Raw genomic sequence first — 72,089 nt, 5'->3', positions numbered from 1 at the left:
TCAGTAGCAAACAAGTTCCCCATCAATGTTTTGCAATTGCTATTTTTTGGGTTTTGTTGGGTAGTAATGGAACTTGGCAATCCCTTTTTTTTGCAATGATGACAAGCAAAGTTTGCATGTTTATTTTGAACATTAAGATTTGCAATTTGAGGCTTTACTTTGTGGTTTGGATTGTTATTTGGACATCTTTGCATATTGCCAGTTCTTGGTTGGAAATTAGAAGACCTGCTAGATGGAAAAGAGTTAGGGGGATAAGGCACAAAACGTCTTTTCAGGTGTGGTTGTTGAAAGAACAGGGTGGAAGAGATTATTGACTACCACAAACCATCTAGAAAATAGATTGAAATTCTTATATGGCATCATGGGCATAAGAAATATCTTTGTGAATAGAAATCGGTTTAAGAGATATCAATTTAGCTTGGATGTCAAATTGTGGACCATCTTTGTATTTTTGTTCCAACGTGCTCTTAGGAACTTCCTCAAGCATGTGTAATGGCAAAAGCCTTTGTCTAAATCTTTCGATGTAGATGGAAACATTATCATCTTCTTGCCAAGAAAAAGTAAACCAATTATGCCTTGCTTGAATATGAAATTAGGGTGGAAGAAAAGATTCTTGGACTTTTTCTTGAAAGTAGGTCCGTGTCTTTGGTCATGTCAATGCTATGGCATAGCACATTCCACCAAAGCAAAGCTTTATCCATCAAATAATTGGTTGTGCACTTGATTTTATCCTTCAAGAGAAAAGCTTCTTTATCAAAGTAATCATCAAACTGGCTGAACCAAGACAAAACAAATTTTCCATCCTTTTGTCTATCAAATTTAGAAAACTAGAAAGACTTACGACTTGTTTTCTAGTCTTTCTTCACTTGTTGAGCATCGAAATCTTTAGGATCCGAGCAATTTGGTCATCTTTGTCTTGAGTTGTAGAATTTTTTTTCCATTCACCCTCATGAAGCTCTTGTGTGATAGCATTCAAATTATGTTCAAGAAGATCAATTTGTTGTTGCAAAGAAATTTTCGAAAGAAGTGATTCTATATTCTCCATATTAGTTTTGTCAATGTTGCAAGAACCTAACATCGTAGAAGAGATTTGGTATGCAAGAAACGCCCTTTAATAAATTCTGTTGCATGTGAAAGATCCCTTAAAGAGCTCCTGAAATTAAATTCCATGTGTATGAATAAGCAATAAGTGTAAATTAAGCAATGCCCTTTTTTTCATCTAAATAAAAAATACTCCAAAGCTCTCCCACACAAGAGCAAAGGCTTGCAATAATGGTAGGCTATTATTAGAATTATATGTGCATGAACAAGACTTGTGAGAAAGAAGACTAGTGGGAAAAGGGCTCTTTAGAGTGGCCCCCCTCCCCTCCTTTTGTTGAGGAAAATTAGGCAACCCCCCTCCCCTCCTTTTGTTGAGAAGAATTAGGCAACCCCCCTGTGTGTATGTTTTAAAAAATTTAATAAGAGCTTCTTAAAACTTTATAAGAAAGATTAAAGGCTTTTCAAAGGGACCTGAAATGGCATCGAATAGTGGTGGCCATTCCTCAATTTGGTAGGGCAAAACTAATAGTTTTAGTGGCAATGAAGAGCACAGTTATCATACTCTAAACGGCGTAAGCTAATATGTATGTCTCCCCCACTTGAAGAAAACCACTTACTAGTACAAAACAAATTATCACATATCATGGTTTTGTGGAGAAAGAGAGAGATTAAATAGCCTTTGAAAAATCACTTTCAATCAAAGTTTGAGAGAAAGGGCCATCCCCTATTAATTCCAAGCCTTGTAGTCAAAACGACTATATAAAGCCATCAAATAGTGGTTATTCTAGTGATGCTTAATATAGATGATGGATCGACCTTCAAGATGGATGTATGTCTCTTCTTTTGATGTTGGCACATAGACCAATCACCTTGCTCTGATACTAATCTTACTTGTCTTCACTATGCAACAACTAATAATAAGAGAAAATAAGAAGAGAACAAATAGCACAAGAGAAGAAAGCTCCAAAATTTACATGACACGATATTGGGTGCAATGTCCCCCCATGCATGGGTGAGGACAATCCCATGCAATTAAGCTTTTGTGCTCAAAATACATTGAAAGAATCCTTTTGTTCTTGCTTTTCCTCACCTTGCACGACTTGTTTTTGTACAAATAAATCAAGCACGCTATATTATAATATCTTTACAACTAAAAATAATGTTTTGTCTCTCCTAATAAATACATCAAAATACAAGTATTGTGTATATGCACATACAAAGTCCTTGCACTAATAGACGCATATAAAATATAATGTTTCTAATAATATTTTTCCATGCTATGAAGCGCATAAGTTCCATTCATTAATACACACTCCAAATTAATAATTTTGCTCAGCTTCATCTAATTATCTGCTCACCACGACACAAACACATAAGTATCCTTTTGTCCCTCTACCACGCATAATGGGACTAATACCGCACACACATGTACACACAATAAGTCATGAACTATGTGACAAACATGAAAAATTATCACAAATTAAAATTATCTAAAAGTAAATAATATTCTATAACAAAAACACACACTCTCTCTCTCTCTCTCTCTCTCTCTCTCTCTCTCTCTCTCTCTCTCTCTCTCTCTCTCTCTCTCTCATATGTAAAAAACAAACAAGTAAAAGAGGAATGCTTATGCATGATAGTGTGCTCTTGTTCACAATTAATTGTTTCTAAACATATCTAACAACAGGAAAATTCAATTAGTGTAAAAGAGCAAAACCTATCATGAACGACAAGTGGTATACTCCATTTCTTGAAACTCCACCTCATTATATTGTCCATCACCTTCATATACTAGCTCACTCATTTCAAACTCTATCTAAAAAGTCCATATCCAAGGCCCAATTGTTATGCCCACTCAATGAGATATTTGAACCACCCATTGTAGACATTTTGCACATGGTGGATTATCATGTCATTTGCATGGCTAGTGAAGTATGAGTACATCCATATGATGAGTTGTTTCTTTGTCCGTATATCAAAGGCCAAGGTTATTGGTCAATCATACTTGCAAATTCCTCTTTCAACTTGCAATTAAGTGTATTGCCAAGCAACACAAAGTATCAAAGCTGATATAAGTATATGCATAATTAAAAGGGATTTGAAGAACATGCAAGGGCTCATATCACAAGGTCCTATTATGCTTATCCTAGACTATTGTGGCACCTCCATTTATTTTGAATCATTAGTATTTGCTTTTCTTTAAAAGGAATGAACATTAAAAAACTTTAAACATCATTTAAGTAATCTCTCTCTTTTCTTCTTCGTGAAGAAGAGTTAATTGATGTATGGAAAACTTTACATCGAGCCTTCGAGTCAACCATACAAAATGGCAACAATTGTCATGAAGCCAAAAGGCTAATAGGATAACACACTACATGAACAAAACTCTCTAAAAAGCTATCAGACACCAATCCATGGGAGCTGAGGAAGGGGATCATCAAGATGGTACAACAAGGGTGGGGTGAGAAATATCCATGCATTGAGCAACCACTTCTCCCATAATGAGGCCAATTGAAATCATTAACAAAATCTACCATAAAAGCAAGCCTTGCACTCATCCCACATTGCTGCAAATACCTAAGGCCGAATCAAATATAAAAGAATTTCTAGCCTACCAGATGTGCCAAAGACCAATCCATCACATGAAGTGAAAGAAGCAAGGATGACGAAGCAATCTCTCTCTCAAATTCAACCTAGCATGACCAAGGAGCTCACCTGCATCAAAGAGGAAGTACAATAGCTCCAAAAAAAGGAGGAGGAGATGATGGAGAAGGTTGTTTCTTGGGCAAAGATGCTCAAGAAAACCCAACAACATCAGACAGAGGAGGCAGAGCAATGGATTCAAATTGCAAAGAACATGAAGCACCTAGCACACGCACCTACAACAACCATAATCAATGACCCATTGGAGGAGGAACAACAAAAAAGGAAAATGAGAGCACTCCATGTTCGGATGATGAGGTTGAAGATGGACGAAAAAGTGAATAAGGACACCAAGGAGCTATACACATTAATGAATATTAAGAAAGACACTCATGAGAGTGGGCAAGAAAAGCACAAAAGGGGAGAGCTCAAAAGAGCATGCACTCATTCTCCTCTTCCCCGCCATGGCGGCTACTAGAAACTTCCTAGCTCAATGCCGCACATTGAAGGGGACCAATGTGTTCTTGGGTAATGACCTCACATCAACCCAACTAGCCCAAATGAGAGAGTGCATGGAAAAATTTAAGGCAACCAAGGAGGAGGGCAAACTCACCTTCTATAGAGGATGGAGAGTGGTAGTCATGGAGAGGCACCCCAATCGATGGTGTGAGACCTATGGGACCAGCCTTGCAGTGGCAGTTTGGAATTGTAACAAAGCCCTCCGACTATATGTGGGAGCTTTTGAGGAGACATCCAAAGGGAGAGATATAGTGTTCTACTCAGAGACACATCATGGATCACATACTACACTTCCACAAGTGACATGCTATAGGTGGGAGTCAGCTTGCAGGAAGGAGACATGCACATACCACAGTAATCGTGGGTGAGGAGGAGTGGTAGTGTTATTCAAGGAGGAGCTATAGGAGATGATCGAGGTAGTCCATAGAGATGAGCAAGCTAGGTACATGTGGGTGAGAATGCATGGTGAGGAATGCACTTTGTATATTGTCATATGCTATTTCCCCCCTATGACATCGTGTTACACCCCACCCAAGGGGCGTTAGGTGAGGATATTTGGGAGTTCTCGAAGGAGGGAGATGTTATCTTGCTAAGAGACTTTAATGCCAAGACAACCTCCCATCAGGTTTCTTTCTTTGATGCATTTGAGGAGATGCTACATGAGCAAGATGTGTTAGAGCTACAGCTGGGGAGGACATCTCAAGATATGGAGGAAGTCACTGAATATGGGAGATACCTTGTGGAGATGGGCACAACACACAGGTTGGCCAATCTCAATGGCCTGGCTAGATACCCCCTATTCAACACCTTCACATGCTATCCTCATCAATACAATGCCAACACAATAGACTATATACTTACTCCATTGATGCCGATATCTCACATCTAGGACATCTTAGTATCACCACGCCTTGTCAAAGTTGCAATGGATCATGCCTACCTATCATTTACCATCAACCTCCAATTCACTGATACACAAACCCATCATACAGCTCACCGACACTTGAGATACCTCTTTTCTAGAGAGACAGAGGATATCTATGAGGCTGAGATCCTTAGATTGTTACATGATATAGACCCCAATGTTCCATTACAAGAGCTGACTCAACAGTTGAGTGAGGCCCTACACATTGCTGCAAGTCTAGCCTTCTTGTACTCATGACCCACATATATAGAACCTCCACTACGGTGACACCTCAGAACTGCTAGTATGATGATGAGTGCTATGAGACTAGAGCACGACTACTACAAAGAGATAGAACTGGGGTTCACTACCCATAGACATGCACATATACTCTTTAGAAATCTCACACGACATAAGAAAAGAACATTCTTGGTCCAGTTGGAATGATATTTATATCAGCTATCCTTGAGCCAATATTTTAGAGAGGCTTGGAGGCTTTTCAAAGAGCATTTCCTGACCGCACCTATTACATCCACCGCTACATGGGAGGAGTATACATGTAGTCTTTATATTGTGGAGAGTCAACCACCTCTTCTTGACCCACTTGAGCCTTGTCCAAAGACCACCACTTTCTTTACAGAAAGTAGGATCCAAGAGACCATTGACAGACTTAGCAGGAAAAGGCACAAGATCATGATGGATTTGTAGTCGAGCACCTAATCCATGCTAGAGATTTGGTGGCAAGATTTCTAGCTTACATGTTTAATATAGCCATGTGTGAAGGCCTACTAGAGAGATGGAGCACAAACACTATTGTGCCTATCCTCAAGTCAAGGGACCCTACTTTACCTAGTAGGACACCGAGGGCTTTTTGGCACCTGTTTACTCCACCATTGTATTGCGCATCCGTCACTGTCACTTTATTCTTTATTCTTTTAGTGACAATTTGAATAAAGGAAGGCCCAGTCACACATTGTGATTGTTGGAGTTCCCATTTGGTCTCTTTCTCTTTCTTGCTCTTGCTCTCCCGCCATAGCTCTTCCAACAAGCAAGCTTTGATCCTTCTCACCTTTCAACTAGTATCAGAGCATGGTTTCATGACTACTTGAGCTTGGTCCGTACCATCCTCAGCTTCGTATTGAATCCCTACATTCATTGGGTCTCCTTCCCCGGCAGCCATAGCTGACTCTCTCGAGCTCCCGTCATTCCCCAACTTCCCGCCACCTTCTTGGCCCCCTTGGGCATCCTCAGGGCATTCCAAAAAAGGTATTCATTCACTTGCTTCAAGGTTTCATTGAAGTTCATAGGTACAACAGTGTTTGCAAGATCAGGGCAGACATAGCTCACCATTGGAGCTTGTTCACACCATATCTTGCATGAAGCCTTTGTAGGCTATCTTACGCTTGCACTAGGCCTTCATTGGCTCATGATTGAGTCCCCCTTCACCTTGTTCACACCATATCTTACTTGAAGCCTTCATAGGCTATCTTGAGCTTGCACTAGGCCTTCATTGGCTCATCATTCAGTCCCCCCTTCACCTTGTATAGCCTCAGCAGGAGCAGCAGAAGCCATCAGCAACTCAGTGTGAATTTGGGCCTATTCCTGGCAGCCCCTAGACAGCTCCTCTTCAACTTGCTGATGATCATGGCATACCTCTAATCGTTGTGGCACCCTTGGCAACGATACTTGACATGCTTTGAAGCATCCCGAGCCTTGGCATTGAGCATTGATGTGATTTACTTCAAATTTGGGACTATTATACATAGTTTATAGGTAGCCCACATCAGTGCTACATTAGCATTTTATGTTTGGACCACTTTGGCATTGACATTTGTTGCCCACAAAATGCTCCTCGAATGCTAGGGAAATGTATACCTATGATGTGAGATGCTTTTGGGGCTGAATTTTCTCAGCCACTGACTATTTTGCACAATCCACAAACAATCCAAAATAGAGCAACCCCTTGTCATTACATTTTATACTTATGCTACATGGTCATTTGATGCTCGATTATGCCCAGTTGGTGCCTATACATATGGGAAAGTATGCCTATGGTTTGCCTATGGTTTTGAGCTTGGATTGAGCCACTATTTGCTTAGTTTTGGACATTTATTTGCTCCTCGAATATTCAAGGTTGAAGCTCATTTGCTTATGTTTGGATATGCCTATTGGATTCGGGCTATATCTTGGTTGTATACATTGATGTAGTGACTCTCGGGAATCGACATAGAGCTTGCATTTTCTCTCGGATCATTGGTTGAGCTTGAGCTCACTTCGCATAGCATTTGGATCTCCATCTTTGATGTACTTATGGCATGTACTTTGCTTATGTCTAACCGGTCTTGACATGCAATATGGCATCTTCTTCCACTGACAATGCTATCTTCAACACCACTAAGCTTGATGGTACGAATTATGCCTATTGAAAGAGCTAAGTTTGGTAGGTATTGGTACAAAAATCGTAGATAAAACCACTAAGGTTGCATGGAGAGCAGCCTGAAACTATGATTGATGACGAATGCATGGAGCTTGATGAGTTATGCAAGTCCACCCTCATCTTGTCTCTCACTGAACATGTGCAGTACAATGTGGTTGAGGAAGCACAGAGTGCTTGGCAGCTTTGGGATAAGATCAAGAATCTCTATGACAAGAAAAGTTCATCAAGTCAAATGTATCGGCTGAAGCAACTTATGGACCTGCGCATGAAGGAGAATATGACAATGTCTACTCATTTGAGCCAGTTCCATGCTATCCTCAAGAACTTGACTTTGCAAGGCATTACCTTCAATGATGAGGTTACTTCATTGTTTTTGCTTGGGACTCTAAGTGAGTCATGGGATGTATTCCGCATTGCCTTATGTGCTCCTGCTACTATTTTGAACTTGCATGATATAGAGAGTACTCTTCTATAGGAAAAGATCAATCGTAAGAACTTCGATGCCTCTCGTGTGTTGCATGCTTTGACTGTTAGAGACAGAAATGGTAATGGAGAGAATGATCGTGGGAATAACTGTGGCAGAGACTCGTAGAAGTCTAGGTCTAAGTCGCGTGGTAACTCGCGTAGCAAGTCTCGTGGGAGAAATGCTAATGTGACATGTCATCATTGCGAAAAAGGTCATATAGGCCCACAGTGTTGCGCAATGAGAAGCGCAAAGAGAAGGAGAAAGACAAAGTACAAGAAAAGTCCTCTCATCTAGCATGGCACCTGCAAAATCCATTGTGAAAATCAAGGAGAGAAATGTCATGCAGACTAATGGCTCTGATGGGGAGTACATACTTGCAGCTAGTTCCTGTGATGCTACACCGTTCACCGAGGTTCACTCTATGTATGCACAGTGCTGGCTTTTGGATTCTAATGCTTCATTTCATGTTACATCATGTTGTGAGTGGTTCCACTCCTACCGTCGCATCATCTCTGGTTCAATTCGCTTGGGTGATGACAAATCACTTTTGCTATTGTTAGCATGGGGATGTATGGTTACAGTTCTCTACTAGTAGTACTTTTCTGTTACGGGATGTACGTCCTATACCTGCACTTACACACAGTCTTATGTGTGTAGGGCAGCTTGATGATTCTAGGTTTCATCTTTTTTGGGGATTCTACCTAGAAGATCACCCGTAGAGCATACTTGTGCTTGCTAGAGGTGCCAAGGCTAGTAGCCTCTATCCTCTTGTAGTTGATGGGTCCACTGTTGACCATGTTTTGTTAGTGGGTTTCATCCCACATGTATCTCTTTGGCGTATGCCCGTTTGGGCCATATGTCCTTGAAGGGAATGAATATGCTTTCTGGTTTGCAGTACTTATCACCCCTTGACTATGCATGTTTTGATTCATGTGAGCATTATCTTTATCGCAAACAGACTAGAAATATGCATAAGAAGTTTGGTAGGACATGCATAAGTGAGCCCTTGGCATTGGTACATTCAAATGTCTATGGGCCCATGCCCTTTCAATCTATGAATGGTGCAAAGTATTTTGTGATGTTTATTGACGATTTTTCACGTAAAGTGTGGGCTTATCCCATTAAGCTAAAGTTAGATGTCTTCACTGTGTTTCAGAGATGGCTTGCATTGGTTGAGAACCAGACTAGAGATAGGCTGAAATGCCTTAGGACTGACAATGGGGGAGAATATGTGTCACGTGCCTTTGAGCAATTATGTGACTAGAGGGGTATTAAGCATCAGTTGACCGCCCCCTATACCCCACCCCAGAATGGTTTGGTTGAGCAGATGAATAGAACCATCCAGGAGCGTGTATGCAATATGCTTAGCCATGCAAACCTACCACAAATCTTTTGGGATGAGGCAGTCCAGTACAGTTGTGTATATCATAAATAGATCACCTTCCAATGGTTTGGATTTCCAAGTTACAGAGGAGGTATGGACTAGGAAACCTCCCTCTTATGCGCATCTGCGTGTCTTTGGATGTGAGGCATTCTGCCATCATGTGCCCAAGGACAAGCATAGTAAGCTAGATCCTAAGAGTGTCAAATGCATTTTCCTTGGCTATGGAGATGTAAGCGAGATCGGCTCTACTACCTCTAAGATTCGCAGGCGTGGAAAGTCATCCGCAGCCATGATGTAGTCTTCCATCAAGACAAGATACATCGGCAGCCTGAGAAGGTGGTAGAGATACACAGGGTTATATTCCAAGAGGAGCCCTGCACAGCCAATTGGACAGCATGCAACAACAGTTGGTACACATGGCCAGGGTGTTGGACAGGATGTTGGACATGCAGTAGATTCTGTAGTGAGACGGTCTACTAGAGATAGACATCCACCTAATAGATTTATGCCCTCCATGCATTATGCCTTGGTTACAGATACAGGAGAGCCTCTCACTTATGATGAGGCTATGCGCAGGGGTGACAGCCACTCTTAGGAGAGGGCTATGCAATCTGAGATGGACTCCTTGCATAAGAATATGACTTGGGATTTGGTTTCCTTGCCTACTAGCAAGAAGGCTTTGACATGCAAGTGGGTGTACAAGCTGAAAAGTACCCCTAGACACCCCAAGTCGGCTTATAAGGCAAGTCTTGTTGCCAAGGGCTTTAAATAGGAGAATGGAGTTGACTTTGATGAAGTCTTTTCTCTTGTGGTCAAGATGACCACACTACGCTTGGTTTTGGCCTTACTCATGCAGCTTGACTTGGACATGTATCAAATGGATATCAAGACTCCATTCTTGCATGGGGATTTGCATAATGAGATTTACATGGAGCAGCCCAAGGGCTTTGCAAGACCTGGCAGGGAGCACCTAGTATGCAAGTTGAAGAAAAGTTTGTATGGCTTAAAGCAGGCACCCGGGAGTGGTATCATAAGTTTGATGCCTTTATGCAATCACAAGCCTACAACAGGAGTGCTATGGATCCGTGTCTTTACACGAAGAAAGCCCATGATGACTCATTGCTTATTTTGGTACTTTATGTGGATGATATATTGATAGCAGGGAAAGCTCATGATGAGCTGGGTGCTCTTAAATCTCAGCTAAAAAAGAGCTTTGAGATGAAGGATTTGGGACAAGCCTCTCACATTCTTGGTATGCGCATTAAGTGCGACAAGCATCATGGACTACTCTACCTCTCACAAAGGGAGTACATTCATAAAGTCATTGACCATTTTCGCATGCAGGACGTGAAGCCTATTGGCTGTCCATTACCTTCTTATGTGAAGGTCTCATAGGCTGATTGTCCACAAACAGATGAGCAGAGGGCCGAGATGACCAAGATCCCTTATGCATCAGCAGTGGGCAGTTTTATGTATACCATGATAGCTAATCGTCCAAATATTGCCTTTGCAGTTGTAGTGTTGTGGCACACTATATGGCTACACCTGGCAACAAGCATTGGGATGCTGTGAAGGGTATCATGAGATACCTAAAGGGCACAGCAGATATGTGTATTTGCTATGGCAGCCAGGATACATGAGTTGTGGGGTACACAGACTCCAATTATGAAGGACATTCAAATAGTAGGAAGTCCACTTCTGGCTATGTATTCACCTATGCTGGAGGTGTTGTCTCTTAGATGTTCATCGTTCAGGAGTGTACGGCTCTCTCTACCACTAAGGCTGAGTATATTGCAGCCATTGAGAGTTGCAAGGAGGCCATATAGTTGGGCTATTTGGTTCATGACCTTGGGATTGATGTTATACCTACACTGCATTTGGATTCTATGAGTGCTATTCAATTAGCCAAGAATCCGGTCTTCCATGCGAAGACAAAACACATTGAGATGAGGTATCACTTCATACGTGGGGTCGTAGAGGACAGGTCTATTGACCTTATCAAGATCTCCACTGACGAAAATCCTGTAGATCTGCTCATGAAAAGCCTCAGTACTAAGCGCTTTGCCTTCTTCAGGAGATTGATGGGTGTTGGATGAGATTACGTTTTTCCTCGTCCTGTTGTACATTGTACTGTCTTTTCTTCTTCTTCTTTTTCACTCCTCAATGGGAAAGATTCGCCTTTAAGTGGGAGGTCGTTGAGGGTAAAGGTACCTCTACCTAGCCGCCCGTATATTATTACACTGACAATACCCGCCATTGCACACTCCAAGTGGCGACTACCCATCACCGTCACTTTATTATTTATTCTTTTAGTGACAGTTTGAATAAAGGAAGGCCCGATCACACACATTGTGACTGTTGGAGTTCCCATTTGGTCTCTCTCTCTTTCTTGCTCTTGCTCTCCCGCCATAGCTCTTCCAAGCAAGCTTCGATCCTTCTCACCTTTCACACCATTGGGGTAAAGTAGGGATGATCCTCTCTCTGACATTATTTGGCCTATACATTAATGGGATTGATTATTATATTTCATAAGAGGGAGATTGAGGAGCTCCATTAGCTGGCACCTGGATACCTCTCCTATTGTATGCAAATGGCATTGTATTGATAGTTGATTCTCTAGAGAATCTATAAAGACACTTGGATGCATTACACTCCTATACTTTGGACAGTGGGCTTTGAGTGAACCTTGGTAAAACCAAGGGGATGGTATTTAATACTACACCATAGTGGGTTAGGAGATCAGCACCTAAATTCACATATGGACCTGAGAAGCTGGAGTATTTGGACTCTTATACATACATAGGAGTCTTATTCACAAGGCCCACCTTTTCTTTGCAAGAGGCAACAAATACTAGATTGACTCGTGGATACACAGCACTAGGTGATTTCAAGAGGATGTGATCACAAGTGCGGTTCCAAGAATCCCACACTAAGCTATGGCTCTTCAATACAGTAGTCACATCCACACTACTCTATGGAGTACAAATATGGGGGCCCAGTCTTGACCATCGTAGCAGTTCAAGGCGCACTTATGACAAATGGAGGTCGATGGAGAAACCCCTAATGTCTATCATATCCAAGATAATCAAATGTAAGGTCTCAATTCCACATGAGATCATCAGAGCTGAGCTAGCAGCTACATTGATTGTGGTAGAGGCCCTTAACCAAGATATGTGTCCTTGAGATCTTCAGAGAAAGTTGAACCCCCAAGGACAGAGAAAAGCCAACATAAGCAAGTCAATTGTCCCATCACTGCCTCTCACACTCTTCAAAGTCAAGATGATCCAGGATGAGAATACCATACCAACACCTATCAATGCCATCACAAGGATACAAAGCAAGGCATACATAGCCTATGGGACTTACCTAGACACAAATATGCACGATTGGCTCTTGAGTCGTCTAAGCAGCTTGCCAAAGAGGGTGATACTTCATATTGGTATGCACAGATGTTGGCTTGGTTTGAGTTGCATGGCTTTAGCATGAACAAGTTACCCCCTTCCAGTACTCCCTTGATGCACCATCTCTTGATCTAAGCAAGTTTGAGATCCACAACATCATCAAGATGGATCTTACCCAATTGGATATCAGGCGGACATGGTTGATGCTAGGGCAAGAGCTAGGAACAAAGATGGCTTTCTACCGTGTGCATTTACTTCGTACTACAGATGATGGATTTATTATTCCCTCGAGATACATAGTCACCCACCTTTCCTATGGGATCAAATGTATTATTGGCCAATTGCGCCCCTCCTCACATCAACTAGAGATTGAGATTGGCAAATATAAGTCCATCCCACCAGAGGAGCGCATATGCCAGATATGTTAGTTAGAGCCAGAGGCGGAGGAGCATTATATATATCGCTGCCTAGCGTACTATGAGATCCGTGGTTGTTTCCATTCTCTTTAGAGATGGATTTAGACCACTATCCAAAGTCATGGATTTTACTGATCAACGATGCCTTGGCCTCTTTCTCCTTGAGATATGATGGCTTCATGACATGCGCCTCAAGAGAACAGCTACTCCAAGACACTGAGGCCCTTTACAGAGACAACTCACAAACTTCTTTGCAATGGAGACTCACTAGACTTCAGTACAATTACAACCCCAATCCACAAGAGACTCACAGCTAGAGTCCACACAAACAAATATTGATTAATCAAGCCGTTCAACTTAGCCACTCTAGACATCCTAGGCCTTGACACAGACGCTGACGACACTATAGGCAAATACAAGGGTTTATTGCTCAAGCTAGAGCTGAGTCCTCCATACCCACATGAGATTGTACCATCTAGAGCTCATTCTTACTAGATAGAGCTCTATGTTCTGCACACAGTCATAGTTAGTTTCCTTTCTTATTTTGCTTTGTGCTACATATTTTATCCAAAAACTACTATCATACATATGATTGTAACTCATGGTCTCGTAGGTCAATTTGGCCTTTTGTAGCCATTAATATATCATTTCATCTCTCTCTCTCTCTCTCTCTCTCTCTCTCTCTCTCTCTCTCTCTCTCTCTGTGTGTGTTGCATTCTTAAAACACCAAAAATGCTTTGATTTAGGGCACACCTTAGATATTTGCTCTCCATAAACTGCGAAGTACTTGAATTGTATACACAAACTGCTGTAGTAAGTTGATCTCCCACTTGTTACATTCGTTGCTTATCAAATACGCAACAACAAAAACTATATGCTTTAACATGTCCTTTACTCACACATATATTTGTCTTTCTCTTGGTATTAGAGCAAATCAAACACTCAAGCTTATTTCAGGAAAAGGAACATCACACCCTTAACTACGTTTAATAATATTCTGCTTTATCACCCTTGATTCTCATCCTCTTGTTGCCTTAGGTTTTCTAGCTCTCAGCATGAATTTCACAAAGGCCATTTATACTCTTCCACTTTTATCACCCTTGATTCTAATCCATACTTCCTACTTCCTTGTGGGTTTGATTTTGCCTGAAATTGATCATTCATGCACTGCCTTAGGAGGGCCCATCAAAGTCAATCATGTAAAGTGGCTGCTGCAAGTGTGTACTTTAATGAAATTAAACTACACAGGAAGTAAAACCATAGCTCTGTGCGGCTCTGATTCACATTGAATTAAGCCATGAAGCACACCTCAAACTGAGCACAGCAGGCACTACAGCTCCAAGCACACAGCCCAATTTCAGCCCTCGGATTCAGTTAACATTTGCTAACATAAAGAACATGTTAACAATCAATCATATAAAAGTGATCAGCCCCATATTGATACTACAAGTGATCAACTCAAAACATCTAAGCATCTCGTACTACAGCACCAGGAGCACTGGAAGAGGGAACTTCAATTTACTCCAATATTAAACCGATAAGTACTTGCAATGAAGATAGAGGTATTTTCAATATCAGGGAAAACAATGTTGCAAAAGTTCATAAGCAGGATGCTTCGAGAGAACAAGGAATATTTAATTCAGGATACACTGTTGGGAGAAACAAGGGGATCACTGATTTTTACTCTAAGTGGGAGAGCAAACAGCATTTTTCCAGAATCTGGTGGTACCAGGCATGGTGCGCTACAGCACTGCTTGGAAAATTCGTTGGCTGCAGATCATTGATCTGCTTAAGGCTCTACTTGATTAGACACAAGCACCACCCCCGATTAAATTTTACTACCAGAGCTGCAATTTGCTACATCTCTCTAGGTAGAATATAAGCTGTACATTGAGGATTTATCATTGGAGCTCACAATGAGAGGGCCTTGATTTGGGATTGTGTTCCCATCTGTATATTGATACGAAGATACTCATCTCCTGCTTGAATTTCGTTTAGACGCTGGGGAATGCCTGCTAGAATCCAAGGCCGCACTTTTACCACCCTCAGAACTAGCATGCTTCTCATCTTTTGCAGAACTTGAGGCACCAACCTTCAACCTGCGTTGCACATCTTCCGTATATCTGCGCCACAAGGATTCTCTCTCTCTTCTTGGCATCTTACTGTACCGAGCATCTGACTTCAACACTCTTTTTGCCTCTGACCAGGAATTCAATATACTTTTCCCATCTTCATTCAGTTTAGCTGCAGCATCTAAAGTGATTACATCTGCTAGCAATGCCCTGTATTCTCGAACACAACGCTGGCAAAATACACATACTCAGTAAATAACCAGGAAAGATTAAAACAAACACTGTATTAGAATTGTTGCACTTTACCTCATAAAGAGCATTTACATGATCTCGGAAAAGCCTCTCACGATCAGCACTATCCAGCTCTGGGTTGTTTGCCCGACCCAAAGTATCCTTTTCTAGTTTGGGTTTGGCTTCAGTCCATGATGCCTGAAATGAAAACAATATAATTATGCAAATATCCAAGAAGACAAGATTACTACTATGCTTCAATATTGATCTACCTCAGGATCTTTAATCTTTTCGGTCAGAAGAGCTTGGTATGCAGTAACAGCATCTTTCCTGCGTGCTTTTACCCGCACTCTTTCCATTTCCTGTTCCTCTCTCTCTTTCCGTTTTCGCATCTCACGCTCCCTTTCTTTCAGCTTCTCCTGAAAATTGCATCCATGCTATTTTAATAGACTTGTGCAACCAAATCCAAAAAAAATTGCAAATTGGAAGTTCATAGACACAACAATGACCAAAACCAACCTCTATTAACAACCAAACACGAACAAAGATCAATAACTTGAGGTGATGCACCTCATTTATTACAAGTGGAAAACCCACATGCCCACCATGCAAATGTAATACCTCTTCTTCCCTTTTCGCCTTTGCAGCTCGTTCAGCCTCTTGTTCTGCAGCCCTGAGCTCAGCCACATAGGAATTAAAGAGATTCTCCCGATCTTCTCGTTTCACAGTCCTATATCTTGCATCATTGCGTAAACTGTCCTTGATCTACAGTCAAATTTTCAAAAAGAACAAGTTACAACCAAGTGAGAAATGATCAAGTTCATCTCTACCTATTTACTATGGTATGAATCTGTCTCAAAGGAACTGCAATTAAGCCTAACAGTTTCAGACAGAAGTTTCTCAAAGCAAGCCCTACCATCACAGCCCACTTAAGCTACATATTAAAGTGTCTCCTGCCACTCATATACCATTATTGATGCCACAGGATTGTACTAAATGGCATCATTGGCATAACACAAAAAAACATGATCTCACTAATGCCATGACCCAGCATCTGTAGGTGTGATTGCTTGAAATAAGTTGTCTAGAAAAATTCACAACACTCAGCAAAATGGCTGTTCAGCGTATAGTTCTCTGTTTTCAAGATGTAGGTTACTTTCTTATGCCACATAATTCTGGTATAACTCTAATATTTGTGATCTGGACTTCTTCAGATCCAAGATTCGAATGCAACCAAGGGTGAAGAAGAACCAGTATGATTACCAGAATCTCACATATAACAGTCATGTAGATAGTTTACAATACTCGACATCAGAGTCCTCTTTTGTCTAACCCAGTCAGTGGTCTGTTAACTTATAATCCAACCAGTAGGATAACCCAGATGTCTTACCACCTTTATGTGTTCTACAATATGTCCTAACACTGTATTACTTGTTTTTTATCCCTCAGTGACTTGAGAAAAATCATACCTCCAACCTGTAGATGTTTGCAGCAAGTCCAAAATATACGATAGAAAGACAGGAATCAAGCATGTGATGTTAAACCACCAGATGATTGACAACATTGCGCAGGGATCTCTCCCCTACACACTGAAGTATCAATCAAATCATTTACCAATACTAGTGTCAATGTTTAATGCCATGTACCAGTTACTACATAACCCAGTTAGGCCTAAATCCTAAGGCCTCCATGACCCCCAGTGCACTCTATCTTCTACCTTTTCCATATCAATCTTTAAAAAGTGCACTCCATATTGCACATACTCAGCATGGTCCACTCCCATAAAGATATTCCAGAAATGATACTAGATTCTGATGACATAAAACAACACCTTACTGACCCTGAAGTAGCCTTAAACAAAAAAAGACCAAGCCTTCTGACCACATCTTAGTGAATTGTAAAACACAACCAGTATCCAAGCCCCAACATTGTCTCCACTCCCTGGACTGAGAATCATATCTTAGGGGAATGATGTAAGTTGATTGAGCTACTTTGCAGGTCTTAGGCAAGACAAGCAGCTATGCTTATTTGAGTGGGGCTGCATTCTTGACTAGAATTAGAAGATACAGATGAAGCAATGGCAGAGATATGATGAAGCCAACCTTCCTCCTCAAAGAGGGTGGTAGTAACCCGATTTATCAATAATTACAGCAAATAAACAAATCACATAAACTGCAATGCACACTTTACCACTTTAATCTTGGACAATGGACAGCCTATTGGCCCAAAAACTAGCACCCCCCGTGGTATTTCTTTGTCTTCAATTGCAAATGGATAGAGTACAACTGAGATTCTCTAATCTTCTCTGCTAATCCAAGTGCCTCTTGCTGTCATAAATGATCGGCAAGCCTTCAAACCAATTTGCCCCTTGGTTTGCTCAAGGATTGGCTTTCAATCTACTCCTTGGATGACAAATTCTACCCCAAACTTACTGTTGGTTGGCTGGCCTCTTGAAATTCTTTGAAATCCCCATACTTCAGCTACTGAATTTCAAGTACTAGGCCCCTTGATTCTGAGCATGCTTCCCAATCTGGCTGTCAAACCCCGATTTCTGCTATTAGGTTTTACTGCAGAAATTGGCCACAATCTCCACCTCTAATGGCTCAAATGGCTGGAAATTGCTGAGAAGACTTGAGAAATGGAAAGAGGATGAAAGAGAATGCTGTAGAGAGAAATTTTGAGTTTCATCCTGACATGAAAATTCAAGCAAAACAGTTGCTGCCCTATTCAAGAAAGCGCTCTATGATGTCGCCTATAGTCACCCCTACTATCACCAGCTATAGGACAGGTCTGTAGTGGCTACAAATCACATCAATAACTTCTCGTCTCTCTCTCTCTTTCAACCTTCTCAAAGTTCAAAATGGCTGGAATAGTCTTCCTCCAACCTCCAACAACCTTTCCCTTACTTGCATGGGCAAGTTTTGCGAAGTGGCAATCTTCTAATTGCAAGTTTTAGTCATTTTCAGCCCAATTAAATTAGATATACTTTAAAACTATTAAATTTGAAAACTAACTTAATTATTAATTCTTGCTTTAAAAAATAACTATGCTAACCAATAATTAAATTACCTAGGCCAATTTGTTATCTAAGCATTTTTGAGCATTTATTAGCCCCTGAAATGGCATTAATTAATTAGTTAATGCCTGCTTCCTAATGTCACCGCTAATGTCAATGGCTAATAAAATCTTCTAGGCCAAAATCTAACACCATGTACCACCTGGTACCTACCAAGGATAACTTATTACAACTTTTGCCTTTAACACCCACTCACATCTTGTGGTCCTTGGGCCATCATTGTGAAATAACTAGCTTGCACATAACATGTGTAACTCATATTTACACATCTGATTAACAACTTAATCAAATGCTACTTATAAAATTTCCTAGATAGGAAATTAACATTGTGTTCATCCTATTCTGAAACCAAGCCAACCCATTGGATAGACTAAAAGGTAAAATCTTATAGTAGAAACAACCCCATGCCATAATGAAAGTCGTCTTCTTTTGGTCTTCAAGAGCTATAGGCAACTAAAAATACCCTAAAATATATCACACAAGCTATATCTCTCATACCTGGCCACCTTATCCAAAATTTGGTCAATAAAGGGAAAAGGGTAGTGATCCCTTTAAGTAGTACCATTCAACGGCTTGAACTACAAATAAATTCTCCAACCACCAGTCTTCTTAGCTTATATAACAATCCAACTCACCCATTCTAAGCATTCAATTAGATATATAAATCCTACCTTCAAGATTTTATCCACCTCTTCCTTCAAAACCATTGCTTGCGCATTTTGATAAGAGTCTCAATCCTTGATATAGACATTTAACTCCCTCCTCCAATTCTAGATGCCATTCTTCACACTTGTATCCTTGAATCTCCTTGTAAGAAGTGATGAACAAGTTCTGATACTTACAAAGCATACCATTGTAGACCTTCTTCTCCTCTTTCATCAAGTCTAGACCAAGCATTATCTCCATCAAAGCTTCCTTTCTAGTCAACGTGGCCTTGTTTCCAATAACTCTTCTCTCTCCTGCCATCTTTGTCCTCCTCTTTCGCATTATGGGTAAGAACAGGTCCTCGTTCCTCCAAAAGAATAGTAGAGACTCCACATTCAAAATCAACCTCCAATCCTGATATCTTTTCTTCCCTCTGTTTCCTCTAATATAATGACTCACTCTCCGCTTCCTCTTCTTCACTTTCGTCATGAGAGGCCATGTCAAACAGTCTCTTCACCCACAGATTTACCATTGATGCATGCATCTCTCTTCATAAATCTTGCCTTGATTTCTTGCACAATCACACATTTGAGCATGCCCAACTTGATGTATAGAAGCACAGGACCTCATTATAACAGGCCAAGGTTTGAGAGCTAATCAGGTCAATGCTGTACTGTTGCTTTTCTTTCTAATTTGTGAGGGATTAAGATTTTCAAACCCCTAATGAAACCAGAAAATTCACACGCACATCTCAATGCATTTAGAGACAAAACCACATTTAAGACACCCAATCACAAATAGCATCTCCTCTACAGGTCAGGAAGTCATCAATGCATGGCCTCCATTAAGATATCAGTTGACCTATTTCAGACCCAGAAAGGAATGTCACCTATTTCAGACCCAGAAAGGAATGTCACATACAATACCTCAAGTAATTTGGATGAGGACAGAGTTGCTAAATTACCCTGGACCAGCGACCGGATGTGGTTATTTCTCCTCTCTCTTTCAACATGGCCTTGAAACCTGCCACCGCAGCAGCATGAATTGCACGGACTCTCTCCTCTTCAGCTTTACGTAGTGGTAACACCCTACAAAAAAAGGAAGTAACACACCTTAGCAAAAAAGCATGACAGTTAACATTTTTGAAGGTGGGGGTTGGGATACACAGTTGGTCCTGGAGTGAGTAATGTGAAGCTGTAAGAATCAGAAAGAAACATCAAGAGGTATTTGAGCATATCACCAAATATTAATTAAATAAAATATGAGAAATTCGCTCCAAGCATGTCAAATGATAGGATATTAGCTTCAGATTGTCAAACCCAAAATCAAGTTATGCATAGAGCACTAACTTATATGAAAAGTTCCCACCTTTTATTGGAAATTATTTCATGATCTACCCTCCAATAACTATAACATAAGCTCTAATATCTAACTTGCTGGGTAGGAAATCTGGATAGAAGCACTCTGAATCAAAAAAGGAAATGCCCTTGTCTCAATTTGCAAATAAGATTGAAAGGTATTAAGACATAGCACTACAACTAATTAAACTAAAGATAAGAAATCCACTCTAAGCATATCAAATTGACAAGATTAGATGCTTGATAGCTTCACATTGTCAAATCCCAAACCAAACTATGCAAAGATGGAAGACCCATGCAGCAATCACTTGTAAAGAATAGGTCTCCACCTTTCATTCAAAAGTGTTTCACGATCTTTTCTTTCCAATGCCTGAAACCTAGGATCATCGCCCCAAGCCTTTGCAAAGGCTTCATAATCAGTCTTGTGATTGATCTCCTGTAAAGTAAGAGCAAATTGTCAATGAATTGGAAGAAAAGGATGTACTATAGGATGCAGTGGTCTTAAACTATTGACATTAGCGCCACCCACAGGAAATAATACTGGCCACTTATTTCCGTTCTGAGTATGATGAGGGTTACAAAACGCATTCTGGGAATCAAACGTACCACTTAATTGGTATCAAGCAGACAACTATGGTGACCCCATCAGCCAAAGGCCAGTGCTGAAAGATCAGAAGTACAAATAAACTTGCTTTAAAATCCTGATGAAATAGACTCCTAATACACTCTCCTGTGACCTCCTTTGAACAAATACGAGGGACTTGAGTGGTTTACAATATCCTTCCTGTGGGAATTCTTGAGCTTGCACATATTTCAGTTGACGAAGACAATTGTAGATGTAGAGTAATATGAGACCTTTGATGCTTCTTCCAGTAGTTGTTTGAAGCCTTCAACTGCAGCTTTCTGAGCAGCACGCTTCTCTTTCCTCTCTTCCTCTGCCCGGGTACGAACATAATGATCAAAAATGGAGCGTCTTTCAATGTGATTTGGAATAGCCTGCATTAGTGCAGCCACAAGTAAACCTTTGGTCATTAATTACGTGATTCACAAATCAGTATTACAAACATCCACTAGGGCATAATGCTTCAATTTTAAAAAAATTGTATGATAGAAAATGCAAATCAGTCGGCTAACTATAATCTAGGATAAAAGCAAGCATCCAATGTCAGACAGTCAACTACCATGGAGGTCCTGGTTTGATCACTCTAGCTGTATAGGATCTGAAAGGTGAGCATTTAAGTTTCAAAACTAATCTGCTTGTAGTGATTTATAAATAAGGACCAGAAATCTAAGCTACACGAGAAAGCTGACAATTGTCGTGGATTATTGGACCACGTTTTTAGAAGCACAGCTGGTATGCAAATTTCTCTGTGTTTCTCATTCATATTGATTATTCACTTAAGATAACTACCAGTCTCGTATGGAATCATGTCAGCTTGGACCATAGGGCCACATTTTACACAACTACCTGAATCACTTTACAAACAATCAAATATACTCCTGAACTCGTGTTCCACCAAGCATTGAATCTATGACTACAATACTAAATACTAGTGATCTTGGGCTGAATCATGCAAGGTGCATTGCAGATATAATACATCCAAATTAAGACAAAATGCACTCCGAAATATTCTTCCAAAAAGACAAACAAAAGAAACAACATAACCCTTTCTTTCCCCATAGCCCCGAATAAAGGATTTTTACCTTTGTATACTCAAATAGAATCCAATCCAAATCTGGACACACCTGGGCTATCATCCGAGCACATTTTTATGCTAAAAATTTGTAAGGCATAGCAGTCATTCTTGCAAGACTATGTTGTTCTATGTGAAACATGTAATAGCACAGGCAATTGTTGGCAAGCACATCTTTCCATACTTCATCAAAGGTGGGTCATTCTTTCAAAAGATATTCACAACGTAAGACATACAGGTATCAGTCTTCACCATCCAAGGCAAAAAAGTTCTATTTGTTTTTTATACTATCTAATGGTGGCCAAAAAATTGTATGCATGCCACCAAGATGGATTGTACTATCCCTAGCCTTGCATGAAATGGTGAGGTAGATGATTTCCAGCATTCCAATTTAGCCTTTTTAGAACATTTCAGCTCAAACGACATCCCAAGTATCTCAACATATCAGCCGCTGGACATCTATATGAAAGCAGTTTAACAAAATTCTGTGTTTTGAATAAGGGCCTGTATCCCAGACTTGCAACTGATACTAAAATTTGGTATTTTGTATGGTTTCCCATTAGACATGCAAGTCGAGCTGAAGCACTTCTATAAAAATTTTGCATTTTTTATAAGGGACCATATCCCGAACTCACGTTGGAATACACAATTTTGTGATTTGTATAATTCTCCACATCCCAAACTAACAGTTTGCACCAGTAAGAAACGGCTCCTGTCTTCAAGTTCTTATCTTGGTCAAAATAGGAAGACTCCAAACTTTGTGTTTCTCCTTCCTCTCACAAAGGGTTTCATCATCCATGGAGGCTTCCCATCATAGTTGAGGAAAACTTTGAAACAAAAATGGAATGAAAATGGAAACAGAAACAAAAACAACAATCTGTCAAAAAAGTGAAACAAAAATGCCATGTCATTAAGGGGTAGGATTTGGGAAGGAGAAGGGAAGAGGAACAAATGTGCAAAGAAAGAAAGGGAACAGACATTCTAAGGGAGGAAAAGGAAAAGAATATGGCTGGGTTAAATAGTCAGTAAGATATAGGCCTATCATGGACTTAAACTATGCACACTTCCACAAGTTTGCAACTAGGCATATTCCAAATCCATGCGAAAGAGGGAAATGTTAAGAAAAACTTTGGAATCCAGCGGCTGAGGTGTTTAATGCTGCGGGCAGAGTTGGTAGCATTGGCTCAAGACACTGAATAGTGCAAGGCCTAGCAAAATTCGGGGAGTTTTCCACCCTCATAGCATGCAAGGAGGATCTGTTCATGATAAGCACCAGTGCTCACCTAGATCCTACTCCTTCAGTTGTTTTACCTTCTTTCATCCTTTCTCCAACTTTCCCTTATCGAAGAGGACTCGAGCCACCTCAATTGTCCCTGTATTCCTTCTTAAAGTCATCCTGATCTTTCCTAGGACTGCCCAAGGTGGAGTACCTCTCAATCCATGTCAGGGGTGGACAAGTATCCTTGCCTCCATGTGTACCTCACAACCCATGCAGCGAGCACTTGGGGCAAGATATGACACAATGGGAATGTCCTAAGTGTAAAATGTCACCTTACAAAGTGCGAGTCATCCCTTCAATACAACCTTTATTTCAACCAAATCTAAGCTTTTTTGTCAATCTCTTCGATTGGATTTATAAAAAAAGAAGCACGAACTGGTAGGGATAAACATATTGGGGATGAACCTCAAGGTAGCAAGTGAAAAGATTCACCTCGCCTTGGGACTAGAAAAATGGAATGTCAATTTCCATGCCTCTACATGTTAACACCCAAAAGTAATCAATCATCCAGAACCACCAAAACATTAATTTCTCTATGGCTATGTTAAAGCCACCTCCTTTGCAAAAGGAAAAGCAAGAGCATAAGAAAGTATTAAGTGAGTCACAACTATGAATCTCACAGAGAGTTCGATCTTTGCTTAGAACTAACATTGGCAGCATGCCTAATACATGCAAGTTGGACATGGAACACTGACATGGATTTTCCATCGGCGAAAAGGTCAGGAACCCCTAAGAACCTGACCCTAGGAGGAGACAATAGCTAGAAACAACTACCAATACCCTGTAAGCTGAAGAGCAAAAGGGAGGAATCCATCAAGGATAAGCTTGTTTCTGATCAGTTAGTTGGTGCCATACTAGCTCAACAAGGCAGCAATAAATAGCTGGTCTCAAAGGATGATCAGCCACACTTGGACAGAGATATGGCTCAAACTCCTATATGAGGAAATAGTAAGGAATCTTTTGCAATGGCAAAAGCCTAACAAAACAATGCCACATGGAAGTAGAAGACCCATGGACTGCAAACTCCTTATCTCATAGAAGCAGCAATTTCAATCCAACAGACTATAAGTTGCAGCAAAGGAAACAGTACAAATCCTTTCAGCACAAAGGAGAGGAAGATGTGGATGTTCACTTCACTTCACTTCACCAAACTTTTTCTCAGGTATCCCTTCTTTCTCTCTCTGACAATAATGATATTTCCAAGTTTTTGGACAGCCTACATACCACTATCTTGGCTTATGTGGAGGCATAGTATCTGAATTATTTGGAGGCAGTCATGGAGTTGGCCACCATCTTTGAGAAGCAAGAAAGAAGGCTGGACAGCTTAATCAACTTGCTGCAACAAAGCCAAAGAGAAGGGCAAGTCCAAGGAGAGAGACTCCCAAGGACATAGCAAAGGGGAACAAATATTCAAGTGCAAGCAACAAGGTCACAACCATCAGAAGTGCCCTTAGCAAAGACGATAGGACACAAATTCAACGAATGGGTCAATTCACAAAAGTGCCCCTGACTCAAATTAGGTTCTAGTACCAACCACTACATTAACAAACACAAATCTAAATCCTTAAGTTGACAATCCATGCTTATGCATCATTATGGTTCAGGTTGGAACCAAGAGTCTCAATAGTTTGAGATCTTCAATCCGTGATACAACTTCTTTGCACAAGGGGACCAAGGGCATGCAGATGCCATGGGATTGAAGGTGTTGCACCATGGCTCATATTCAATAGAGGTTTCTTGTGAGATGGATTTCTTAAGTAGTAATCTAATTGTTCACAAGGAATATCATGTTTGTCAAAACATAGATGTGGAATTTGCATCTTACAAGTATACCGGTGGTTGATAATTTGTTCTTTACAAGGTATACTTAGCCATTCTAGAGGAGATGACTGGGATTTAGTTTTGCCATCAAGAGAGAGTGTGTCAATATGAGAACTATGTATGTATCTTAAAGGTAGGGATTCTCTAGTCCACAATTGTAGGTGTCTACTTAAAGCAAATCTCAAAGGTGGTTCACCAATTGCATTGTTTCTAATTGGTGATTCAGCAACTTCTTTGCCGCATTTGGTTGCTAATATCACATGAATGGAGTTCTCAAGTCTAATAATTTCTTGGATGAGTGCAACTGCAACTTGTGTGATTATGGCTGTGACTGGTGATTTGCTCATGGTGGATACTTATGGTGGCACTGACAAGACACTTTCTATGGGAAGGCAACAATGAAAGTTCAAGGGCCACTTTCCATGGACTAGAATAGAACCTTGTCCCAACCTTCAAGAGAATAGTCTCGCATTCATGAGTTTGATCTAGTGCCCCATATCTAACAACAACCATTGTTAAAGCAGCAAGCATGTAGTGCACCTAATGATGTGGCACTTGCCACAAACAAGCAGCAAGATGGGTGATCAATAAATTAGTTTCTCAGGTGATAGTCTAATCAATTAATAGGTGACATGGTAAAACAACGGAGTAATAAACCAAACAATAATCATGATCTTCATCTTTAGTTGTACTAAATGTGGTGTATCGTGGATTATGCATACTACATCAATTGTCAATGTCAGTTAACAGCAAAGACTTTAGACAAAGGGTAATCACAAGGATTGAAAAGCGATTTGGAGAGCTCGGGTAATCATCCCAACTAGTGAGCCACTTGTGCATATCACTAAGGATTACCCTAAGAAGCTTGATAAGGACTCCACTATAAAGAAACAGTAGGGTTTGTGAGGAACCCAATGTGTACAGCAAAAACTAAGACACTAAACTTGGAATCTCAAAAAATGAATGAAATAATGAATCATGCACTAATATAATGGAGTGGGCCTCAAGGTTTTGTGTCTCTTGGATCGATATTTTTGTTAGTAGAGTTGAGCTGATGACACCAATCAAAGCTAGGAGATAACTACATTGTCTTGGTTAATCAAGCAACAACACCTACGGATGAGAATGCTTTGTGGAGGTAGTGAAATAAAGTTCTTTAAGCAAAGGGATGTCGAAGAAAACACTAGATGATGATGGATAACAGTAGAGGGAGAAAAATGCAATCCCCTCAAGAGCTATAGGTGATGACAAAGTGATCTCCACAGATCGCGGTACCAAAACACAGATATAGATTGACCAAAGGGAATTGGGAGGTGGGTGATTGGAAGAATGGCAACAACTCTCCAAACTTCTACTCCTTTGCAACATTTTGGTAAAGATGATAAAGAAAATAGAGTTCAGTTTGTTGACCATGGAAAAGGTTCTCTAGAGGATCAATTATTGTATGACATAGAGGGGATTACAAGAAAAAGTCATGTGACTCTTCTTCCACTTTTTCTTCTTTGAATTTTGCTTCTTATTGTCAGAATGATTTTGGTGTTTCATCTTCATTGCATTCCACATCTACATTCATACCACAATTTCAAAAGTCACCTATCCCAACCACTTCTTCCATGCATCTCCCGTATACCATTCACACCATTTATTTTTCCCTTTTAAACACCGTATGTCACATCACACATCACTCCACGGTTTCTTCAAGCATGGGCACAATCTTTATAACCTCTACTCTCATGCTTCCGAGTGTGGCTCATGCACCTATGGGGGAGGTTCACCCTCCACCTTACAAACATTCAAGATACTCACATGGGCTACCTACCAAAGCTTTCCCAAGTATGCACCAATTGATTCCTTAGTTTACTAGCATGGCTATTTCTACTGGACGATTTGGTTATTCCATTGAGCCTCAACCAATAGTTGAACAAGGCTTTAGAGTCCACGTGCCTCCTCTACAAGCACCTATGGTTTCCTCTCACTCGATTTTTTCCCACCTACCCTATCCCTACTATCTACTTCACCCCTCTTTCCATACACCTCAAGGTTCTTCCTCCTCATCAACCAAGCACGCTTTCACTACAAGACTCGTTTTAACATGTCCAACTATACCACTTGGTCAAATTTGATGAGACATATTCTAGATTCTTAGAACGTGTGGGACCTTGTCCAAGAGCTAGAACCCCAACCAAAAAGACCCTCACCTCATTCCACCAAAGGTTATCCACTCATGGAAGATCAAAAATACCTCTGCTATAGTCAAGTTGATGCAAGGCCTACTCCTAGAATTTCACATCATAGCTATAGTATTTTGATCTAGCATCTAAGTAGTGGGAACACTCGATTGACCACTATGTGGCTCGAGATAAGTCCCACCATACAAACCTCGACTATGAGCTGCAAAACTTCAAAATGACTAATCGAAATAACCTTAAGGTCAACCTGGCTGACTATCGGCGACTTCCCGCCCAATTCTCCACCACGGGGCTCCTAAGTTCCCTAATGACCAAGTCACCTTCTTAATGAACAAGCTACCTAGAAAATACTTCCATTTTGTATAACAAGTACATCTTACAACCTGCCATATCTATGTTCCATGTATTTAAGTGTCAATTATTGTGTCGTGCTCGACTGTTCAATCAGTTTCACAATGCATCCTCCTTAGACTAGGGGCTTTCATCATTTCTTCTCAAAAGCGATAGCAAGGGAAAGACAAGAAAAATCAAAACCAAAACCAAAATCAAACTCCAACTCAAAATCAAGCTAGTAAGTCACAAGTAAACTCCCGTTCCTCCTTAAAACTCGGGTGGCAGAATGCCCTAAAGAAAAATAAGTATTGTCAACATTATCAAAAGGCTAGCCACTTTGACGACTACTATCAAGCAAAAGTAAAAGGCACTCAACCCAAACCTAAGACTCAAACCCCTATCCCTCCATCACATAACCCCCAACATAGGAGGCAAGGTCTCAAAATCAAGCTAGTAAGTCACAAGGAAACTCCCGTTCCTCCTTAAAACTCGGGTGGCAGAATGCCCTAAAGAAAAATAAGTATTGTCAACATTATCAAAAGGCTAGCCACTTTGACGACTAGTATCAAGCAAAAGTAAAAGGCACTCAACCCAAACCTAAGACTCAAACCCCTATCCCTCCATCAAATAACCCCCAACATAGGAGGCAAGGTGGTAGCAACCAAAATCAAGGGTAATGGAGAGGCCAAAAAGCCACACTACCACTAGTCAGCCATCCAGCTAGTTTCATTCTCAACTCAAGAGGGCACGTTTCACTGATTTGCTAAATCTCAGACCTATCTCATCTCCATAAAGACCTCAAAGGATACAAGCTCAATTGATATTCATAAGTTACCTCTTGACAAGGCAACCAAAGAGGCCCATTCTACCCGACCAAGCACATCTCCTCCTATTCGGATCATGGATAAAGGAGCCACCTGTCGTATGACCCCCATCCAAGACGTTTTTGTCTCCCAACCCTTGTAACCGAGAATATTCACTGTAGGAATAACTCCTCAATCAAGATCCATGGTCTAGGTTGCGTCAAGTTTGATTCCAATGAGAGCTGCGATCTCACTTTGTTGAACAATGTATATTATGTCCCCCAACTTGGGATAAACCTATTATCCATTCAATAGCTTTGCCAATTGGGACGAGCAATTTTCTTTATTGTAACCATAATCAAGTTCATAGACTCTAAAACCGGTTTAGTGATTGCTAACAGCAAGGTACAGACTAGTAGCCTCTATATGATAGCTCAATTTCTTTTCCAACCAACATTCAAGGGCTCAGAGTTTCATCCCTTCCAAGCTTTAGCCACCACACGAGACCCTACAAACAATAAGCATCTTTGGCATTATTGCTTCGGACATCTAAGGTATGGCTCTCTTTATGAGTTGTCACATTGTTAGATGGTTGAGGGCCTTCCTTGCCTAGCACCGAACTCGGTTCCTTCAGCAAATCACGCATAGAGCTAAGAAGCCTATGAGATTGATTCATGTTGATCTTTATGGGCCAACATCCATTGCGCTCTTAATAGCACATTATATTTATTTTTGATAGCGGAGGATTTTTCTAGATATATGTGGATGTATTTTCTAAAGAATAAGCCTAACACATTCACGTACTTCTCATCATGGGTGCTTCTAGTGCATAACCAAATGATTCATCACATAGATCGTATGAGGAGTGATACTGGTGGTGAGTTTATCTCCCACAACTTCACCGAGTTTCTACAAGAGCACAAAATTTCTCATCGACTAATCTCTACCAACTCCCCCTCTCAAAATAGAGTTGTAAAATGTAGAAACTGAATTGTGGCAAACATGGCATGCTCTATGCTATTTGCAACAAAGCTTCCAAGTGCCTTCGGGTCAAAGCTGTTAACACTTCAATGTACATCCTTAAACAGTGTCGGATTGCAACGGTCGCTCAAAAGACCCCTTTCAAAGCATTTTTTGGCACTCGACCTATGATTTCCCAATTCAGAGTCTTGGAGTGTCATGCTTATATATACACTCCTGATGGTGAGATATGTAAACTCACTCCACAAGCTAATCCCTTGATTTTTGTTGAATATTCCTCTGAGGCAAAAGCCTATCGCTTGTTCAATCCTTGAGTGAACAAAAGTATTGTTCGAAGAGATGTCCTTTTTTATGAGAGAGATGTTGTGCACCCCATTGCATGGCCTCTGAGCCAATTCCTCAATCTACTTTATCAAAGAGATTGTTGTCTGATCTGGATTTGCTACCACCTACAAAATCTTCAACACCCAAGACTGATCTATGAGACCCCTTACCTCGCTAGTACGAGGAAACCATACAAGGATTCTTTCACTGAATTCTACTCCGAAAGGTCCTCTAAGAACTACCCGAGCATGCACCTCATGCCACACTTGCATCTATCTTTACACGAGATTACATAGCACACTCTTAGCCACAAAGTTAACAAGAGGCTCTTCAACATTCTCAATCGCAAGAGGCCATGGAAAAGAAGCTTGAGAGCATTGACCAAAATGAGACTTGGAATTTGTTGGATCATTCGAGTCATAAGAAAGTTAACGAGACCAATTGGATTTTAAGGATCAAAAGCTAATAAAACATTGGATAAATAGAAGGCTCGCCTTGTTAGGCAAGAGTTTTGATAGAAGCAAGGAATTGACTATGAATAGACCTTCGCACCCACTGCATGGTTGACATCATTCCATCTACTAGTTACACTAGTTGCTCACCATGGTTGGTTGTTGCATTAGATGGATGTCAAAAGTACCTTCTTGAACAAGTACTTGGAGGAGAATTTTCTATATGGAGCAACCTCTCAGATCTCCTTCTACGAATCATAAAGATAAGATCTTTCGATTGCAAAGTACCCTTTATAGGTTGAAGCAAGCACTGGACTCTTGGTTCCAAAGGATGGATGAGTTCCTTAAAACTCATGGTTACCATTCTACCCCTTATGACCTAAACTTATATATCAAATCCACCTCAAAGGGGCTCACCTATATCCTTCTATATGTTGATGATTTATTTATCACACGCTCAAATTCTCCTACCATAGCACATATAAAGACCCAACTTTGTTCCACATTTAAGATAACTGACTTTGGTCAGTTATCCTATTTCTTAGGGATGGAGATGGTTGGGTCTAGGGATAAAAATTTTGTCTCATAATAGAAGTACACCTTTCAATTGGTTGAGCAATATTATACCGATTAGGCAAGGCCTATGGCCATGCCTCTTGATTCCATTGCCAAGCTTTCTAAGGACTTCCTAGATTAGCCCTTCAATGAGCATACTTATGGATTAGTTGTAGGAAAATTATTCTAGTCAATTCCTACTAGACCAGATTTTGCATACTCAATTTTTGTACTTAATCAATATCTCAATGCACCTAAAATGTCAGATTGAACCGTTTATTTACATGTATTGAGATATGTTCAATATACTTGTTCATTTAGATTGACTTATGGTCATGGTTTGCTTTTGCAAGGATACACCGATTCAAACTGAGCTAAAGATTCCAACACCTAACATTCCTAGGGTGGCTACATCTTCTCTTTGGGTACAACTTTAATTTCTTGGTCAAGCTATAAGCAAGAGATGGCGATTGCTTCCATGGAGCCAAGGCAAAATATCAAGCACTCTTTGACTACATCACATAGCTTGTGTACCTAAGAGGCTCACTGGTGGTGATTCACTTTCCATGTGCTTCACCAATTGTCCTCTATTTCCACAACTAGAGTGTTATTGCACTAGCTGGTAATCTAAAACCAACCTTCCTCCTCGAATAGGGTGGTATTAACCTGATTTAACACTAATTACAACAAGTTAATTCACATAAATTGAAATGAACACTTTATCACTCTAATCTTAGACAATGGACAACCTATTGGCACCAAAACTAGTGTCCCTTGCAGTATTTCTTTAGCTTTTATTATAAATGGATGGAAAGCAATTGAGATTCTCCGATCTCCTCCGCTAATCCAAGTGCCTCTTGCTATCAAGACTCACCAGAAAACCTTCAAACCAATTTGCCCCTTCGTTTACTTGGAGATTGACTTTCCTGCTTCTTCAAAGACAAATTCAACCCCAAATCTGATATTGACTGACTGGCCTCTTGAATCTCCTTGAAATTCATCAATTTCAACTACTGGAAGTCAAATCTCAAGCCCTCAATTGTAAGTATGCATCCCCAAGTGGCTGTCAAACCCTAATTTCAATTGTAAATTAGGGCTTATGAAAGAGATTTTCCAATATCTTCACCTCTAATGATTCATGGCTAGATTCTGCTGAGATAACTTGAGAGAGGGCTGGGAGATGAGAGAGAATGCTTTAAAGTCTCATTGCGAGAAAGGCCGAAAAACTACTATTGTCATGCTCAAACAGTCATTGAAGCTGTCAGCTATAAGCTACAGCTTAGGACCACAAGAAATACTGCTTCCCCCTCCTATATGTTGTCATCTGTACCAAAAGGACATTGGGATGCTATTACATGCTCCTTAAGGGCTCCAAATTGCTATCATCTACTATAGGAATGATCCCTGATGACTGTAAATCACATCACCAATATATCCTTGCTCTCTAGCAACCTCCTTCTCTTACAATGACTGGAATAGACTTTTACTAGCCCCTAAAAACGTATTTCCCATTTGCATGGATAAGCTTTGTCAAATAATAACCTTCTAATTCCATTTCTCAACATTATCAAGCTTAAATTTTTAATTTTCAAAAGACTATCTCTCATTTTTAATTTAATAATTATTTTAGCTTCCAAAAAAATAATTCCACTAGAGCCAATAATTAAATTGACTAAGCTAATTTGTCTTCCAAGTATCCCTAAGCAATTATTAACCCTTAGAATAGCATTAATTAATTAACTAAAGCCTAGTCTTTAATGTCATTGTTGATATTAGTGGACAATAAATTGATCTAAGCCCAAATCTAACACAAGGTACCACCTAGTACTTATCAAACATAACTTATTATAACTTTTGCCTTTGGCATCAACTGATATTTCAACATCCTAGTCCCCACACTATGAAATAATTAACTTGCTCCTCACATGTGCAAGTCACATTAGCACATTTGATCAACCTTTAATCAAATACTAAGCAAAGCAACAAAATTTCACTCCTGGTGATATAATCCATCATCAATCCATGAACGAGACACGGTGGTGTATACTACTGCTTTAGCAAAAAGCAAGTTAAGCTAGGCGCCATCCACCTAGAGTTTGTGCCCTAATTGGACCATTTTGCAGACATCTTGACCAAAATGGTCAGTCATCCAATTCTTCAATATCTTCTCCCCTACTACTTTAGATTGATGAGGAAAGGGTGATTTCATCCAACTTCCCTTTTCACTTTGAGATGGGGCTGTCTTATTCTCTTGGTGGTGATAGGTTTTTTATTACAAATTGCTTCATTGACATTATTATCATCATCCGCATCATCACGATAACCATGATTGTAAAAGGACACTTGGGCAACTGAATAATTCCCCTACAAGGATACTATCCAAGTGGCAACCTTGCATAGCATTTTGCTTGAGCATGACAATTTTCATTACCTTGTGCATGGGCATTCTAATCTTGCAAGTATACATCTATGCACATTTATCCCTTTTTTATCAAAGAATGCTTGACTCTAGATCCACCGTATTCGTGGCACCTCTTATGAAAATCTCCTAGGGCAATCTTTCTTTGGTTACTTCTATCTTTCTTTTTTATTTCTCCACATATATCCCATAGCTTCTTCACACATTTTTTCCTCGTCACTAACACAATGTTGGTTGGGATAGCTTGCTTGTTTTGTGAAAGCCTTGGATCTGATTATCCTTTTTATTCTCCCCTAGAAATACAAATTACTCAATAGGATGAGTACTAACGAAAGATCAAAAGCCTTCCAAAAACCAAAATAATAACAATAATGAGTCCAATGTGGTTCCATCCACCTTTGTAGATCTTGGTAGGCCACTAGGTAGCCGATGAGCACCTTTTGTCCGATGCCTTGGCCTCTTTGGGGTGATTGCTTGGCTTCCCTTTGTAAGATAACTATCCCCTTTGTAGCATCACTAGGCCACTGGGCAACCAACGTACACCCTTGCCCTAGCTTCTTTGGGATGGCACACCCTGGGGTAAAAGAAAAGAAACATATGGGCTTGGGCTAGTACAATCCCTTTCTAGTTCCAATTTTAGACCTAAGAGGGAATGTTGAGTAAAAATGCATCATAGGCTGATTAGCCACTTAATCCTAATTTGGGAGGACCCATCCATCTATAAATAGGTAGGCTGCCCACCACAGCCTTAATCTTGTTTTTTGCAAATTACTAGTGTTGAGACTTTGTTGTCCATAGCCCACACAGATAATATCTCAGTTCGAGTTGTTGCCAGACATTCCCAAACTGCTAGCAACTATTGTTTAGCCCTTCTCCACTACTGGTGACTACCGTTCAGCCCTTCTCCACTACTAACAACTATTGTCTTGACTTGTCCTACAGCTGGTAACCTATTTTCAGCCTGTTTGCACATGAGACAACTTGCATTTACTGCTGTCTACTATCACCCTGCTGCCACAAGGCACCTGCAACCTGCATTTATCGGTTCCAGCTCACATACAGCCTGCCACATCAGCAAACAGGCTGCGTTCTGCTGCTGCAACCTGTCATGCAAATGCCATGTCATCAGTCATTGCTGTGTTTGCTGATTGTCTGCCCAAACTGCTTCATCAAACACTGATCCAGCCTTCTTGAGCTGCATTCGCTGCTACCTGACATCTCCAAAGACTATCTACTGCATTTCAAGATCCGTGGAGTGCGACACACTCTTCAGCTCATACTCTCTGTCCCCATCCCTAAGACAAGAAGTTTGAGGTTCACCTACATAGTGTGCTTGCTACATTGAGAATTGTATTTATTCATTATTCGAATTCTTTCATCTTCTACGTTCATTGTCTCTATGTTACCCTAGCCCTCATTGTGTTTCTTTATCAGTCTATGTGTTTGTCATACAATTGTGTTTGTATTCTAAGTCCAGCATTTCTTTACATATGTGACAACTGAAGGAGTCTCAAGGGATGTTGGCAGACTTAATAAACTGCAAACATAGGAGCACAGATGTTGTTGATGGAGCAAATCAGCTGGGAGGCCAGATGAAAGATGAAATGCAGCAGAAAAGTGTGCTGAATCATTAATGCATGTGAGGATTTTGGTGCTCGACATCCACTTCTAAAGGGAAGTCAAGACCATGGAAGCAATCTCAACTTCTTCCATCATGGCTTCAATCCTTCTCAAAGGATGTGGATTCATCTTCCTTAAAACAACATGATCTTATGCTCATGCAGGCAATCGTCATCAGTCATCCTAGACTTTGCTTAATGGATATTAGAGCATCTTGATTCAAATCATTTCATTGAGAAGTACCATCTCCAGGCCATACTAACCAATGTAACACCATCAATTCTAGCCCTTTCGATGCTCCATTGTCAAACATGAGGGTCACGATTCAAAGCTTGCACCTATGTGTATACTACAAGGCCCTCAACAAGTTCACCATCAAAAACATGTGTATACTACAAGGCCCTCAACAAGTTCACCATCAAAAACATGTGTATACTACAAGGACACCCCCGAGACAATATTTCGGCTGTGGATCATCCAATGCACTACCTTACTTTTCCAAGTGCATGGCACAAGGGTTGAACCTCTTCTGGGGAAGTGTGGCATTGTTTTCTTGGATGATTGTATGGAGGACATGAAGCAAGCTTTCAAGGAGTTGGCCATCTACTATTTCAACCCTATGTTGAGATTATCCAATCTCGATGAACCTTTTGTGGTGACTTGTTTTGCCAACAGTCATGCAATAGGAACAATATTGCAACAATCCAGCCATCTAATGGCTTATAAGAGTGCAAAGCTCAAGGTGGCAAAGTTAAATTCATTCACCTATAAATTACTCCCTGGCCATTATGCATGCTTTGAAGAAGGGGGGCATTACTTGATTGGGTAAGATTTTCAAATCAAGTCAGACCAGCAAGCATTGCGCTATCTCCTCACTCACAGCAGGATATGACTCCATATGAATTGTGATGGTGGCAATGCCTTCCCCATTTCAACTTCGAGATCAAATATGTGCTCAGAAAAGAGAACAGACACATACTGCAATCAAGACCCAAATGTTATTAGTAAAAAACTGTTGCTTATTCCATAGAAATTGTGGCTTCACAAGGCATCACCCACCAAGCAGGTTTGTAGACTCTTCTCTTTGTGGAAAGGCCAAATGTTCAGCCACTTGGGCTACTTGATTACACACACACATGCACGAGTCCTTTTTTCCTAATATTGTTTCCATATGAGAAAGCCCAAACTGTGTTGTAAAACCTCCCATCAAAGCAAAGGAGAAAAGTTTACAAAGCCCTATGTCTAATTCACACACACACACTCACCCACCCACCCAACCACAAAACAGAGTTTGAATCCTCATGCACGAAGAGCCAGAAAAGAACTAGACAGACAATATATGCAAAGCAGCCTCCATATCAATTGATTTTCAGCTTTCAAACAGGAAGCCCCAACAGTCTGGACTAACTGCACTAATGTGCAGGACACCTTCCAGGTTTTCATGATTGTCTTTACCATTGAATTCATAGGTATGATAGAAACAATGCCTATTTCATACCCCTTCAAGACAAAGACATAAGAAATAAATGCTAAAAGATGGATTGGACCAAACTTTGGTGCAGGTTACCTTCCAGATTTTGAACATGAAATCTTTACACTTCATTTCACAGGCATGTTGAACTATCTCCAGATATACCAGTCTAGAAGCCAAATTAAAAGAAAGACTAACCTACAATGATACTAAATTTGGAAACGGACCTAGAGTCAAATTTCAAAGTGGAATCCATACGCCCATGTCAATCATTAAAAAGCAGGACCTTCTATAGCACTTTTTGGTACACTTAAGAAATCTAATTGCAAACCTTGAAGCGAGGATCAAATATAATTTTTGGTAACTCCTTCTCCCATTTAGAGAAGGGAACAATGCCTTTCTCTTTCAGCATTTCCTACAACATCAGGCAAAATTCTTCTATAAGAGCTAAGCAAAGAATGTACATAAAATGATGACAGCAAAAAGCAAGAAGGCAATTAAAACCTAACCTACTCACCTTGAATTGAGCCACGCGCTCATCTTTTGTTGGACCCTTATCTTCATCCTCACTGTCAGAGGATGAATCAGATGATGACTTCTCAGCAGTGCTCTCCTTGATCTTTTCCTTACTGCCTTCTAGTATTGGATTCTTGCTAGCAGCAGCATTATCTGTAAGGCTTGATCCATCTACGACTGTCGAAACACTCAAACTGCTAGCAAGTCCACCTGATCCTGGAGATGCAGAATCTTGCAGCTTTTTTTTAACTAAGTCCAGAGCAGAAGAGCTTGCAGTTGGTACAAGTGCTTTGTGTGCATCCCGCCCCAACATACCCACACCAGGCACATTCAAACTGAAAGAAATGGGACCTTTCTCACTATTTGTTTTTGCAGCCTGCAGTAAACCTGTAGCTGGTTTAGCTGAAGCCTCCTCACTTTGCTTTTTACGGAACTCCGCAACTTCCACCGGAACTTGCCAACTTGTGGCCTGCATTATAGAGCATTGAAGAGTAGAAATAATTATTTGCAAACCATTAGTCTGACAAAATCTTTTTGAGAATGGAACCCAATGGCTGAAGAAAGCAGGGTTAACTTTCTGATGTCGACTTGACATCTACACAATGAGATTCAGGACTCTTTCTAATACTTTATTGATGAAACCTTCTGCCATTATGTGAAAACAGATGCAGTCGATTTTTTTTCTTAATAGTTTTAGCAAGCCTTGAGGTGCTGGTTACCTGGGTTATGGTGTGGTAATAATATTTCTTTGCATCATTTGTTTTTACCAATGCCCATCCAGTCCCACCAATCAACTCCCTGTTTTTTTTTAAAACAAAACAAAACAAAACAAAACTTTCAACAGGCATTTATCTCTTGGAACATATCCACAGAAAACTAAGTTTGACACCATAAGCATGAGATGTCTTTGAGCGGATTTTATATTCTCAAGTGTAACTTAAGCCTATGGTAAGCAGTCCACATGTTATGATTCTCATACCAACAATATGTCAATCTCTTTCAACATTCAAAGCTTGAGACTAAGAGGCTTCCATTATACTTGGAAATTGGAGTGTAGCTTGATCAAGCATATTTACATGTTATACTGTGGGTTTTCCAGATGGTCAAGATGACTTCCCTGAATCTACCTGTTCAGAAATTTGTTTTACAAGACAGGGAATATTATAAGGGTGTAAATCAGTTGCCACACAAGGCCTCAATCTATGAGCAACAGGACAGACCCATCAGCACAACAAAACAAGGCAGCTTCAAGAAAAATGTTTGCAGAACATTTTTAACTGTATGAAACAGCCAAGGGGAAAAATAGAACAAGAAAGGAAAAAGTGAAGCTAATAGTTCTCAAAGCTGGCCATTGATATAGTGGTAGGTGTGAATTTATCACTGTGAGTTCATCTTGCAAGTTGAATAAGCATTAAACCTACAGTACAATCATCATGTGCGGGCACAGAAATGCCCAGCTCGATAAACTGATAAGCCTTTGTAATATTGCATAAATTATGGATCCTAAGTTTTCCTCTTCAACAAGAAAACCAATAAGGGAATAATATTCTTATCATGGGTAATCAGTGTAGCTCATATTCCAAAGATCCCCCAAATAAGTCTGCCTCTACAACCAATCTAGATTCTAGATTAATCAGAACTACTACAAGTGAAGTTCAAAGTTTGCAAGAGACTTTCCCCAATGTTTCGCCTTTAGCCTCTGTGCCATTGACCTATCATGTAATGTGATGAGCTTATGAGCAACTAGAAACTGGTGATGAGTTTACCAGTATTTTATTTGACTGATCGTTGAAAGGCTTAGGTTGCATTTACCATCCATACCCAAAACGTTTTTTAGACTTTAACAATGGATCACACTTCCTTACACATCAACTCTAGATATGTTTCACAAACCCACCTGTAATACGTTAATTTCAAAATTCCAACTCTAGATCTTTTCATTGCATGGACCGGTCCAACACTAAATATTATAATTTTGTCTCAAAGAAATATAACCCTAACTTCATCAGGCCTTTAATTGTTCTTTCGAGGAAGATCAATGTTTTCATTATCGTCTTCCACACCAAAAAATGATCCATCAGTGCTCAATAACACAGAAAAAGACGGATACTGGCAAGATAAATGGTGGAGTATGTAAGAAGAATTAACTAAAGCAAAAAGGTGAAACTTCATCATTAGTGCTCATGATTGTTTAGTTGTGGCAGCAGAGATAAGCGCTACATTTAACAAAGGTAACAATGAAATTACTCGACAATCAGAAGAAGTAATAGATAACTTGCAACACACTATTTAATGTAGGCTTCCAGACGCCAACATTACACAGAAGCTGTTACATTAAAAGGTGAATGGGCAAATATTTTAAATTTGTAAGTGCATACTCCTACTAGATGGTGCCAATTAAGCATTCCTTCTGGCCATTCTCAGGTTAGAAAGGACACCTCCTCTTGATGGCCATGCCTCAATGGAACTCTCAAATCAATAATATCAAGAGATCTGAATGAAAACAACTTGATACCATTCATGCATACCAAAACATACAAGCCCCATACATTGAGCTTGTATATTTATAATATTCTGGGACTGAAACCACAAAGCTGATGCTAGACTAATGCACAGCAGTGCAAGAGAACTCAGCACGGGCACACAGAGGACGTGTGTTGTATTTTGTGTGTGTGTGTGTGTGTGTTGGTGGTGTGGGTGTGTGGTGGTGGAGAGCAAGTACAAAGAAAGGAGGGAAGGAAAGAAACCACATTAGTGTCCACTGGATGCATCAAAGACATATGATTAGACAAGGATACATCAATTTCATTATGATCCACTTCAGGTGCACACATAAGCAGAGAAAGAGGGGATGATTTTTTTGGGGGGGAGAAGGCACACAGATAGAGATGAAAATGCAGAAGCTTACACACAATACTAAAAGATAAACACAATTTTGAGCAATAAGTGATTCTGATCACATGAATCTAGACTTACATTGCAGACTTGGAGCTACTTTCTATGCATATATATCGTCATGAACACAGTCCACTGTTTCCTTAGGAAAAGTGCCTACTCACGCAGTCACTGCAGTAGAGTCCCCAACTGCCAGAGACAGGTATGTTTCGCAGCGTTCCCAATCTGTTCCCCCAAATTGAATCTTTTCTTGAAAAAGTTGAGTGCTTTTCACACAATTAGCAAACAGACATTGTAACTTTGGATTCATTGAGTTGGCCATTAAAATGCTTCTTATCAATATAACACACACGAATGAAGAAGTAAACGACTAGATGTTTTGTCAATATCCAAAAAAAGTTGCTCTTACCAGGACACTGGAGTTGGTTGTGCAGTGACCTTGTCAACCTGAAACAAAATGGAAAAGGTTCAAAAACACTGCATGATGTTGCAGCTAAAAACATCCAAATTGTCTTCAACGAACACATACCTCCCCTATGAATCCAGGAGGTTTTTCATATGTTGACTGTCCAGTTATGGAGTTGTAATAATATATGGTCCCTTCTGAGGTTCGGTGAGCAGTCCAAGCTTCCACAACCTCATCTTTTGGAGAGGTTTCAAATTTTCCTCCAACCTCAAAGGCACTTTTGTCCACACCTCCACCACCAGTAAGGCCATTGACTGATGGAGTAGAGGATATTGAAGCCTCATTCCCACTCAAAGTTTTTGTTGGTGATTTGGAAACCAGTGGTGCTTGCTCTCCTGGAGGCACTAAGGCAGCTGCACTTGCCGTTGGGGGCCTAGTTGTAGCTGCAGCACCTACAAGTGGAGGATTTACAGGACGGATAGAAGGAGTGTATGGAGTTGGAAGAGGAAAAAATGGACGTGTTTGAACCATCTGCGGCCACATCTGCTGCGGGGGAGGAACAGGAGGAACACTAAGGTAAGTTCCATACTGTGGCTGTTGTACAACAGGAGTAACAGATCCAGCAGCTGCAGCTGCTGCAGTTGAGGCTGCAGTTGAGCTACTAACACTAGAAGTCAAAAGTGGCCTTGGACCTGAAACAGAGGAATCTGCAGAAGTTTGTGGTCCTAGAGACATTGAGTTTCCTGAGGTGGCAGGTGGAACTGAACCCACTGAACTGCCTATAGACCCTCCAGCAGATGACCCAAGCAAGCCAGTTGATGCAGGGAAACCAGATGATACAGGCAATCCAGATGGAGAAACTCCTGGGGGAGGAGGCACAGCTGAACCATTTTGACTAACAGGTTCAGAAATACCAGGGGGTACTAAAAGCCCAGATGTTATGGGCACTCCTGAACCTGTACTTCGAGAAGCTCCTGTGCTTATAGCTGGTGATATAGAAGGTGGAACAAGCCCTGGAGGGACAGGTGGCCCAGAAGATGACAACACAGGAGGTCCAGGCCTCCCAGAATGTCCAGGTGGCCCTGGCTGCCCTGGAACACCAGAAAGCCCAGAAGGTCCAAGTGACACCGGTGCTGCTGCAGAAGTTGATGCTGACACCACAGAAGCACCTCCAGCTGGAGCTGATACAGATGATGCAGACCCAGAAGAAGATGGTGCACCTGAAGAAACAGGGGTTGCACTGTTACCAGAGGATTCCTGAGAGGTAGAAATTCCAGGTGGATTTGGAAGTGTTGTTATTCCAGGAGGTGCAGATAGTACAGGGCGAACAGACATCCAAGGAGGCCCTGGAGGAACAGGAAGCCCAGGAGGACCTCCGGGCCCAGGTATGGAACATGGTCCCGGAGTGGAAGGTGTCTGCCATCTTGGCACAGGATACGGCGATGGAGGAGGTGGATATGCTGAAGGGGCAGGTGCAGAATTAGAGCTGGCTTGAACCAAGGCTCCTGCTGGAGGCTACACAAAGCAAAAAGGTTGGCAACCACATTCCAAACCATATAGCAAAAACCAAAAATGTATTTAATTCAAAAGATCATGAACCTCATGACTAGTAATGACTTACTGGAGTTGCTGGTTGAGGAGGCTGAGGATTTGCAGAATCAGAGCTGCTTTGACTAGATCCTCTAAAGGAAGGGCCGATTGAAGATGGGGATGGAGGAAAAGTTGATGGAACAGGGTAAGGAGGTTGTTGAGTCATTCCCGAACCCTGAACTGGAGCAGATCCCCAATGTCCTTGAGGCCCTGCCATTTGGGACTGGACGGGCGTGGAAGCCTGTGTAGATTGAGGCTGCTGCCATGCTTGAGCTGACATTGTGCTTTGATAACCCTTGCTCAAACAACTATAACCTCAGGCAGTAGACACTTCATTCCTGCCAGTACAAGCCTGAACCAAATAATTTATCCTCTCTCTCTCTCTCTCTCTCTCTCTCTCTCTCTCTCTCTCTCTATATATATATATATATATATATATATATGCACATGCACACGCTTGCACACAGAACACCCACTCACAGAGCATATAGACATAACACAGTTTATACAGGCATGCATGCCCCCCTCCCCCAACACACACACACCTACCTTGCATTCAGATATGTCAATGAGTTACCAATCACGCTCCCTCAAATTTCAAGACTTTAACTATCATGAATGTTTACATAGAATGTATGTCCTCTATTCCGATCTCGTTGACTACATGCTAGCATCTTTCCACATATAGACCTTCAGAGTATCAGGTAAGAACCCTTCTAAAGAGTCTGAATCATGATTACAGTAGTAGCTGGAGGTGATGAGGAACTAGTGGGCAGCAGCAAGAGGAGCTGGCCAAAACATGGACTGGGGATTGATTGGGATGACAAGGGATACAAGTGACCTAGTACACAATCTATTTATAGTTGAGCAACCAACCAAAAAATAGGGGAGTTCGCTTATGGGACACTGAAACACACTCAGTGAATTTGAATTTTGGGATGCTATGATCTGAACACTGAAACACATAGTGTATTTAGAATTTTTGGGGTTGCTTAATGAGCCAATGAAGGTTTAATGTATAATGTGCCATTTTAAGCTTAACATGGGCATGGTGATAGTATGCATGCAGAAGGGAATAATTTTCAGCATGCATAGCAAGCATATGCACATCCGGGTTATTTGAGAGGTGGTTCAATGTTCCAAGCCATGGATGGCAATGCATCAAGTGGTTCTGGTATGCTGAAAGTTATGGTGCTGGTTTACAGCCTGGTTTGCAACAATTACATAGTAATGTTTTTGATGGTGCCACAACTAGGAATGCAACATAGCATGTATGGAAATATTGGCATGTAGCCAAGGTTGCAATCAAGATTGTATGGACATGAGGGAGGCCCTATAAGACAATATGGAATGCAAAGTCTAGGGACTAGCCCAAATAACCCAAGCATCCATCTGTCTCCATAACAAGTAGTTATATTATATCAAATCACATGAGGAATACAAAAGTCACAAGAAAGGAGTAAAAGAAATTGCCATATGCCAAGGAACCAAGTTCTCCCTAGGGAGAGTATTAGCATGTTGAATGAGATTTAACTGCCAATGTAAAAGACCCTTTCACCTAGATATATGTCCCTATACACCAAAGGCTAAATCAAAAACGAACACGTTCCGAATGACCCAGTTATACCAACAGCCCCAAAATCTGAGAAAGTGGAACAAGATCTTCATATATGGCTGTGCGGGAGTGGGAAATTGTGCCTTAGCAAAGACCCAATCGGAGGGGTACAGAGACAGTCCAACTACAGCTCTCCACATATTGAATAGGAAGGACGAGATTTTTTTGGTCCCCTCTCTCTTCCCCCCCCCCCCCCTCTCTCTCTCTCTCTCAATATAGCCATCTTTTCTCTCTCATTATTTATACACATTCTAGTTTGAAAATCTCTTTTTTTTGCGTAATAGGTAATTGCATTAATTACGAAAATTACAAGTATAAGATTGCAAGGTTACAAGACACAAGATGGCTCTAGTCCATTGTGCATAAAAGATACAAAGTCATGGCAAAGGAACAGAGTCGTATGCTAAGGAACTAAATCATCTCTAACCAAGATATCAGCATTGCTATAGAAGGTCAAGCTGCCACTAGGGAGAAGCCCCTTAAGCTTTATAACATGACACTGAATGCCCGAGGTGGCATAAAAAATGAATGCATTGCAAGTAACCCAAATATACCAACAACCCCAAAATCTCAAAAAGTGAAAGAGGATCTTCATATGAGGCTGTTGTAGACCATTGTATTTAGCTTTACCAAAAAACCAATCAAGCAAACACCCGTGCCCACCACCACAAGCCAAATGTCCAAGAGAAGGGCCCAAATCTTCCCAACAAAAGGGCATGAAATGAATATGTGACGAGAAGACTCAACCACAATACTATAGAAAAAACAATTCCCATTAGAAATACCTCTATAGTGAAGGGCCAACGCAAGAGGGAGGCTCCCCACCAATGTTCTCCAAACGAATACATTGCATTTGAAAGGCATACCGCACCTTATTGATCCATCCCTCCATTGTTGCCAATTTCCACCATGCTTTAGATTTGTGCAATCCCCAAAGAGAATGGGCTTTGGAGGTAATCCATGCACGGACTCTGATCAAGAGATGATGGATCTGATTAACTGAAGAGGACCGAAGGGTCAAATGCCTTGTACGATCCTAGACCTGCTAAGGGCAATCGGAATCTAGAATAGGAAAGGATTGCCAGTCCTACAAGAGATCGAAGACACTACCCCAAAGATCACTATAGCCATGCGGTACCCAAAAACTCTCTCTCTCTCTCTCTCTCTCTCTCTCTCTCCCCCCCAAAAAAAAAACCTAAACGCTAAAACACACACACACTATGAAAATCTCTCCCTGTCCATCTCATTCATCCTTTCAAGGTTCTACTCGGGTTCCACTCTCTCTACTCCCTCAAGCACTCTAGCCATCACAAGCTCTCTACTTCCTCAAGCATATCAAACTTTGAATGTTTGAAGAATATTGTGTTTTAAGTCCAAACATTAAGTTAGACTTTAAATTATATGTTAAAAAGATGTTAATTAAACGTAGCATCAAACATAGGGCCAAGATTTATTGGCCCGAGAAGCATGGTACTAGTATAATCAAACACCATCGAACATGAGACTATGATTACAAGGAAGATCAATCTATAGTGAAATTTGAGTTGTTCAGTGGTATGCAAGAAAAGATAAAAGCATCCACTTGCTTGCAACATTCATGGGGCAACTTCACAAATTCTTCAAAAGTGCTGGAGATAACAACCTTTGTAAAGGGTAATGCACTACAATGGTGGAGCACTCTTCTCGTGCAAGGGAAGGCACTAAACACTTGAGTACATTTAAGTAAGTTTTCTCTTATGTATGGCTAACAAACAAGTTTGAGGCAAATGTGATGATAGCTTGGCATAAGTTAGATGTTGAACAATACAAGGACTCAAATGAGTATGACTCAAGGCTTTGGGCAGCATTGTTGTCAATTATTTCATTCTAAGATGTGCCTACGTCAAAACAAATTGAGAAGCATTGTCGTGGACTATTCAAGGAGATTTGAGGTTATTGTACAAAGACAAAAAGTGACCAGCACGGCTGGACTAATTGAGAATGCAACAGCAAATGCATTGCCAAAAGGTCACATTACAGGTTTCAAGGGCAAAAAGCCCATTTGTACAAAGAAAAATGAGAAAGTGTAGACTCCCTTCAAGGCTGATTTTCAGCAAGCCATGAAGTTTAAAAACACAACAATTATTGGTGATACAACCCAAGCTGAATGTAAAGCTGTATATGGTGTTCAAAAGTGCTTTAGTTGTGAAAAAGAAGGGCACATGACATGTGATTGTCCTCAGCATAAAGTGGATGAAACCACTAATGCAAAACAAAAAAAAGACAAGTCTAGGCCATCTGTAGGATTGGTACCAGATATAGTTGGTGAGCAGCCAAATGGAGATGCAACAGAGTTACATCATGCCTGGGGCAAGGTTAGAGATCAGCAAGCATTGATATTTTTTTATCTTGGTGTTGGCACGAATTTTATATCTCCAAGGTTCACGGCAAAGCTTGGCATCTATGAGGATGAGATGGGTCCTATGAGTGAGGCAAGTTTGGCCTACAGTCTAGCTCCTGTTTCCAGCCCTCCACACGCTGATTGCTGCTATTTCTGCCTGGCGACTGACTGCTGTTCATCTGCACTGCTGTCGTACAGCCTGCCACGCCAGCAAACTGCTGTGTTTGCAGGCTCCAGCTGCCACCCTGACAGTTTTCTCTCTCCTGTCTGCAGTCGCTGCAGTCTTTCTCTCTCCTGCAAGCTGTCCTGCTTGCATTTTCAGTCTCTCTCTCTCTCCTGCAAGCTGTCATGCCTATGTTTTCAGTCTTTCTCCTACAGGCTCCGTTTTTAGTCTTTCTCTCTCCTCACTGCTATTTGCATCAGATCCAGCTTCTCACTGCTACGTTTGCTGGTGTTCGACATCTGGAGGCTGCCTTGCTGCGATTCGGGATCCGTTCGAAGTATGACACACTCTCCAGCTCATTATCCCTGCGTTTTCAGTCTTTCTCCTACAGGCTCCGTTTTTAGTCTTTCTCTCTCCTCACTGCTATTTGCATCAGATCCAGCTTCTCACTGCTGCGTTTGCTGGTGTTCGACATCCGGAGGCTGCCTTGCTGCGATTCAGGATCCGTTCGGAGTATGACACACTCTCTAGCTCATTATCCCTACCTGATCCTAGAGATACAGGAGTTCGAGGTTCAATATTCATTCACTGCATAGTGTGTTTGCTGCATGAGCATCGTATTATTAGTAGTCATATCATTTCACTTATTCACTCTGTTCATTGTCTCTGAGTTACTCTAACCCTAACCCTAACTGTGTTCTTTTTATCAGTCTGTGCTTTGTCGTACGGTTTCTATTTATGTTTCTGTGTTAGGGTATTTTTCTTTACATGGTATCAAAGCTTGGTACTCTTTGAGAAACCTAGGCCTTTGATCTAAAAGCTCTTCGCAAGAAGCAAGAACAACAGTAGGTTCAAATGACTTCGAACACATCAACACCGATTCAGTCTCCAGATCAGCCTATGCTGAGAACCGAGCAAGAGTTGGCTGATCAGCTTGCTCCACAAAGTTCCGACATGGTGGGAGAAACATCCGAGTACATGGAAGAAAAGATAGGCAAGCTGACCTCTGAGGAATATAAACTGATCATAGCCTATCGACAAAAGAAGATTGAGGAGCTCGACCGAAGGATTGTCCTTCAAGAAAAGCTTCTAAATGAAGGTATGCATGGATTTCACTCTTCAGATGTTACGCGTAAGTCTGATGATGTTGCAAGGCTGTCGAGACCTCCATCAAGGATGGGCCCCCCCCTCTTGGAGAGTAAGATCCGGAGTATGTTCCATTTTTTCAGACTCTTTCATCCTCTCCGGTGCAAGATACTTTCGTCTTTTGTGCCTTCTTCTTTTACCTCTTCTGTTTTGCAATATACCGGTAGAGATCATGTGCAAGAAAGAGTCCAGTCTGTTGACTACAGAAAAGGTCCTCTAGAGAACCAATTCTTGTATGTTAGCACACGTCACGGGGATTATAAAAAAAAGCCATGCAACTCTTCTTCTGTCCTTCCTTCTTTTCCATCTACTTCACATAATCAGAATGAATTTGGTGTTCTTTTCACTTCATTATATGGTATATCATCATCTTCACAGTTTCATTTTCAGTCTTTAAATGATAAAAATAAACAAAAAGAATCTGCACCTCATACACCTCACTTTCAAAACCCACCCATCCCACCACATTCTTCCGTTGCTTCATCACTTCCATTTACACCATTTACATTGCCATTTCAGACACCTCATGTTGCACCGCACATTACTCCGGGGGGTTATGGAAACATAGGCACATCCTTTAGGACCTCATCCTTCCCTCACCCGCATGGTGTTCCACCTACCTCATACACACTTTCGAGATCATTGCAGCCTGGGCATCCCACTCAGTCTCTCCCGAGTGTGGATCAGTTGCCTCCACAGTTCGCCTCCGTGGCATTGCCTAGTGGACCTTCTGGTCAAGGCTACTGTGTCCCAGTGTCTCCACCTACACTGGCGCCTTATGGAAACATTCATGTTCTAGTGCCTCCGCATCAAACGGCACTCATTGGACACTTGCAGCCTACTTCTGCCTACCCACCTCTTCCCCCTGCCAAGAATGCATTTAATGACAAGACTCGTTTTAACGGATCAAACTTTACTACTTAGTCGAATTTGATGAGACATGTCCTTGATTCACAGAACCTATGGGATCTAGTGCAGGAGTTGGAACCCCAACCCGATCCCACATTTGTTCTATACGAGGTCGTCCGCTCATGGAAGGCTAGGAATGCCTCCGCTATTGTCAAGCTGATGCAAGGCTTATTGCCAGAGTTTCATTCTCAGCTTCAGCATTTCGACTTAGCGTCAGAGCGATGGGCACACTTGACTGACCGCTATGCGGCTCGAGATAGGACCCGTCGTATTAATCTTGACCATGAGCTTCAACTTTTCAAAATCACTGATCGGGATGACTTGAAAGTCAAGTTGGCTGAGTATCGGCGTCTCCTCCCTGAATTCTACACTACGGGGACTTCCAAGTCCTCTGACGATCAGGTCACATTATTCCTAAATAAACTCCCCAAGAAATACTTCAATTTTGTGGAAGGAATAGTTTCAAAGCCTACCATGCCTACATTCTATAAATTTGAGTGTCAACTGTTGCGTTACGCACGGTTGTTCGATCAGTTTAATATGAATTCCTTTTCAGAGGGGGCTCTTCTTGCTCATTCTCAGAAAGGGCAACAAGGGAAGGGTAAACCAAACCAAACCTCCACTTAAAATCAAAATCAAACTCAAAAGCTAAATCAATCTGGGGATTCTCAAGGAAACTCCCAGTCACAACTCAATAGGTATTATCAACATTGTCAAAAGGCTGGCCATTTTGACGACGAGTGTCAATCAAAGGCACAAGGCACAGCACCAAAACCTAAGTCTCAGACCCCCATCCCTCAGTCGGGTAACCCCCAGCAAGAGAGGCAGGGTGATGGCAAGGGGCAATTTAAGGTCAGACTCACACTATCTCCGCACAAGCATCTTAGTTGACAACATTCTCAACTCTAGAGGGCTTGTCTAAGTAGTCTGCAGAGGCCCATATCGTCTCCATAGAGACATCAGATGCGAGTCTCATCCACATCTGTGAGTTGCCTCCCAACGAGGATATTGCACAGGCCCACTCGTCACAGTCAAGCACTTCAGCTCCAGTTTGGATTGTGGACAGTGGAGCTACACATAACATGACTCCTATAGAGGACATTTTCCATACCCGAGCCCCTACAGCCGGGCGGGTCCATGTAGAAAACAACTCCTCGGTCAAGATTTAAGCTCAAGGTTGCGTCAATTTTGCCACTGACAAGGGTCCAAATCTGGCTTCGCTGGACAATGTATATCATGTCTCTCAACTTGGGATGAACTTGTTATCTGTTCAACAGCTTTGCCGATTGGGGCGAGCAATTTTCTTTACAGCGACCACAATCGAGGTCATTGACTCTCTGACTAGTTTAGTGATTGCTCGCGGTGAGACACAGCCTAATGGCCTAGACCACATGACACATTTTCTGACCGAGCCAACCACCGAAGGCTTTGTGTTCCATAGCTTCCAAGCCTTAGCCACATCTCAGGAGCCTACGCACAATGAGCATCTTTAGCATTTTTGCTAAGGGCATCTTGGTTATGACTCACTTTATGAGTTGTCACGCCGTGAGCTAGTTGAGGGCCTTCCATGCCTGAAGCTAGCTCAAATATCTGTACAGCATGTCAGCTCAGGAAGTAGCACCATATCCCATTTCCTCAGTAGTCTACACATAGAGCTGAGGAGCCTCTAAGAATCATTCATGTTAATCTTTGTGGGCCGACATCCACTGCCGCTTTGAACAACGCGCTGTACTTTTTTTTAATAGTGGATCATCATTCTCAATACATGTGGGTGTACTTCCTTAAACATAAGTCAGATGCTTTCACATAGTTTTCTGCTTGGGTGCTGCCGGTTCATAATCAGACTGGTCGTCATGTTGGGTGCATGAGGAGTGATAGCGGTGGTAAGTTTATCTCCCACAAGTTTTCCGAGTTTATATAGAGGCATGGCATTTCTCGCCAGCTCACCTCTACCAACTCCCCCTCTCAGAATGGAGTCGTAGAGCGTAGGAACTGCATAGTCATGGAAATGGCACGCTCTATGCTATTCGCAGCAGAGCTTCCTGAGCGCCGTTGGGTCGAGGTTGTTAACACTTCAGTGTATATCCTCATCCGGTGTCCAACTGCGGCTCTTCCTCAGAAGACCCCATATGAGGTATTTTTTGGCTCTAGGCCTCTTATTTCCCACTTTAAAATCTTCGGGTGTCGTGCGTACACACACACGCCTGATGACAAGATACGTAAGCTTACCACTTCGGATCAAACATGGTCAGTGGCCACGCCTATTGATCCTACTGTCCACTTGTCGAAGGATACCCTAGGATAGCCCTTCGATGCACACACCTATCATTCTGTTGTAGGAAAACTTCTTTGGTTAATTCACACTAGGCCAGATTTAGCTTGCTCAGTTAGCATACTCAGTCAGTATTTCACAGCACCTAGGATGTCACGTTGAATTGCATGTCTTCGTGTGTTGCGTTATTTGCGATGTACTTTTTCTTATGGCTTGACATATGGTTCTGGTTTATGTTTGCAAGGGTACACTGATTCTGATTGGGCAGGAGATCCTGACACCCGACATTCCCATGGCGGCTACCTCTTTACCTTGGGCACGGCTCCCATTTCTTGGTCCAGCCGTAAGCAAGAGACGGTGGCAGCTTCCACGGCTAAGGCTGAGTACCGGGCTCTCTTCAATGGCACCACCGAGGCCATCTATCTGAGGAGTTTACTGGCGACGCTTCATTTTCCATATGACTCTCCCACAATTGTCTACTGCAACAACAGAGTGCCATTGCCCTTGCGGGCAATCCGATCATCACACCACGGACACGGTATGTGGAAGTCCACTTCCACTTTTCCAGAGAGCAGGTTGAGCTAGGCACTATTCGCCTAGAGTTTGTGCCTTCATCAGATAATTTTGCAGATATCTTGACCAAAGCAGTCAATTGGCCCGTTCTTCAGTACCTGCTACCCAAGATCGGCTTGGGTAACCCTCCCCTACTTCTTCAGCTTAACGGGGAGAGGGTACTTCCCTCTTGCTTTCCTTCCAGTTTGAGAGGGGGCAACTCCTACTCTTGATCATGACAGTGATGATGCTTACAGTTTTTTAGACATTACATTCACTTATTCTTTTGAATTGTATTATGGGCATTTGTAACTTCATCCGCACTATCAAGATGACATGATTGTAAAAGGGCACTTGGACAAGCAAACACTTCCCCTGCGAGGGCATTGTCCCAGTGGCACCGTTACATAGCATATTGCATGAGCATGACATCTTGCATCTCCCTTTGCATTACCCTATGCATTGGCATTCTGTTCATGTCAATATGCATCTGTGCGCATTTATCCCTTTTCGATCTTTTGGAGTGGTCGACTCTAAGATCCACCATATTCGTAGCATAACACATGGCAGTTCTCCTAAAGGCAATTTCCCTACCCTTGCTTGCTTGCTTGCTTTGCTTGTCTTGCTAAGCCCACCGTTTTTTTTTTGTCTCTCACATATTCAACACATGATTGGCACATACACTCACTTTTATCATCCTTAGACACTTACCCTCGTCAACGCGAGGGATTGGCTTGCTAGTTTTGTGAATAACTTGGGTTTAAAACTCTCTTTATCTTTTCGTATATGTCACTTAATCGGCCGCTGCCCCTATATTACTTGTGTATTTTCAAAACACTTTTCCAAAAAAAAAAAAATCCATTGTTGATTCCATCCGCCTTTGTAGACCTTGGTAGGCCCTTGGGCAGCCGACGAGCACCCTTGGTTCGATGCCCTGACCTCTCTAGGGTGATTACTTGGGCTCCCTTGGTAAGATATCCATCGCCTCTGTAGTCTTGGTAGGCCACTGGGCAGCCAATGTGCACCTTTTGTCCGATGCCTTGGCTGCTTTGGGATGGGACGCCTTGGGGTAAATCAAAATTTAGACTGGCCTACTTTTCTAGCCCTATTTTGGGCTTGAGAGGGGGGGTTGTGCTAAAAAATGCACTTACCCACTTAAACAACCCCAAAACATGCTTAGTTTAGACTTATTTTAGCCAAAACCCTAAAACGGGGAGCGGATCGAGAAAGTTAAGTGGGAGAGGATCTAGAATCCTAATTTTCTATAAATTGGCGGCCAGCCCTCCACTCTTTCACAATCTCGTTTTTGCACGTTTCAGGTGTTACCAGCTTGCTGCCCATACCACGGTCATGGAGGACATCTCAGCCCTTGCTGTCCATCATTGTTCCCTACAATCTAGCACATGTTTCCAACCCTCCACACGCTGATTGCTGTCGTTTCTGCCTTGCAACTAACTGTTGTTCATCTGCACTGCTGTCGTATAGCCTGCCACGCCAGCAAACTGCTGCATTTGCAGGCTCTAGCTGCTGCCCTGACAGTTTTCTCTCTCCTATTTGCAGTCGCTGCAGTCTTTCTCTCTCCTGCAAGCTGTCTTGCCTGCATTTTGAGTCTCTCTCTTCTACAAGCTCCATTTTTAGTCTTTCTCTCCTGTAGGCTCCGTTTTTAGTCTTTCTCTCTCCTCACTGATGTCTGCATCAGATCCAACTTCTCGCTACTGCGTTTGCTGGTGTTCAACATCCGGAGGCTGCCTTGCTGCAATTCGGGATCCGTTCGGAGTACGACACTCTCTCCAGCTCATTACCCCTGCCCTGATCCTAGAGATATAAGAGTTTGAAGTTTAGTATTCATTCACTGCATAGTGTGTTTGCTGCATGAGCATCGTATTATTAGTAGTCATATCATTTCATTTATTCACTGTGTTCATTGTCTCTGAGTTACTCTAACCCTAACCCTAACTGTGTTCTTTTTATCAATCTATGCTTTGTCGTACGGTTTCTGTTTATATTTCTGTGTTAGGGTATTTTTCTTTACACTTGTCACTTAGAGCAAGCTACTCCCATCATTAGATAGCTCCATTTTCATGTGTAGAGTTATGTGGACCATGAGGAATTTCACCTTATGCCTTTGGAAGGCTATGATGTTTTATCAAGCATGCCTTGGTGTCACCATGTTCATGCTTTGGTGGATGCATATAACAGGAAGATTGCTCTTGTGCATAGATGCAAGAAACATGTACTTGATGTAAAGCTTAAGGGAGAGTCAGCCACTGCCTAAGTAATGAAACATCATCTTTCTGTTAGCCTGCTCTTATTCAGTCTCAGTCTGTCATCTCCTGGTTGTGAGCTCCTGTCAGAGTCTGACAGGAGACAGAGGAGCTCTGTCAGTGTGTTTTTAGGCTGCTTCAGTCAGCATGCAGCCTTGGGCATTTTACAGCCCAGATCTGGGCTGTTTTTGGGGTGACTGCCCATTATTTTGGGCAGTCGGACCAGTTCTGGTCAGTCGGACCAGATCTGGCCATAGTCGGCCAGATCTGGCCAGGTCGGCCAGTTTAGCTGGTCGGCCAGTTTTCTGGCTGGGGGCTATTTATAGCAGCCCCCCCCAGTCAGTCCTGTATTCATGCTCTGCAGGTACAGCACTGCTCTCTCCGTCTCCGTCTCCGGCATTGGTGCTGCCTCTGCTTCCAGTCTGTCCTGGTTCCCTCACTGACGCTCTGGGCTGCGTGCAGGGACTGTTCTGTCCATTCCAGTGTATTCAGCATTCATCTCAGTCAGTGCAGACTTTCTTCCTTCATTCTCTGCTTCCTCTCTCCTCTCCTCTGTGTTCGTGTTCTTCTTTCGCTGCGCACTCTCACATGGTATCATCGCCTGATTGAGAGCACGGAGGACGAGAGAAATACCTTACTGCTGCTGCCCACAGTTCCACAACAGCCAGGCGATTCCTTCAGGCAGCTGCCAACAGGTCCATCCCAGCCAGGCGACTGCATCAGAAGGCTGTACAGCCTGCGTTTGCTGTACACAGGGGCTGCCACATCATCCAGTGACGCAGCAACCCTGCGTTTGCTGCCAGGCGACCTCTTCTGCTGCAGGGCGACCCTCCTACAGCTTGCGTTTTGCTGTTTTGCAGGTCGCTTCTACCCCGGCTGCTCCTATCCTGCAGGCGACCTCTGTCTGGGCTTATTCCCGGTGCTGGTGGTCTCGATTCTGGTGTTCAACATCAGATCTATTTGCGTTTTGCAGATCCAAGTGTTTGTAGGCACTCTCTGCCTGCATCTTGGTGGTTGGTGACCACATTGTTGGTCCTATTTCGTCAGCGGCACAACTTTCTTTGGTATTTTGCAAATTGGAAGATGTCTTACCAGTTTTCAGGCTTTGAAGGCTCAGAGGATGAGCTTCTTTCTCATCATTCCTCTGAGCGGAGGCGGGACTATCATGAAGTTCGACATCGGGAAGACCCTCCTCGCACTCGTCCTTCTTCAGTCCATGCATCTCAGAGGGTTCCATCTACTGCGAAGGTTTCTTCAATGAAGACTACATCAACTGTGCGGATGCCTTCCTTGATTCCCTCTATCCAGGTGCCGATTCTCCCTTCCTTTCCGAAGGAAGACAAATTGGATGGTTCCAACTATTCCCTATGGTCATGCAAGGTGGCTTGCATCCTTGATACCTTTGATCTGTGGGAGCTTGTTTCTTCGCCCATCGACCGACCCCCCGTGGATTCGTGCGATGGCACCTCTATGGACCGTGCAGCCTTATGGGATAGGCTCAACTCACGAGCCCGTTCCTTTCTTTTTATGAGTCTCCATGATTCTGTTCTTGTACATGTTCACAGGTTAAAGACCGCGGCGGAAGTATGGACAAAGCTTGCGTCTTTGTATCAGCACAAGACATTTGCCCACAAGATTTCCCTGGAGAAGAAGTTGCGGATGCTCAGTCTTGATGGTTCTTCTTCCATGAAGGAGCACATCACGAAGATGGAGGATATGCGAGGCGAGCTAGCCTCTCTTGGTTGTCTGATATCGTCTGAGGATATGGCGATGATTCTGTTGACTCAGCTGCCATCACCCCGTTATGATGTCTTCTACACCAGCCTCATCACTACGAGAACCCGTGAAACTCTCCTATGGGAGGAGCTTTCCCCGCTTGTCTTGGAGCATGACGAGCGACTCAAAGAGGTGGGAGCCAATGGCTCCACCAAGGCATTTACGGCTGCCACAGGTGGTGGCAAGAAGAAGAAACAAAAGAAGGAGAAGTCCAAGGACAAGAAGGAGGAAGATAAGAAGGATGCGAAGGAGAAGAAGCCCAAGTGTCCCCATTGTGGGAAGGGCACTCATCCCGAGGAGAAGTGTTGGCAGAAGTATCCCCATTTGAAGCCTAAGGAGAAGGACTCGAAGGCGGCCCCAGCCACAACAGAATCTGCGTTTGTGCATCTCTTTGTTGAGGAAGACACTGCCCTAGCTTCTACCACACAGGAGAAGCCTTGGCTCGTCGACAGTGGAGCATCTTCACATATGACCTTCCGTCAGGATTGGCTTCAGGATCTTCGTTCCAGAGGGGGTACAGTCACCATTGGTGACAATTCTAAAGTTCCTGTTCATGGAGTGGGGACTTTACCTATGTTTTCTGACAGGCGGTCTTCCTCCGCCAAAGTTCTCTATGTGCCTGATTTGGGTTTTAACCTATTATCTGTGCATGGTCTTACTCAGTTAGGTACCCGAGTCATTTTTACTCAGGATGCAGTCACAGTGGAGGATGCTTCTACAGGTGATGCTCTTTGGACAGGTACACAGGAGGGTGGGCTTTATACGCTCACAGCCTTGGCTACGCGGGCTTCCCATGAGCTTGGGCTGCTCTGGCATGCTCGGTATGGTCATTTGAACCTTGATTCTCTTTGCCGGGCTTCTAAGAGGAAGATGGTGGAGGGACTTCCTGATTTCCCTCCTCTTCACACTTTACGCCCTAGCTGCTTGAGGGGCAAGCAGCACCGGCAGCCTCACCCGCAGGTTGCTTCTAGGAGGGCTACTTCTCCGCTTGAGTTGGTTCATACCGACCTTTGCAGACCTATGGGCACGGCCTCCCTTGGGAAGGCCAAGTATTTGATGCTGATTGTGGACGACTTTAGTCGTTATGTGTGGCCTTATTTCTTGGAGTACAAGAGCGAGGCGTACTCCCGTTTCTGTGAGTGGCAGGTGTTTGTGGAGACCCAAACAACTTCCAAGGTCCGTGGTGTTCGAGCTGATCACGGTGGAGAGTTCACTTCTCACCTTTTCTCTCAGTTTTGCAGGGATCATGGTATTCGGGTGGAGTATTCCCATCCGAACACACCATCAGAGAATGGTGTGGTGGAGCGTGCGAATCGGACCATGATTGAGATGGCCCGATCTATGCTGGAGCATAGGAGTCTTCCTCATTTCCTTTGGGGTGAGGCGGTGGCTACAGCGGTGCATATTCGCAACCGCTCTCCGACTTCGGCGTTACAGGACATGACTCCATATGAGGCTTTCTTTGGAAAGAAGCCTTCCGTGTCCCACTTTCGCATCTTTGGGTGCGATGCTTTTGTCCATGTGGACAAGAAGAAGAGGAAGACGAAGTTCGACTCTAAGTCGAGAAAGCTTATCTTCGTTGGTTATAGTACGACCACGAAGGGATATCGGCTCTACGACCCGACGACTTGGCAGGTTGAGGTGAGCAGGGATGTGATCTTTGATGAGGCTTCGGCCTCTGAGGATCCGATTGATGGTTCTATTTCAGATGTTTCTTCATCTTCGACGGACCCCCCCCACCTTCTCTCCCTTTACTTCCTTCCAGGATCACCCTTAGCACCCCCTATATTCCTCCTCCTTCGGCTTCCCTTTCCCCTTTGGTGGATGTGCCTTCGTCTTCTACGAGCTCTTCTACCGCCACTTCGGGATCTTCATGGGATATACAGCCTTCTTCAGATGCGGAGGATTTACCTTTACTCGGTGAGGGGGAGTCCCTCTCCGATTTGGGTGCTTTACAGGTTCCGGAGACCCCCCAGTCTCCCTCACAGAAGGAGTCTCTCAGGATTCCTTTATGGTATCGCCGGCTCATGCAAGATTCAGGTGTTACTCACTTTCCTGCTTCTTCTTCAGGTCCTCGTCGATCAGCCCGTTTACAGGCCCAGCGGGACAGTTCACTATGTGTGAACTATGCTCTTATGTCACAGATTCTTCAGGATTCCGAGCCTTCCACTGTGGAGGAGACTCTTGCATAGGATATTTGGAGACAGGCTATGCAGGCCGAGCTCGACTCCATCGAGCGAAACCATACATGGGAGCTTGTACCGCGTCCCGCGAAACGGAAGGTAATTGGTGTGAAATGGGTCTTTAAGACCAAATATCTTGCAGATGGCTCCTTGGACAAGCACAAAGCTAGGCTTGTTGCCAAGGGTTTTGCCCAGCGTGCAGGGTTGGATTACTTTGAGACTTTTGCTCCTACAGCTAGGATGTCCACCATCCGAGTGCTTTTGGCTCTTGCTGCTCATCACCGTTGGCCTGTCTATCAGATGGACGTCAAGTCTGCTTTTCTGAATGGCGTTCTTGAGGAGGAGATTTATGTTTCACAACCTCCTGGTTTTCTTGTGCAGGGGAAGGAGGATCATGTCTACAGGCTGCGGAAGGCTCTTTATGGCCTAAAGCAGGATCCTCGTGCTTGGTACCAGCGGATTGACCGCTTCTTTCTACAGAGTGGCTTTGCGCGCTCCGCTTATGATCCCAACCTCTACTTACGGGTTGTGGATTCTCTTTCGGTGTTCCTCATCTTGTATGTGGATAATCTTATCATTACAGGGAGCGACACTCAGCAGGTGGAGCATACACGGTCCATTCTACATCAGGAGTTTGACATGACGGATCTAGGGATCCTTCACTTCTTTCTAGGTCTGGAGATCTATCAAATGGCACAGGGCATTTTTATCTCGCAGCACACGTACATCTCCGAGCTTCTTTCGGAGTTTGATATGGCTAAGTGTCGGCCTATCTCATGCCCTATGGACCCTGAGTCCAAGCTTTTGACAGCTGGAGTTCCTCTTCTCGATCCCACCCGTTACAGGTGCCTTGTCGGCTCTCTTATCTGGCTGCTTCACACTCGGCCGGATATCTACTTTGTGGTGGCTTTATTGTCTTCCTTTATGCAGACTCCTACCCAGGATCACTGGCAGGCGGCCTTGCGGGTTCTTCGCTATTTGCAGGGGACTCGATCCTTTGGGATCATGTATGGAGATGGGATTACCCTTTCTGGATGGAGTGATTCTGATTGGGCAGGTGATGTGGATTCGCGACGATCCACTACATGTTATGCTTTCACCCTTGGATCTGGTGCTGTCTCTTGGAGCAGCAAGAAGCAGCCTACTGTGGCCCTTTCTTCTACAGAGGCTGAGTATCGGGCCCTATGTTCGACCGCTATGGAGGCAGTTTGGCTCCGTCGCTTACTCGCGGAGATTGGCTTTTCCCAGACCGGACCTACGGAGCTGCGCGTGGATAACCAGAGTGCTCTTGCTCTGGCCAAGAACCCGGTGTTTCATGCTCGTACGAAGCACATTGAGGTTCAGTATCACTATGTTCGAGAGCGGATCGTGGATTCGGAGCTGGTGGTGGTCTATTGTCCTACGGCGGCCAATCCAGCTGATCTCTTTACGAAGCCGTTGCCTCAGGCTTCTCTGCTTCATCACATGCGGTTCTTGGGTCTTCAGACTCTCCCAGGAGTTGAGAGGGGGTGTTAGCCTGCTCTTATTCAGTCTCAGTCTGTCATCTCCTGGTTGTGAGCTCCTGTCAGAGTCTGACAGGAGACAGAGGAGCTCTGTCAGTGTGTTTTTAGGCTGCTTCAGTCAGCATGCAGCCTTGGGCATTTTACAGCCCAGATCTGGGCTGTTTTTGGGGTGACTGCCCATTATTTTGGGCAGTCGGACCAGTTCTGGTCAGTCGGACCAGTTTTGGTCAGTCGGACCAGATCTGGCCATAGTCGGCCAGATCTGGCCAGGTCGGCCAGTTTAGCTGGTCGGCCAGTTTTCTGGCTGGGGGCTATTTATAGCAGCCCCCCCCAGTCAGTCCTGTATTCATGCTCTGCAGGTACAGCACTGCTCTCTCCGTCTCCGTCTCCGGCATTGGTGCTGCCTCTGCTTCCAGTCTGTCCTGGTTCCCTCACTGACGCTCCGGGCTGCGTGCAGGGACTGTTCTGTCCATTCCAGTGTATTCAGCATTCATCTCAGTCAGTGCAGACTTTCTTCCTTCATTCTCTGCTTCCTCTCTCCTCTCCTCTGTGTTCATGTTCTTCTTTTGCTGCGCACTCTCACACTTTCTACGTACTTGGTTTATGTAACAAATGGTGCCAACAATGATCCTAAGTTGGATAAAGCAAGAACGGAATTCTTAAATGAATTTAAGGATTGTTTTCGAGAGAGTAAGCCAAGAGAGCTTCCCCTTGAGAGGCTTAAGGATCATGGTATAAGAAACCGGTCTATGACTCACATAAAGCAGTAGTTCCTTCAATGAATACCTGGTCTTTTTACACACGCACACAAACAAAAACCTCACTCTCTCACTCAACATCAGATTGGCCCCGAAGACCGGCGCCCCTCTCGGTATTTCTTTATCAATTAAAAGATGGAAAGTTACAAAAAATGAGATGTTCCAAATGTAGTTGTTAGGTACGAAAAGTACGGAATGGTACGGTACAATAAAATACAATACTAAATGGTACCTTAAGATTTTATAAGGTACGGTACGATATTAGTACAAAAAAAAAAATTTAACTTCATTATTTTGAACTATAGATGATAGAACAAATGTTAAGAGTCTAAATAGCAATGCTATTGGAGTATATAAGATGATACTTGAGGGTAACACGCCAAAACCTCTATGGTATATGCCGCATGCGCAACATGCGCTACAACTTACAAGTATATACATAGGAGTGGATACATCATACATGAATAATCATACAAATAAGAGGCATGTATGCTTGAGAGAGAGAAGGTTGAGAGAGAGAGAGAGAGGAGAAATGACATGAGATGCTTTATTAACGTCTACAAGAGGGCAAAATGACCTGTGAGACCAACAATTACCAAACAACCTACCAATGGTTTTGGTAAAAGATTTATGAATTTTGTTATGGTTTTGTTTGGCATTGCTAAGGCTAAAGTAGCTACCGATGATACATTCACTAATCCGTGTACTCTCAGAAGGTACATTAGCCCAAGCTATTCTCTGGCCTAGTTTTATTAGCAATGTGTACTAATGCTTTGGGTTGGGTGGTGCAAAATGAGCTGTGAACAAAGGTAAAATCGATAGGATTAAGCTACTTGATGATTCTCAAATGGTGCTGAATTTATTTATTGATGACAGTAACATATTGTGAAAAATGATAGGACATCAATTAGAAATGTTTGGAACTGCTTGAATACCTTATGTATGGCCTTTGGCTCTAGGATAAATCATAACCAAACATGTATAAGGAGTCTAATCAAGCTTCCACCACCTTTCTTGGTTGATCGATAAAGGCTACAAAATCACCACCACCACCACAACAACAACAATCAACAACAACCCCCCCGCAAAAAAACAAAAAAAAAAGTGCTTGTTTTTTTGTACGAATTCGTACGGTACGGTATGGTACGAACCGTATAGTGCGAACCAATTCGTACTACGTACGAGTGCAACTATGATTCCAAAATGCATAACATGTGAGCAGTTGGTTTTCATCTTTTCTGAGTAAATCTCAGCTACATAAGGACAATACAGCATATCCAAAACAACATTCCTTTTAGAAAAACATTTTCTGTGACCTTATACTCAATAATTCATGTGCAGAATTGCAGTCTGCAAAACTCTATATTTATTGTTTTTACTGTCCAGCATATCCACAACAACATCCCTTTTAGGAAAACACTTTCCTTGACCATAACTCAATGATTCATGTGCAGAATTGCATTTTACAAAACTCTATATTTACTGTTTTTTTACTATCCAGCATATCCAGAACAACATCCCTTTTAGGAAAACACTTTCTGTGACCATAACTCAATGATTCACGTGCAGAATTGCAGTCTGCGAAACTTTGTATTTATTGTTTTTACTGTCCAGCATATCCAGAACAGCATCCCTTTTACCCTGGCATCATTCCAACAGTAAAACAGTCCCACAAACAGCACTAAATCAGAGCTTAAAAACCATGTTCCTGTGTAGCATGGTCATCACTTTCTTTAGTTCCTGCATCGGAGAAGCCATCAGCTGCTCTTGAACCTCAACAGTGAGGCTCTTGCCTCAACAAAAGTGCAAAGAAAACACAGAATTGTACTTTCGATAAAATCAATCCATAATGCAGAGCATTTCTTTTGAGAATAGAGAGAGAATTGACCAGAGGAAGCAAGCTCTACCTCCATACATGAGTCAGAGACGAAGAAGTACTCTCCATAGCTGATGTACTTGCAGCAATCTGCCCTCCGCTCCTCAAAACTTCACTCTCAAATCTGCCCCTCATGCCTATTACGTTTTTTTTTTAAATGCTCTCTCTCTCTTTTGGGAATTTGTGCCACATGGCATACATATAACAATTTTTCCGTTTAAACCTTCCGGTCTAAAATTCTCCATGATCGGTGCAAAATTTGACCTCGGCACAGATCAGAGAATTAATCATTGTGCAAAAACAAAGATAATGACACGAACTGATTCTGGGGTCCAAAAATAGTAACTCTCTAAATTTTAGGGATGGTAACCCTTACATTCTTCAAGTTGTTCTGAGTAACTTTTATCATTGCAACCACATCAAAAAGTGTAATGTGGCTTAGTTACGGTGACTTTTATTCCGTGAGCATTTTAACATGTGCATCTTCTATCTTGGCCAGGCTCATTGTCCTGCACCATCTCCAGTGGCTAAGCACACAGTCCCAAACCACTGGCATTCTATTCTTCAGTGTCCATTCAATCCGGTCCCAAGGCTCAAACAAACCATTAGTCAAATTTATTCCAATGGTTGCCTCTTCTGGCCATGCAAAGATCCTAGCTTAATCCAAGAGAATTCTAGGGGTGAAAAGCAACAGAAACTAAAGAAAAGAAAAATAAAATATTTATATAAGTAAATAAGGAAAACGACTGCAAAAAGTATCACCACCTGGTGACAGTATAGATCTAGTGTCAGGTAATACACAACCAAACAAAGCACCATACAGGGTTACTGTAGTCCAATAACAGGGAATCATGAGTCGTGAGTGAATTGTTAGTAAAGGGACTGATACAACCTAGTTCATCACCCTTTTTGTTCACATATGCTTCTGGTCTACAAAAAAGATCGCTCATGGTAAATATGCATAGATTACCATGTCTTCAATAAGAATATCATCAAGAATTGTTTCCATAAGGATTGATATCCTTCATCGGTTTGAGGATTCTGTAGTTTTCAGCTACATACACTTGAAAAGTGGGATACCATCAAATACGCATTAGGCCTAAGGATGTACATAAGACAACTTTCAAGACTATATTTGCTTTATAAGTTTCTGGCTATGCCATTTGAGCTTACAAATGCACCTCGGCCATTTAATCGCATGATTGATCGTGTCTTCAAATCATATCACTCTTTCGTTGACACCTTTAATGGCATCATTGTGTATTCAAGGAATGAGGCAAAGCATAGGAATCGTTTGGCAATTGTATTTTCAAAACTCAAAAAGCATAGGCTGGTCATTAATGCAAGAAGAGCAAATCCTTCTTGGGGGAGATTCACTTCTTAGGGCACATAGTATCCAAGGATGGGTTGCATATGGGCCTAGTGAAAGTCGAAGCAATACATAGCTGATCTCAATTTAAAAAATCTACATGATGTATATAGTTTTTTGGGCTTGTGCCTATAGTATTGTAAGTTCATTCATTACTTTGTAGAGATTGTTTCGCCTTTTTATGCTTTCAAAAAAAAAGATATACCTTTCAAATGGACTGAAAAGGAAATTGCAACTTTTGAAAAGTTCAAAGAAAAGCTTAGTTCCGGTCCAATATTGATCTAGCCACATCTTCGAAAAGCTTTTCTTGTCCAATGTGAGGCACGCAAGATTGTCATTGGTGCAATCTTGATGTAGGAATGACATGTAATAGCTTATGAAAGGAAAGTATTGGAAGGTGCAAAAAAGAATTTACAACTCTATGAAAAAGAAGAGTCGGCTGTAATTCACGCCCTTTCTACCTGAAAACACTTTTTGCTCGCAGCTAATTTCACTATGCAAACAAATCATCCTCACCCAAACAAAGCTATCTAAGAAGCATATGTGTTGGGCAAACTTATCCATGTTTTACTTTTAGAGAATGCACGTGGAAGGTAAAAAGAATGTTATGGCTGAAGGTACAAAGAATCTTGTAGTTGATGCATTGTCTATGAAACCACAAGTTTCAGCAGTGTCCACTGGCTAACATGAGTTACATGAGATGAGGACATAGAATGCAAAGGATGGGGACTTTGCCAAAGTGTATGATCAAATAGTTGATGGTTAGCACCGTGAGCATTACACTCTCAAAAATGGTTTTTTAATAATGCATGGATGATTATGTATCACAAAGCAACTCAGAATTAAGGTTCTCCTTGAAAGCCATACTCCACCATATACAAAGCATAGGGACATTAATGCTACTCTTAAGGTAGTTAAGCTTCTTTTATTGGCCAACTTTGAGACGTGATGTTGACCACGATGTCACATCTGACCATTAGAAGGCCCAGTGTCAAAACTGCATTTAAATTAGAAGGTTGCGTCTAACCTTTAGAAGGCATTGAGCTTGTTACAACCTCTACATGTTCCAAATAGAACATGGGAAAGCATAGCCATGGATTTTATATTAAATCTTCTGGGGACACCTACAAGGAATAATGGAATAAGAATTGTGACAAGAAATCTTATGGCAAGAGTCTTCATGTAAAACATCTTCAAGTATCATGGTATGCCTTTGTCTATCATCAGTGTAACAAGGATCTACAAATGACTACTCTATTTTGAAGAGGCACATTTGAAAACATGGGCATTTTGCTGAAATTTTCATCTTTCTTTCATCCACAAATTAATGGTTAATCTAAAGAGGCCAGCTCTATTGTCTTCCGTCTTTTGAAATGCCATATATCATGGCATGAGTCAAAATGGGAACAATATTTGCCACTTGTTGAGTTTGCCTACAACAATATAGTTTGAAGCAAACAAGTATGTAGAGAATTTGGATGATGCCTATAGGTGTGTTAAGCTAGCTCTCCAAAAGACTGGAGCATAGCAAAAGAAAGGAGCAGACCGTCATTGCAAGGCCCTAGAGTTAGCACAGGGTAATTGGGTTCTTTTATACCTTGAAAAGACCAAGTTATGGAAAGGAAAGGCAAGTCTCTTTCCCAAGCTAAAGCATGCATTATGATAATCCTTTTCAAGCATATCACGAGATCAATAAAGTGGCTTATAGGTTGAGGCTTCTTGGTCATTAGAAGATTCATAATGCATTCCATGTGAGTCTATTGAGCAATGAGACCATTGTGTGGGTTTATCCCTGTCGAAGCTATTGATGAGGTTCAATTGGAAGTTGATGATTTGGATAAGATCCTTGTTTCCTATTCACGTTTGGGCACATAAAGAAAGGAAGGTTAAGGATAAAGTTTACTGTCATGCATTTCAATTGGAGCCAACTTTCGTTATAGCTCCATTGGGCATAGCAAAGTGCATATCCGAAGCATTGTCTAATGCTTAAGAGGGGGGTAGCACTTTCACTCCTAGTTAGATATGCTTAAATATCTAATGGTTGCTTAGTATACTTTATGTTCATTCAAGAAACTATATTCTGACAATATATTTGCTTTGAGACCTACTATGATCATTGTTCTAGACATTGTGTATGTTGATATGCAGTTCTTTATGAATGTTTATCATAGCACTGAGTATCATAATTTTTGGACAACTGTGAGTGGATTACACTTGTGGGCATGTATATTGCAGCAGAAAGTGCACATGTTGCTAGAGTTATTTTTTATGTTACATGTCAACGTACTTGTTTCTATATGCCTTTGGTTTATAAACACATGCAATTGCGACAAATGGGCTTAATTACTTAACTAAAATGAACTCTAATTCTAGGACCCCAAGCCATTGGCACAATGACCATTATACTAGAAGTGAAAGATTTGACCCTGAGACATGCAATTGGACAAAAGGGCATGCTCTATGGTACAAGGATAGGGCAAAACAAAAAATGTGTAATACAAAACTTTCATTACATTGAAAGATTGCACCTTAGAATTAAAGTACATTGAAAGTTTTGCCGAGCAAGCAGCTCACTTAGGGAACTTAAGGTATAAAGCGCACCCTAAGCTTTAATTTGGTCCTATGGGTAGCTCACTTAACATTAATGATCGAGTCATTCATTAGCCCTTAATCAAAAACGAGATTTGATTAAGAAGCAGCTAGTAACTCATTTAGAAACTTGATTTTGGCTATTTGGGGCTCTCTCTCTCTCTTATTTTTGAATTTGCTAAAGTTTAAAGAGTTGCAACAGCAAGAGGAAATGCACGCTTGCTGGTTTTTGTGGTTTACAACAGGAACAAAATACTACTATATAATGATATCAACAGTAGGGTGGCCTACTCCAGTAGAAAACACAGCAACAACAGCCCAAAACAAGTAATAAAGTGCTCCGAAAGATGTCAACATATGGGCAGCAAGTCGCTAATGATGTGGCAAGATGGCTGGTAGCTGGGACAGCCTTGTCCATTAATGGTGATGTTCTCCTAGCAAGTGACAGCAACCAAGATGAAGGCAGTAGCTGAAGATAGACCAGCAATAGCTCCGAATGAGATATAGGCAGCAATGTGATGGTAGGTGGCTGAAAGTTGAAGGCTAAGGTGGTGACTAGGAAGGTATAAATGGGATACCTACAACTGTGAAACTAGCCTTCCTCCTCGGATAGGGTGGTAAATCCCTGATTACAACTTAATTACAGCAGCAAACGATAAATGTAAATCTGAAAATACAAATTTACCTACTGATCTTGGACAATGCACACCCGATTGGCCCCAAAATTGGCGCCCCTTTCGGTATTTCTTTAGCTTTAATGAAGAAAAAGTTCATTTACAATGGGATTCTTCCAATCCCTTTCGGTATTTCAACTCCCCTTGTTATCCAAAGTGGCCAACAAGTCTTCAATCTATTTTGCTCCTTGATTTAGGCACTCAATTGGCCTTCACCCACTTCATAGACGATGGAAATGCCCCAAATTCAACGGCTGGCTAGTCCTCCACCTAAATTCAACTAAAATTCACATTCAGCCTTGTTGAATCCAAGTCTTGGAGCTTTCAATTTCTAGCACGCTTTCCAAGGTTGCTGCTAAACCCTAATCTCTGTTGTAAATTGGGGTTTATAGCAGAGAAATTTGCAATTTCTCAACCTCCAAGGGTCCAAATGCTGAGATCTTCGAAGCAAGGCTATGAAATGGCTGGGAGATGAGAGGAAAAGCTGTAAAGAGAGAAAATTCAGAGTTTTGTCACAAAAAATAACTGAAAATCAGTCAAGTGCAGCTGTTGCCCTACCACAACGGCATGTAGATGCAAAGAACTGAAGAAAATCACTCATTTACTGCTACTGCCCTACCTCAACAGCCTCTAGATGATGTCTCTTACTGTTGATTGGTCTTCTTTTGCCCTTGGATGCCTCAAAAGGTCCTCCAATGGCTGCAAATCAGACCAACAGCCTCCCCTCCCTCTCTCTTGCAGACTGAATTTATATTAATTCGAGTCAGTTCTCATGAGGATATGTATTTTTGAAACCTCACTTAGCATGTGAATTAATTTTTAATCACACTCCATTCCCGAGTGCCTGTGCCCCATCTTTGACCATCAGATTGGCACTAGGTACCATTAAACGCCACTTCTCTAGTGTCACCAACTAACACTTATGGCCAAATGGATGACTTAGGCCAACAACTAGCGCCAGATACCACCGAGTACCTGTGCGGCATAACTTATAGCAACTTTTGCCTTTGACATCCCATGATTTCTTTAGGTCTCAAGCTCGTAAATTTACTTTAACCCCAGTTGCAGCTCACATGTGCATCATTTACTTAATCATGTGATTAAAAATTAATCCACATGTAAGTGAGGTTTCAAAAATACATGTCCTCATGAGAACTGACTCGAATTTTGGTGCATTTGCCTAACACAATTTCTTTTAGGTAATCAGCATCCTACTTTTTGAGGCTGTTTTAAGAATAATAAAATAGAAGATACCAAAAAATAATAACTGATTAGTGCAAACCCTAATTTTAGTGGTTTACCAATATGCCAAACACAAACAGAATAGCACTTGGAGAACCTCAAATAACATGGCAGCAAGTTGAAGAGGTGAGAGATTATGGAGACAATGATGACTACGGAGGCAACCATGATTTGAAAGGAGAGAGAGAACCAAGACAATGACCTAAAATATTTTATGTTTTCTTGACATGGATGTAGAGGATGGGCCCTAAGGAGCTTGCCAGAGATGGCAAGCCACAGGGTCCCAAGAACTAGAATCTCAACAAACATGACAAGTAGCTTAGAGAACTTGGAGGTTGGGAGTTGGCAAAGACAGCGAGAAACTAGTTACTAGGCATTGGGCAAAGTTGCTAATTGGGCACAATAGTAGGGAGACTACAACTAAGCAATAATGGCAAGTTCTTAGTGCATAGAATAGGAAGGCATGACGCATCGCTATCAGCAGCAGTGTGGGAAGATGAGAAAAGGTACAACATGATATGCCCAAGTTGATGTGTTGAGTCCAACGTACCCCTACCACAAAGTCCCCTTTTGGGATCCCACCCACACTTCCCCCCATCCCAATCCCCTAACATGTCGGGGCATTACCCTTGTGGCGATTGGTCAAAATGAAATGAACCAATTCAGGATGCAAGGGACAACGCGTCCAAAAAATATTACAGACCCCCATCCCCTACATCCCGTGTTGTTACGTCTAAGCCAATTGTCCCTACCATAAATTCTAATTCTCGTTTTCATTTATTCAATTCTTTTTTAGACTGGTTTAATAGCCAAACTTTTTATAATTAATTGAAAGCAATTTCTTGGTGGCTATGCAAGTCAAACAATAGGCAAATGCCATTACATTATCTATTGTTGGTAACATAGAGTCAACAAACTTACACTATATTTTCCTTTTGTTGGGCACTTCACAATACCCCAAAGACTAGGGACCCGAGGGGTCTCAAATCTAAGGCAACTCAAACCCCAACCAAAAATAGTAGCATCCTAGACTTATCTAGACAAGGAGAAAGCTTCTTCAATGGCCCCTTCTCTTGCAATTGGCCAAAATCCTGGTACTTCTAAGGTTTCTTGGGACTTCACATTACCTATGTAGAGATGCAAACATTGTAGTATCCTCACCTTTATTATGCATGGGAACATTTTCTTCAACGGCCCCCTCTCTTGCAACCGGTTAGAGTCTTGGTACTTCTAGGTTTCTTGGAGTTTCATGTTACCTACATAGAGATGCAAACATTGTAGTTTCCTAGCCTCTCCTGGGCATAGGGACATTTTCTCTAATAACCCCCTCTCTTGTAGCTAGCAAGATTCTTGGCACTTCTAGATTTCTTGGAGCTCCATGTTGCCTACATAGAGGCACCCTCTTGTATAATCTTGTCACTTCATTTTAGTGCATGCCCCTCTAACATTCACTTATACATGTAAGATTGCCTCTCCTTTTTCTAAATCTTGTGTCTCATTGCCGTTCAAGTCTACATACCCATATCAATCGATAGTACACACACCACTTACATAACTTGAACAACACTAGAACATATTAGATTCTCACTTGCACACAAAAAGAATCTAGTGCTAGATTCATAAAGCAAAGAAGTCAAAATGATGGTATCATGGATTGTATCACCATACAAGTTTACCGAATATGCACATAGAGACTAATTACTTGAGTTGCGGACAGTTTTCAATGCAAGCACTTTTTAAAAATACTTCATAACATGCTTTTGATGAAGGGATTCCTAGAATCACAAAGAGTCCTTAGATTTTAGGAAGCCTCTAAATAATGAGAGTTGCAACCTTGATGTAAAAAGGCTATGTAAAGTAAAGATCCAACTGAATAGATAAGTGTCCCTACACTCATCACATAAGCTTTCAAGTATCCTTCTACTTGCCCAAACTTTTATGACTAGACATTACCTCTTTTGACCTTACTTTCCCTCTTAACCCAAAAAGATTCTTTTATATGAATATGCTTCTTTTACCTTTCATGACTCTTTGACTATAAATCAGCCCCTAGCACATGTAAATGGTAACAATACATCTCTTCTTGATCACCACTTAGTTACAACATAAGAATTCTAAATCTAATCCAAACGAAACAGACCCACATAAAGAAACAAGCATTCAATGTAATTGCACAACATGTCTTCTAGTGCGACTAAAGATTTTTGCCTCCATTGTGAATCAACACCTCAATGCGATTCAATGTCTCGCAAATAATTTTTTAAAAAGTTGCCAACAATCGATTCCTCATCAAATCATATTGGGCTTATCAAGACTTGACCATAAACCCTCTAGGCACATTGTCTATTGGTGAGGATAGTAAAAACTAGACCCAATGGAGATGAAGGCCATTATATTAAACTTTGGGTAACGAAAAGTAAAGAATGTGCTTCAATTTGTAAAGCTATGGACAAGGAAATCGGAACACATCAATATTGGACTTTCAAGCATAGATCGTTTCATCTTCCAAATAAAAGTGTCAAAATAACAAGTGGTTGAAGTAAAATTTTGGAAAAAGCAAAAGCATCACCTAGGCCCAAGTACCAAACAAACCATGAGAAAGAACTCATAAGATCTCATCTCTCACAACCATTGTAGAAAAATTCACAAATGTGTCAAACACTGAATTGGAGGATTTTACACTGCACCATGCTTCCTAAGTGTGGTTCAACACAATTATAAAGTGCAACAAAAAAAATTAAAGTCAATTCTCATCTCATGTTTGCTTCAAAGAACTTAAATCCGATCATTGAAGCTGTTAGCATCACTGTGGCTAGAAGAAAACTTCTTGAAAGTGCTATACTATCCAGCATGAGCAGCCTATGGTCACTGCTGTAATCTCAATAACTCAACAATCAACTGCACTCTGTGAATGATTTGCTAAGATTGGTACAAAAATCCACAGTGCATATGGAAGGTTGATGAAACATGATAAGTCACCAAAGCTAGGAGATCGTTACTTCAGCAAAAGAACAAAAACCATCAAAGCAGAGCTGCATGGAACTCGCCAAATAGATAAAAGCACTAACATAAGAATTCCTTTATTAACCCTAAGAAATACCGTCAACTATGCAGGTGGCATGTAAGCTGTTACCTGGAAAGAAAGCCGTGCGGCGCGCGCAGTCTCTATCTCTGTGTGTTTTCTATCTGATCGAAATGCTTCACAAGCCGGTTAAGGTGCATATATGCTGCGAAGTCCCGGAGACCGGCGAAACCTGCTGGATGTTGCAATTTCCTGCCTCGACCGAGCAAATGGTGCCTAGTTTCTCCTCGCCGTGTGGCGACTCAGCGTGTCCGAGGAAAAGCCAGCTTCAATGCTTCTTCGTCTGCTTCGCGGATTTTGTTATGTTCTTCTCTACACCGGCCGGACACTCGCCCCAGTTTTTTGAAACCTTTCTTGTTCTGCTTAAGGCCCTTTTGACATGGGGCTTATAAGGAGGGGCAGAGCTTATATAGTTGTTGTTGTGACAATCCGAGTGTCCAAGGCACTCTATCTAGTCCCTTGCATCGAACTAAGCAAACTTTGTGAGGTAGCCTCATAAGCGCCGCCCTCCCCCCCGCGGAGAGCCCCCTGCGGAGAGTGCGGGCATGTGCTTTCTCAAACCAAGCATGAGTATGGGCACAATAGTTTTACACACTAAAAGGACACAATTTGCAAAAATGTAAAAAGTAACAAGGGTTCACTATCGCATGCAAGAGCATTGCCCTTTTTTGCTACATGGGAGAGAGAGGGGGGGGAGAGAGAGCTTAGAGCACCCTTTTTCATTAATTTTCTACAATAAACTATTCTTTCTCGAAAAGCAAGATATCCATGGATTTCAAAGCTAAGTGGGCTACTTGATTGAAGTTAACATTGGGTAATTTTCTTGGGACCTACACCACCTTATCACTGCACCATTGTATAAGCATATGCCCTAAAGGGCATTGCTCATAAATATACAATTTTTTAATTCATTACAAATACGATAAGTGTACTATTGTCCCTCGTATTACAAACACATATAACTTTTTTGATTGGTTGCAAATACACAAAGTGTATCGTTGTTCATCACTTTGCAAAGTAGGCGAGGGAGACTCCTTGTCCAAAAGTAGGCAAGAAGTTCACATATTTAGTAAGAAAATAACAAATCATGTCCTCCCTAGCGTGTAAAGGATCGCATACGCCCAATCCTTAAATAAGTATACTTTAAGTGGTTAAAACTTACAATGTGGGCATCACCAACCTAAATTTCAACAAAGACATCGCTTTTTTTTTAATGTAAATTTAGTGTCCAAGCTTCTTATAATGAGCTTTCAATTCATGTAGATTTAATCCTGACAACATCTTGCAAGGAAACCGTCTGTAAATGTCAAGTTCAGCATGAAGAGGTTGTAAAGTGTGGAGGTTGATTGCACAATCGACTCCCCAATTTTCAAAGGGGCAAAAAGCAACCATTCAAATGGTAAGGAAAAAAACATATGCACTATCACTCTAGATATTATGTAGCATTTTTTTGTGAAGTGTAAAAGAGCTAACAAGAGATAATATTTGAATAAGCCATGATAAGGAAGACAGGACAAGTTTTGTGCCCTTGCAAAAGGAGGAACTAGAATAGAGTTAGCCTTGAGGTTTCTTGATTTTTATAGGCAAAGTGTGTAGGATTTTTTCCTTTGACTATCAAAGTTTCCACAAGTTTTTGTCACCATGTTTTAGAGTTTTGCCTATGCCAATGACAAAAAGAGGTTAAGAGGATTGAGGAGATTGTGAGGACAAGTTAGCACGGAAAGATGCAATGACCTTGAGTTGTTTTGCAAGGTCCTATATACAAATATCACCATTGAATGCCATATCCATACTTG

The 72,089-nt window shown here is 41.8% G+C and overlaps 1 protein-coding gene across 2 annotated transcripts; it reads right to left on the bottom strand.

Annotated features, from left to right (window-relative positions):
• Positions 1–14,751: 14,751 nt before the first annotated feature.
• Positions 14,752–70,718, bottom strand: PRP40C (pre-mRNA-processing protein 40C). Of its 2 annotated transcripts, none has more exons than XM_087682958.1 (14): positions 70,345–70,718; positions 41,973–42,279; positions 40,475–41,866; positions 40,355–40,392; positions 37,770–37,848; positions 37,052–37,519; positions 36,866–36,949; positions 21,449–21,589; positions 20,923–21,029; positions 20,200–20,323; positions 16,136–16,279; positions 15,787–15,933; positions 15,590–15,712; positions 14,752–15,513 (listed from the first exon to the last, which is right to left on the bottom strand). In XM_087682958.1, the coding sequence occupies exons 2-14, from the start codon at positions 42,219–42,221 to the stop codon at positions 15,184–15,186; spliced, it is 3,426 nt and encodes a 1,141-aa protein (XP_087539084.1). In that variant the 5' UTR covers positions 42,222–42,279; positions 70,345–70,718; the 3' UTR covers positions 14,752–15,183. The 2 variants fall into 2 exon arrangements, with proteins under 2 accessions (XP_087539084.1, XP_087539082.1); XM_087682956.1 differs by having other exon boundaries at positions 41,973–42,293; positions 70,345–70,717.
• Between the last annotated feature and the right edge of the window lie 1,371 nt (positions 70,719–72,089).

Source organism: Lygodium microphyllum, chromosome 8, assembly GCF_053477565.2.
Source record: "Lygodium microphyllum isolate KBCC chromosome 8, Lygodium_microphyllum_v1.1.10, whole genome shotgun sequence".
Lineage (NCBI taxonomy): Eukaryota > Viridiplantae > Streptophyta > Polypodiopsida > Schizaeales > Lygodiaceae > Lygodium > Lygodium microphyllum.
The sequence above is the reverse complement of the archived record's forward strand: the minus strand, read 5'-3'. Positions and strand labels throughout refer to the sequence as shown.

Bases quoted from the DNA above. Each gene is read 5' to 3' on its own strand.
- PRP40C (XM_087682958.1), bottom strand. From the start codon at position 42,221: ATGTCAGCTCAAGCATGGCAGCAGCCTCAATCTACACAGGCTTCCACG. The intron at 40,393-40,474 runs GTATGTGTTCGT...ATTTTGTTTCAG, and splicing joins CTCCTGGATTCATAGGGGAG to GTTGACAAGGTCACTGCACA. The intron at 37,520-37,769 runs GTAACCAGCACC...TCTATAATGCAG, and splicing joins ATTACCACACCATAACCCAG to GCCACAAGTTGGCAAGTTCC.